The sequence below is a fragment of the Rhyacophila brunnea genome, unplaced genomic scaffold (assembly GCF_057557595.1).
Source record: "Rhyacophila brunnea isolate RB1 unplaced genomic scaffold, BYU_Rbru_1.0 scaffold_11, whole genome shotgun sequence".
Lineage (NCBI taxonomy): Eukaryota > Metazoa > Arthropoda > Insecta > Trichoptera > Rhyacophilidae > Rhyacophila > Rhyacophila brunnea.
In genome coordinates, this window is record NW_028232763.1 from 25,231,771 (window position 1) to 25,285,347 (window position 53,577).

The following is a 53,577-nucleotide window of genomic DNA, read 5'->3' on the forward strand; positions in this document are numbered from 1 at the left end:
ACAGTAGAGCGAAACCTGTTTCAAAGTTACGCCGTGTTAATAATTTGAATCCAAAGAGAAACGAAGAAAATAGTATACGCGTCACTATTATTTTTTTACAAATTACCAATCGTAAATTTAACACAGCGAAAACGGAACGGGAATAATACGGCATCACTCGACGAAGTGTATATTATAGTTGATAAGTGAAATTTTAATAATACGTTAAAATTATGTATAAGAGGATGAAAGTAGAGATTGTATGCTTGTGATAAAAAAAAAAAGAGTTAATAAGCCGTAAATTTCTCAACGGGGTTTCAATAATGAAAAAAAAAAAATAATAATAAAACGTGAGAGGCACCGCAAATCGGCGCGGCGCGCCTTTGGAATAGGATGTCGGGCGCGTAAAACGAAACAACAATTTTTTTTAAATAAAATGGGTTTCACTAAAAATAAAGTTAATTACACAGTTTTAAGTGTACTGATTCAGAAATAAATATAATGAGAGGGTGGAATATTTCAATTTTTAATATCAATGTGATTTATACAGTCAATACAATGTTGCAAAATAATTATGGGTATTAGGGTAAAATATTAAAAGTGATAGTAAGTACCATAAGTACAATGGGAAGATTTTATATAAAATTAGTAGCTATTTAATGTATGGGGTAGGAGTAATTAATAAAGTAAATTCGAATAAATTTAAAGTACAGGAAGTCTAATGAACGAATAAATTACTAAAGAAAGAAAAAGAATAAATGAGCGTAGTTATGCACAAAGCAGCCGAGCCACACAAACCTCAAACAGAGATAGAAGCACTTTTATGTAAATTGTGTTTCTTTAAATCAGCAAAGCCTTTGTATACTGTGTATACTTTTTGAATGATATATATTATATATATATATGATTTTGTATAACTTTTGAAGAGATAAAAGCATATAATCTATGAAATTTTGGTGTTTTAGCAGTCCAGGTGTTTTGAGTAAAATGATTTTTTTTAGAATGTGCATTTTGCAGAATGCAGCCATCTCTTATTTTTGTAAGAAAAGTCTTTATTTTTGATTATTTTCTTTAAAAATAGCCTTCTAAGTTACTAAATTATAATGGAAATTTCAAAATTCTAAAAATAATTCGAAAAACTTATAAATTATACATCAATATTTAGCTGCTTGGCACTATTTTTTATATGAAAAATCTGTATATTATATTACATATAATAAAATGAAAAACATAGAATGTAATTGAGAAAATAATGTTTATTAATTGAATGTAGAAAAACACACCGTACAGTTACGATTTTAAAAATTTACGTAAGTACATAATATTATCATTTGGCTGCTTTTTGCAAAACGAATATTGCATATTTTTAGAACGCATTTATATGACATTTTTGTATGACAGCAGCTTGGTTGCTTAATGCAAATCGAAAATGTCATATTCTGCGATTTGCAAAATCTTTAAAACGCATTTATATGAGATGTTTGTATGACAGCAGCTTGGCTGATTTGTGCAGAACGTAAAACAAACGTGTGAGATTATGGAAATCACAATAACTCACTTTTTTCAAAATTGTGGCTTGGCTGCTTTGTGCATAACTACGCTCAAATACAGATGAAGACAATTTGGAAGCACAAAGGGAGCCACCTCTCGAAGTAAGCGCATCCAAAGGCAGCGTAGCCGAAAATTCATGATACCAAAGCTTGATGGTGTGGAGAGTGCGACTGCGCACTCTCCTTTCTCGCGCAGGTTCATGGAGAGACTAGGGACGTGACGCCTGAAAGATATCGTGAAACAACAAGAGGTACTTCCGAAGTGTAACCATCTACAAAGAAAAGAAAGGGAAAAAGATACTTATTGTGAAAATCCATCCTAGTACCTGTGAGAAAGCCGAGCCGCCGTCAACGAGCCTGGCCGTTGTACCGCTATACGATGCCTTGCCCGCAGTAATAGGAACAGATGGAGACACAGTACCTGTCCATCTATGAGGTGATACTCCAGAGACCAGCAGATCAGTGGAAAACTTTCCACAGAAAGATATCCGCTGCTCGGAACGAGCCTGGCTCAATAGTAACGCCACTACCACGCCCTGGTTGCAAAGGCAGACGACGCCAAACGAAGTACGCTCCTATTGCACCAGAAGAAGAAAAACATAACACGAAATAATAATTCCGAACGAGGGCCAAACGTCTACAAATGTAGCCTCTCGGAATACAAAAAACTGGACAGCCCAAGAGTCAAAGACTGCAGCTCCACGACCCCTCCGCTGACTAGTATAAAAGAACGAGAAGAATAACAAAAACATTACGAAAACAAAATAAACGCACGACATTACAGGAGAAAAATAAAATAATAATAAATTATGACAAATGATAATAAGAAAGGAAAATAAATCAAACTCTGACTTATTCAGGAGCATTGCTTTGAGCAGGAAAATAGTAATTAAAATAAATATAGAAACAATACGTAAAGTTAGTTGTGTAGAGTTTTTTTTTTTTTTTTAGAATAGTTAGATTGTAGTTGCATTTTTTACAAACTGTTATCATGCCATGTACTTAACGGATGAACAAGGAATTGGATGGGTGGCCGATGAGATCAGGGCGTACCTTTCGACTTTAATCCAGATGGGGCGAATTGATACACCCCTGTTATAGGCGGGCTTCTCCCGGTGTAAAATAATCATTTAGTAGCTCAAGTCGAAACGTAACCCTGACCTCTAGAAACGGCTTCATAAAACATCTAATCTGATTCCTTGCTCAACCACGTAAGTATTTTTTTAATCATAAGTAAAGGCCTTCGTCCGGTGTGTGAAAATCGCATATTGGGCGGAGGTGTAATTACGATAAATTTAATTTAATTTAAAAAGTATAAATGATGATGGATGAAAGCGATAATTTTAAGACTAAATATAAGTATTTAAATATAATAAATTTTGCCGCCCATTGTGCGTGAAATCCTCGCGCGCCGGCGCCAGGGTCAGGCTCGTGATTCGCCGAATCAAAGATCACGCGATAAAATTTGGCCAATCACGAGAGTCCTTTTTGCTGGACGGCGTCGGTACGCGAAATTTAAAAAGAATACAAAATTAGTAAGCGTCCCCTTTCCGACATATACGGACCTGCGTAACTAATTGTAAAATCCCAAACATGTAAAGAAAGTGTAAAATATAAGGAATACCAAGTTACACGAGACAGACGTGGTTTTATTTAATTCCACCCTCAAATATATCGTACTTTTTTTTTGTGAATCCGGGGTTCGATGGACACCTGAGCTAGCCGCTGGAACCCCGGGGATCTCAAAACCTTAGTCCTGGGTATCTTCTCCTAGGGCATTCCCGGCCTAAAACTGTACTAGATACTTCACATCGCCAATGTAGGGCCACGTGATACGCTTGATTAAGTCCGGGTGTGGTGCGTGGCGGGTTTTGGTTTGGAGGAATTGACTTCAATATATGTATTGGGTACTGTGTGCGATATAATCTAAGATGCCGAAATTGACCTCCTAAAGTTTGGCTCGTATTTTAGGGACTTCTGTGCCAAAAGTTAGATTCTGCATCGTGAATGAATTATTTGCAACACTGACATTTTCAGATAATAGATATTTTTTTACTGGCAACTACCAGAAAAGGGCCAAACTTTTTGATGTCGATCACATTTCCTTCATAATTTGAATAAGGACTTCGCCTTAAAGAGGTCAATTTTGGCGACCTAAGTTCATTGTGAAAAACACATTATAATAATATTATTCTTATTAGAACGCCTAAATGGAAGAGAGAAAGAACATGATATACATAATGGACTGAATTGTTATTATTCTAATCTATCAGCTATTATTAATTACTCTAGACATTTTTTATATTGTTACTGCTACCTGGTCGAGATTGACAAAAGTTTTTGGTAACGAAGTTTGGTGTGTATATATAATACGAGGGTGGGTCAATAATTCCTTAGAAAAAAGCATTAAAACAGTTTTTATTTTTGTATTTTTTTTTATTTCTCAACATAATCTCCTTGGATACACTTGGTTAGACGTTTCTCAATTTTTTTTAAACCGTCAGAAAAATAAGTTTTCGGAAGGTCCTCAAAATAAGCATTTGTCCGATCGATGACTTCTTCATTTGAAAAATAACGTTGTCCACTTAGCCATTTTTTTAAGTTTGGGAAAAGGAAAAAGTCACTGGGGGCTAAATCTGGCGAATACGGTGGGTGGTTGACCAATTCGAACTTCAATTCTTCAATTTTAGCCATTGATCGTAAACATGTGTGAACACGGGCATTGTCCTGATGAAAGAGGATTTTTTTCCTGTTTAAATGAGGCCGTTTTTCTTCAATTTCGTTTTTTAGCTGGTCCAATAAAGATGCATAATAATCCCCTGTTATTGTTTTTCCTTTTTCCAAATAGTCAACGAAAATAATTCCACGTGCATCCCAAAATACAGTAGCCATAACCTTACCAGCTGATTTTACGGTTTTCGCCTTCTTTGGACATGGTTCGCCTTTCGCAATCCACTGCTTTGACTGTTCTTTCGTCTCGGGAGTATAGTGGTGTATCCATGTTTCATCTACAGTCACAAAGCGACGAAAAAATTCATCCGGATTGCGTTGCATGAGCGACAACAGGGCTTTAGAGGCCACCACCCTATTGCGTTTATTGTCGACTGTGAGCAAACGCGGCACCCATCTTGCAGAAACTTTTTTCATGCCCAATTTGTCATGTAAAATAGAAATGACTCTACCTTTTGAGATCCCTGTAACCTCAATTATCTCACTCAACTTTAATCTTCGGTCACTTAACACCATATCGTGGATTTTATTGATCATTTATGGTGTAGTCACCTCTACAGGACGTCCTGAGCGTGGTTCATCCTTTGTTGATGTACGACCACGTTTAAATTCATTTAACCAGTTATAAATAGTTGCAAGTGAAGGAGCAGATATGCCGTGAACTAAATCCAACTCATTTTTTATTTCCTTTGCTGTTAACCCTTTTATATTAAAATGTTTAATAACAGCTCTAAACTCAATTTTCTCCATTTTTGTAAACAAGCATTTTTTTTTTTAAATGTACGAAAATAAAAAACAACAACCCGACCAATCTGATTGAAACTTCGCAGCATACTGAATCGGTAGTGCCGCTGCATGAAAACAAACCGCTTACAGTACTAGTCGCGCCACCTGTCGGCTTTTCTAAGGACTTATTGACCCACCCTCGTAGATTGCAGAAAATAAAAATAGATGGCATTAAAAGACATAATATTTCGTCATAAAAGTAACTAATGAATAATTATTATTCACCTAACGTCAACTCTACAACGATCTATGCCACCATAATCAATAATTAGGTACATACATTGGTAAATTGTGTAGGACGTAGGTGACGCTCTGTGGGTTACGGAATTCAACACTGTGTACCTAGGTATGTAGTTGATCCGATGACATTATTAATGGACGACGCACTCAGTACAGTAGCTAGCAAGTAAATTCAAACGTAACATTCGCACGTGCATAGGTAGACGTCACGCAATATCCATTATGCGATATCACGCATCGGGAATTTATAGCAATATCACCTTTATTGTAATGGCGTTAGAACAGTGTTTCTAGTATCAATGTTCGTTTGAGCGAACCCGTTCGAACCGAAGCATTCGGCAGACCCGACAAGAAGCATCGAAAATTTATAGCAATATCACCTTTATTGTAATGGCGTTAGAACAGATTATGTCATTCGGCAGACCGACAAAAAAGTGAGTGTCATTTTTTTTCCAGATGCTTCGTCCATATTAATGTCATTGAGTTGATCGTTTTAAGAAGTAAATTTATTTATTGTTATGGCAATAAAATTTAAAAATAAATTATAGGGTGAGAATTAATTGCACAATGCAATAATCAAAATTCACAAAAAAAAATAACTTTAACATTTGGAAAATAGTTTTCACATATATTAAATGATTTCACAAATAAATAGATGAAATCACATAAAATAGTTTGTTTCACAAAACAAAAATCATAAATCACTCATTGTAAATACAAATTCACTCAATTTTGACAACTGCACACATTTGTAAAATTGTTTTCACCGATAAATAATATATCGCACAAAGAAAAGGTAGAAATTCACAAATGTCAAACTAATAATTGTAACAATACAATTTTATTAGAAGGCAATCGCAAAAATGATGCTTAGGTGTCAATATAATTAATGTTTGACGCAGTAATATAAATATGTATATATATTATTTGATGTAAATCTACAACCAAATAACACCACCTAGGTATACTTATCTTTTACGGTTCATCGATATAAATTTTGGTAAATGTGGCGCAGATGCCGTCATGAGATTTTATAAGTATCTTTTTTGAACCAAACCTAATCTAACCTAACCTCTTCTAACGTAACCTAACCTAATATAACTTAACCTAACCTAACCTGACCTTACCTAACCTAACCCAACCTAACCTAACCTAACCTAACCTAACCTAACCTACCCCAACCTAATATTACCTAATATTTAGCCTTCTCCAAACCAAAGCGAATATTCGCAGCGAATTCGCCACGCCCTCGCTATCGCTGTCGCTACCGCTTGGATTTGATGCGAATTTCGCGTTTGGCCCCACACCAAAGCGTCAGCGACGCAGCCATAGACTAAATAATTTTATTTACGCGCCATATTTTACGCCAATTATTCTATAATTTTTATGAATTAAATATAAAAAATACACGTACACTATAGCGCTTTCAGAATTGCTACAACTTTTACCCACTTTGCGTAAAGTGTATTTTAATTATCTGAAACAAGGTGGCAGCATTGGATGCAGCCATAGACTAAATACATATACGAATGTCAAAGTGACAGTTGTGTGTTGACAAAATGTACACGTCTTCTGAATGCTTATTACACGCTGAAGATATAATGAGATGGCGTGCGACAAATTACATCGACATTTAATATAACCTTACTTTATGACAGGGCAAGATTGCCATGGCTCATAGGTAAGATAGATTTACTCAGTTTCATAACTGCACATATTATAAATAAGCATTTACCATGAAGGGTTAACAGGATTTGAAGGTAATATGCTATTGAAATAACATGTCTCCGTTATTTGAATTGTAGGTTTTGACTATTTTGCGTTTCTACGCAGAGGGAGCGTACCAAAAACGGGTAGGCCAAGTCTTCTGCGCAATGAGCCAGGCATCAGTAAGCAGATGCATAGGAAACGTGTCCGATGCTATAATAGCAGTGCTTAGTAATACTTACATACAGTCGCCATACAGCGCTGACAGTCTTTAGTGTTGTGTTGATACCCTCTGATCAATTTATACAATATTACAATGTACATGTCATGTAACTAGAGTAACTGCGCATAGACACAACAAGTAAATTACCTACTCAATAAGAATTTAACGGGAATATTATTTTGTGTCGGTAAAAATATTTTTTAATTTCAGACTTCAAGAAAGGGCAGGTTTCCCGAAAATCATTGGGTGCATTAACTGCACCCATGTGCGAATATACCCGTCATACTTGGAGACTTTCAAAAATGAGCGCAGAAAATTTTCTGTAAATGTGAAATTCGTAATAAAATCTATGTTGTTTCTGATACATTCATATTCATTACGTATAATATCATAACATGACATTTATTTTTATGCAGGTATCTGACATGTCTGACATGGACATTCTGGCAGTGAGTGCCAGATTTCCTTTGAGTGTTTATGACCAATTCATATTTAGTGGATCGTTGGTAAAAACTGAAATGAAACATCTACAGAACGACAAGAATTGGGAATTTTGTTTTATTAGGAAGTATGTTAAACTTTACTTTACTATGGCAGCACCAGTAACAAATATTTTTGTTTGGTTTATATTCATCCGTATTTTGTATAGGTACTTCAAAGGAATCAAAATTTTGCATAGGTATGAATATGATATTTAATGAAACAGTTTTTTAATTATTTAAATCCTGATTTCTAATATTTTTACAACTTTCAGTCGAAAACATATTCAAATTAACAGACTGTGTATATTGAAATCATTCTAGTGCCACCATAGGCCAGCCAGACTCACTACACGGCCGCCCGCTGTTTGACCAGGGATGTGATTGAGTGTTTTTGGATAATGGACCACACCAGATCGCATAGCTACAGCAACAAGTGCAAGACCAACCGTGGCTATACATACAGTATACATGTATATATTAAATATAATTTATGTATATTTATTTATGGCTTATACACCGAAACAAAATATGTCACTTAACTGTACTTGAATATTTTTGCAGGATCATTCAATAAAAAATACTTGGTTTAGGTTAAGAAAGTTTTAATAATCATTTTTGCACAGAATACAAGAAAAATATTTATATAATTATTAGAATTACAATGAGCTTTAAAAGTAACACGATATTGTAATAAAATGGACAAATATGAAAAAAAATAACAATAAATTGTATATAGATAGGTAGACAGGGTTCAGATGATTCTGGCAGTGCAGGCGACTCATTTAGGTGTCAGTATTGTTACTTTCAAATGACAATAACACCGTTCCAATGTGATTCGGTCGTGCCAGAAGACTCTGTCCTTCCTCTATTTAGTAACCGGGCGTTTTACAACTTTAAATGAAAATTAAGTGGGTATATAGATAGTATATTTTTTCTAGTATAATATTATTTAATTAGGTGACTTTTTATTTCTTTATTACTTGAAATGGTGTTTATATGGTAGATGGATTATAATGGTTTTGAAATATAGTTATTTTTGTTAATTCTACTTTAACTGAGTCATTTACCTTGACAGCTGTTTCGGCACATAAACTCATTTTCGGAACATTCAACAATAATTTGTGATTATAAAAGAGCTACAGGTCACGTAGCAAATTAAATACGCTTAGTTAAATAATAAATACGTACCAAATATTTTACAAAATACACCACATACATCCATCGAATATGGTATATAAAATACAGATTCAAGTATCAAATAATTCTTGGATAAATAGATGTTTATGTAAGTATATGTTTTTTTAAATACTTACATGATACTGTGTTGTATAACATTTAAATTTATATTTTTGATTTTGATTTACATACTTAAATGTACCTACATAAATTTGTAATGTACAGTAGGTACAGTGCTCGAAATGGAAAATTTCACGAACAGGAACGCTCTATAATTTTCCGAAAAAACTGTATGCTTATTTTTTTCTTTACATACGTACGTACGTTGGATGTATAAATGCAACAATAAACTTTGAACTTCTTACGTGGATGTATATTGAGCAAGTGGGCAAGGATTGTCAGCGCCGCAGGCGAAAGAACCTAGTCTCAACAAAGTATACCGTCAAGAATTGTATTATTCTTTACTCTTACTTTATCTACCACCCACAATCAGCAGGCATGTTACTTCTACCACCACTCGTCACTGCTTATAACTTATATTACTGTCTCATTTGGGATAGTTCAGTTTGTTAATTAATTAAACTTAAAAAACAACATATCCACATACCTACCATAAAGATTAAAATTAAAAATTAGTTTACATATAACAAATTTTACAGATTATAGATTCAAGACGAGCACAGAATATTTTTAAAAAAATCAAAGAAATAGTATTAAAATAGTGTTTAAAAATAAAGAAATAGATGCAGCAACTATTAGAAAAAATAGTAAGTACCTATACAGAGACGAGTAAATACAAAATTTATACAGTACATATCTGTACACCGATAGAGCTAACTACGCCATTTAATTATTTAAGAAGTTATAAAACAAAGAATTATAATTATTATAATTATAATAAATCGTTCACATAAACTCGTTCTCACGCAGGAGGAATATACCAATATCCGAAGCAATTTGGTTGAACACAGTGTGTAAGCGTTCTTAAGATAAATCAATCGGATAAAGCCATGGATGGCCATCCACACAGCTTCAAACAAAGGATCCTCAAAGATTTCTTTTGAACCTTCTCCACCATAAGGGCCATTAGGCCATACCCACTTCTAAGAAAAGCTTCAAGCCATCATCACCAAACTACGTAATTATAGCATTTTAAATTACCAATGGTGTATCATTAATTATGGGCTTTTGAGCTTTGAGAATCGATGTCTCCGCCGAATCTTAGGGGTACATTGGTACGACCGCGTTACAAATACCCGAGTTCGTGAGAACAGCAGCCTTCGGTGATTAAAGTTATCACGAAGAGACGATTTACGTGGCTGGGACACGTATTCCGGATGCCGCCAAAGAGTGCGGCACTTCGTACCCTTGTGGCACAGCCTCAAGGGTTCCATCGCCGTGGCCGCCTCTCCCTCACCCTGCAGCGGTGCTACAAAAGCGACCTATTTGCTGCAGGTCTGACATGGCGGGAGGCGCATGGCGATGGACCGAGGGAAGTGGCGCCAATGCTTGCCCTATGCCCCAATATTAGGACATGACAGGGTAGAAGAAGAAATATCATTAATTATATAAGATAAAACATGACGGAAGGTGCAACTCGAGTTGCTAAACACGATTCCTATAGAATAATATAAAATTGTCATTAATCAGTAGGTGTAGATACCTACCTATATTCAACATTATAAGGACTAATATTGTAGTGTATGTATATACCTATACCATAGGCCCCACATCGTGAAGCTGGCCCCCAGGCTAGGATCTTTGGTGGGGCCCCCTTCTTATCGCTAAGAATAAAGGCAGTATGTACGGGGTAACAATAATCTGTATATTTAGTGTTTTATTGTATATTTTAAAACATTCATACGAATTATGGAGATGTCCAGTATTGATAAACAATTAAGAATTGTTTCGTATAACCACATAACTATAAATAATAGTATTGTAAGAAAATTCTTTTTTTTACTATTAAAGAAAATTTGTGATGTGTGTTTATCTCACTTCGTGTAAGTGACACTACGTGTTTATCTCACTCTGGTCGATTCGCCTCGCCGGGCTCCTCCTGAGCACGGGCTCCCAGGCTAGAGCCCTCTCAGCCCCTCGTTGTGGAGACCATGACCTATATGTTACAATGATGATGCTTTGGTTACCATTATTGTAATATACGTACACTTACCACCTCAGATTAAAGAACTTACCACCGTATTTATTTAATCTATGACTACCATCTAAAATTATTTGTTGTCCGCACTGAACACGTACCTACCTAATTTGTGAGTGTATTTTAAACTAAACGATTCAATTTGTGATGTTTGTCCTTACCTAGTCTCATTATAGTCATTATTATTGAAACGGTGATGAATAATGATAATACAGAACAATAATTTATTATTATGATAGTAATAAAATTTTATTGGAGGGTATTCCTTTTTTTTTAAAACAAATTTACAACAAAAATTAACTAAAAGTTCTCTACATAGTAGGTATCTATTATTTTTAAAGTAGCAAGTTACAATGTATGTAATTATAACACAATATAAACGTCCCTTAAAAATAAACTAATTACGGTAGGCTATTCAATAGTTTCATACCAAAAACATTTTTGTAGGAAAATGGCATAATGGTGCATTTATTTATTATTCACTGTAAAAATAAGGGTTTACGATACGTCATAAATATTTTTTAACACGTCGAGTCAATTGTCGAAATGACATTGAATCAGAAAACCCTGTTTCAACTGTATTGTCGATCTTAAATGCTTATCGGAGTGAATTCTTAATGTTTTAGCAGATTTACACGAAGTACCTACTAATTAATTAAACCTTCATAAAATTTATAAATATCCACCCATATTTATCATTTTCAAAACGAAAAAATTCTGCTTGTGGCCACTGGTCAACAGCATTATATGTTAAATCAGTTTGGATACCAACGACAAAAAATATACTTATATGTAATATTATATAGAAAGGTATCGCCTGCTGAGATGTTTAACCAAATTTTAAGAGAACAAAATTAAATAATACAAAATTTTTTAAAAAACAAGCGATTATCACTAATAAGTAGATTTTAGCGGAATTATACGATTTAAATTACCAAACTTTATCATATTAATTTTACCACCGAAAATTTTGCCCGCAAAAATAGACGTGGGTATAAAATTAACACGGCGATTAGATGGCGATGAAAATAAATAAGTTTTATCACTCACAATAAAATATAAGTAATAAATTAGTAGGTAAGTAAATTCGCAATGCATACCAGTCAAAGGTAAAAACGAGACTGTACTGAGATGTTTCATACTTTAGAAATTATTATACAAATATGTAGGTGCCAACTTTATTTTTTATTGAATTTAAGTTATTTAAGTACAAAAGGTTTTCAAACAATGTCAGCAAAGGCACAATTCTTTTGTAACTTGCAGCTGTAGTTACTTTTTTTTATGTAAGTATGCAATTATTTGGAGTGCTTAGACAATGCATTTAGACACGGATGTATCGACACAAAAAAGAAAATTGAAAGAAATTTAGGGATGTCATAAATTTTATTGTTAACCCTTGCACGCCCGGCATGACATAACTTCGTTAATTTTTAATTTTGAGAAAAACTTTAAAAGATACATTCACACATAAATATCTCAATCTAACGAACCGCAACGCAATTTTAAATGAATCCACGAGCCGGAACGGTATATTTTGGAATTCCACGAACCACAACGGCGCTCCGGTGCGTTCCTGTCCATTTCGAGCGCTGAGTAGGTACTTAATTACATTTTTAACATTAGGAAATTACCATTATTCGATTCTATCCACCCGCCATGTCTATAATCACCCCAACGCTGGATAGAAAGAGACATCACACAAAATTGGCTGTTTGATAATAAATGGTAGTTGAAAAATATTTTAGAGTATGATTATGTCCATAGAAACAGGTTTTAAGTCATTCATATTTGTCCGAATAATGTGTAGCAGAAAAATAGAAATTTTAAAAAGGGTCTATTCAGTATTCACCCCATTCTACGGCAAACATTTTTCTTAATAAAAATAGGTACATCAATAGAGGAATCATAAAATGGACCTTGGCCCTCGCCCACGCCTTATTCATCCTTGTATATTATATTATCACACTTAATGTTTTGGAAAATTCATTAACATTGTGCACAAATGCCACTTTTGTTGATTGACACTTCACTTAGTTGATCTCTTTGTTCACGTGAAGTACAATAAAAGTATGTAGCAGCGAAGAACTAGAGACCGAAAATAGTAGAAGGAGCTAGAAGAGGCTTTCATCTAGCAGTGGAATGACCCCGACTGATGTTTATGATGAAATATTATTTTATTCCTGTTAATGCCGGGGGTTTCATTTTTAATTTCTTCTGGTGCTTTGTACCTACGTTGAAAGGTTGAAGATCTTTGCTAAAATTAAATTCATCACAAAGCATTAGTATATCTCCAACATCATTCAGGTAGGTATCCATGATGATAATATAATATTATGTACTTAGAGGAGGTACCTGACCTTTATATTTACATGCACATAAAATTATTAATCTTATTGCCTAATGCAGACCAAGATATACCTACCTTCATAATATGACATGAACAGAAGTTTAAGAACATCTCAATTAAGTTTAAAATGTTTGTAGGTAGGTATACAAATTAATGTGAAACAGAAAACATTGGTTATGTTAGGTAGGTACATGGAACATGTAGATATTATCTTGGTTCGCGGTCGGCACTGGGCAAAACCAGTTTATTAGCTCAATATACCTATACATAATGAAGGAAATATATACCTAGTAGGTATATAGGTACATAATATCGTTTTTGTGATTGAGGTCTCTTGAGATCAAAAAACAAACACAACCTAGGTATGTCCTACTGTAAATAACCCGATAGTAAGTACCTAGTATGTAAGGTTTTTGGTCTAAAACCTTACAAAATACCACAATGACAACATGGAGTACCTACTTATCTACCTATATGTATATTATATCTTTAGCTACAATAGAAATGCTAGGTATGCTGCATAATGTTAGATGCAAAAAAATAATCTTAAAGACTAGGTACCTATCTAACCTAAAAAAATATTATCAACGAATATAAAATGGGTATTTACGTGACCGATACCGAATATGATTGAAGTAGGTATTGCAAATGATACCTAATTATAACATTATTGATATGACTGCTCGAAAGTCGAAACCAAAACGTCAAACGATCGCAATAAGTTAGAACTGTCAGTGCACTAACAATCAAAGTTATAAAGTTTCTGTTATTAAAGGCTGTGCATGACGCAAATTAATAATATGTACCTATTTTTTAAATATCGGGACCTTAGATTAAAGTTATTTATTTATAATAGCGTATTCATCCTGTCAAAAAACTTTACATACTTTGGTTAGACAAAGATAAAAGATATTATTATGACGACCTTCATACCATTTTCAACAATTTCCCTGCCAATTTCATCCCATATCTTATCTTTCTTTCTTATGTTTTGTAGTCACTGTCAGAGAAATTATAAAGGATTGGATATTTCCGGACCAACTCGATCAGCTGCTCAATGTCTTCGCCATTTTGATTTTACTAATTCCCTTGGCGAAATTGTCCGCCGCGAATAAATTCGCTGTCGACAGAGTTCCCGAAAATCGCAGCGAATATTCGCTGCAAATTCGCACTCAAGACGCAAGGCGGTCGCGCAAGCGTGCTCTGTCCCGTAAGCCAATACGAGCTTGATTGGCGAATAATTCGCTGCGAATATTCGCCGCGAATATTCGCTTTGGTTTGGGGGAGGCTTAATCTTAGTTTGTGATAATGAAGTAAGTATCAAAATCTATGAGCATTTTAAATTAACAATTATTATTAAATCGAAAAGCCTATGCGCCGACAAAAAAAGGTATTTATTATAATTGTCTACACGGAATAAACTGTCTTCGTAAAAAAAAGCTCATGACGGCATCTGCGGCACAATTACCTAAGTTTTAATTAACGTCACTTTTTAAAGGGGAATATATATTCGCACAATTGAATAGACTGTTTTCACAAAGCGCTGACAACATTTAAAAAGATGTTCGTCACATCGGAAATGGATGATATTCACAAATCAACTACAACAATCAAATGATCGATTTGCACTAAGGAAAAAGTAGTGTTCACGTATCAATATACTATTGTAACCCAATTAATCGTAAAAGAATATAAACACTATGAAAATTAGGTTTAATGATTTTAAACAATATTTTGGCAAAACATAAGTATGTATTAGGTAGGTACCTACTTTCAGATTCAAATAATACTATAAATACCTATTTAAAAAGTGACGTTAATTAAAACTTAGGTAATTGTGCCGCAGATGCCGTCATGAGCTTTTATGATTTTTTTTTTTACGAAAACAGTTTATTCCATGTAGACAATTATAATAAATACCTTTTTCTGTCGGCGCATAGGCTTTTCGATCCAATAATTGTTAATTTAAAATGCTCATAGATTTTGATACTTACTTCATTATCACAAACTAAGATTATATTAGGTAATATTAGGTTGGGGTAGTGACACGAACACGTTTAGTGTGCTCCTGAGAGGACACTCCCATAAGGAGTGGTACCATCCAATCGCTCGATCTGATCAAAATAGTCAATGTACCACCGGTTATAAAGTAATAAGCTTGCGACCCTCGACGAAGACAAGCCATATATGATGTATGAGGAAGTCCTACAGTTGCCCCAGCAGGTCCCACTGCTCCTCAGGGTGAACTGTAGATGAGATAAGTCGGTCATAAGGACCATGAAGAGTGATGGTAAGAATGTAAATAACGACGGAGTAATAATAAAGTAGTAATTAAAATCCAATTAATAAGATGCAGTACGAAGATTATGTGTCCTAATTAAGATGGTAGCAATAGGTATATAATGTTAGTAATAGATATTTTGCCATGTTAAATAAATAATTGATAGGTATATAAATATTAAATTAGCATAATACTGTATTGGACTTCGAGTAGATATAATAATGTAATTAAGATAAATGGATCTAATATTGTATAATTGCGATGATTAGGTATTGTCAGCGTGTGTAATTGTAAACCGACATTAGTATATAAATCTGTACCCATAATTAGAGTATAATGTTGACATAATTCGATCCGCGAAATTAAGCTAGATAATAATTAATCAATATTTTAATTAATTTAATTAGACGAGAATCGGTCTAGACCTGGGCTCTGTACATAGCATCTACATAGCATCTAAACCACTCACGAGGTACTGTATACCTCTGGCTTCTAATTTTCATCACTCCCATATTAATACCATACGCGTAATCCACGCATCCCGCGCGAGATTGCCCCGCGGATTTTATCGCGGCTCGTGTGTAACATATGAGCGGCCTTGGCGCTGCGTTCGCCAGTCGGTAACCGGACAGTTGTCGCCCTTGCACAACTGGATCAATTCCCTATCCCGACCGCGACCACAGCCGATCGGCTCATGTGTGGAGCGCCATCCCTGTTACGCAATTTATGACAGCCGCGAGATCTCCATACAAACACATTATTAATGATAGCTAGAGCTGCGCGTGTCCGATCAACGTAAAATTTAAAATGACGTATGCGTCTACGGACCGCGGAGATTTCAGTTATTCCATAATACGCGTAACCATAAAGGTTCGCGAGATATAGAGCTCAGAGACAGGTCAGATTCCATTAATTTTAGCGCCTTAAATATAAGTTAATTAGATATAACATTTATATGTATACGTAGAAAATAAGACCTAGTATTTTAATAATTTTTATTTTTATCATAAATATACACGTAGCGCGTGGGCGGCCCGCTTATAGGTCCGAACTTGTGGCTCCCGCCACTCAGCCAAGAAGAGACTTACATCGCTGGATGTATACTCATATGCTAGCTTGAACGGTGACAAGCAGATTGACGTATCACACTCTTTGATACACTGAGTTTTCGCTTGGTTAATTAAAAACTAAAAGTACAATACAAGCTAAAAAACGCATTCATTGTAGGGAGAGCTAAGTGAAATCGCGCCCTCAGCGGGATGCCGCGAAAGAGGTTTTAGCCGGCGCTCCATTGGCACGCAAGTCAGACGATTTACAGTCTTCGGACTTTTTTTTCGCGTGGAGCACCCCAGGTCTGCGGACTTTTTAATCCGCAGACCAGGCTCGTTGGATTTCAAACATGTTTGATATTTTACTCGCCGAGCCGCTGAAATTCGTACGTTCACCACGCTTTACCGTCACATTATTTATATCTATGCCGACGGACGACAGCGCCATCATTATTTTACTGTCATTCAAAGTGTTCGGACATCTCACATCGATAACAACAATGGTAGATCTACGAGTGCATTCGAAAAGTTTCTTGGAAGATTTTATTAGTTGTTTTAAAGACAATCCATCGTTGTGGAAGACGACCAGCCCACTATACAAGAATCGTGATGCCAAGTCCTTGGCGTATGCGGAACTTTTGGAGATTTTAATCAAGGTGGAGCTGCAGGCAAGGGTCGACGATGTTAAAAAGAAAATACAGACATTGAGGTCGGGTTACAGAAAGGAGAGAAATAAAGTAAGGACATCATATCGAAGCGGAGCCGGCACAGACGCAGTTTATCTACCCAAACTGTGGTACTATAAAAATTTGGAGTTCTTGAACGACCAAATGGAAGGTACGTAGGAATGCTTTAAAGCTATTTATTATACACGTGCAGATTATGAAATTGTCGTACCTAGCTCTGAAAGTGACATCGCATTAGATTAGCTACTATTAAGCAATTAAAACATACAGCTATGAATCATTTCTAGTCACAATAAAATTTCTTATTCTTTGCCGAGGTAGGTAATAAATAATAATAATATATAGGTACGAGGGAATGCTTTAAAGCTATTTATTATACACGTGCAGACTATGACATTTTCGTATCTCTGAAAGTGACATCGCATTAGATTAGCTACTATTAAGCAATTAAAACATACAGCTATGAATCATTTCTAGTCACAATAAAATTATTTATTCTTTGCTGAGGTAGGTAAGAAATAATAATATATAGGTACGATCATGGCGGTGGAAGCGCGGCTTATTGAGTCGTGGTCGGGTCCCAGGTTCAAATCCTGGGTCTGACAAGTACACATTGAATTTCAATTTGTGTATGAGTCAGAGTATGGACCTAATATGTTGAGCAAGTGGCTGACATCCATTTCTCGTAAAAACAAAATCTGTCAATACAAACCTCCACTCCGTGGAGGTCCATATTATGATCGGACATGGTCGAAAGAAGAAGAAAAGAAATGATCATAAAATCAAAAATCGCTCGAGTTAGGTTCCTTCAGAGACAATCAATAAATCGTCAATCATCAATCAAAATTAATGGTACAGTTTGGTTATGAGGAATACAGCGGAAAACACATTTTGAAAATACCCGATATACTGGATTACACCAATTATACCAATATCAATATTAACCGTATGAAGGAATGGGTACTTAGGGGAGAGATAATAAAAAACAAGTTTGAGTATTATGTTGTATTTTAACAATTTACATTTTGTTTTACAGAATCGAGCTCAATATCCAGCATGGTGGACGATTTGGAAAACATGTCTCCTGATGAGAGTTACTCCAACTCGTTAAACAACGAAGATTGTATTGAGGTAAAACATTTTAACTAAATTGTTACATTGGTTTAATTTATCTATTGCTTATCATACTTTCTTGCCATGTGACAGCCCCGGTAGTATTAAAATATTTTTCGAAATCTCCTCGCGCTTTCTTAGCATTGGCAGTCGAGTTCCGATTAGTCGTTGCTTCCAAAGGCGCTAAGGTGTCCTGTGACCTCAGTCCGAGCTCTATTAAACCTGTCTCAGGATTTTCCCTATCAAGGTCATGAGAAGGAGTATAAGTATGTGTTGATTTGCGACGAAGAAAGTTGTGCAGCACACAGCAAGTTAATACAACTGTATTGATATTTTCAATTTTCATGTTTATTGGAGCTTGAAAAATGCGGAATCTAGCAGCTAAAATGCCAAAAACATTTTCTATAATTCGCCTGGCTCTGCATGTCCGATAATTATATATTCTTTTACTGTGATTTAATTGCCTTTGTGAATACGGCTTTATGAAATCGTTACGTAATGCAAAGGCTTCATCGCCAATATAAACAAATGGCAGTGCATCAGAATTAGCAGTAGGTTTTTTTGGTGCAGGTATTTTTAATCTGCCTTCGTCTAAACGTTTGAAAAAATCAGATTTTCTCAGTACGCCTCCATCAGAAATACGTCCATTTGTTCCAACATCAACATAAATAAATTCATAATTAGCATTTGCAATCGCCATCAAAACAATGCTGTGGAAATGTTTGTAATTATAAAAGTGGGAGCCGGCGCCTGCAGGTGGCACGATTGCAATGTGTTTCCCATCAACTGCGCCCAGGCAATTTGGAAATTGCCATTTACTATTAAATTCTTCTGCAATCGTCTCCATTTCTTCGTGCGTATCAGGGAACTGCAACAAAAAATAATCAACATTTTATTTACAGATAGAATATTCGCCTTCAACATCCACGTTGTCGACTACTCCAAGGTCGAATCTCAATAGAGCACCAGAACCCCCATCGTTCAAACGAAAAAAATCGAATGATAGCGCCAACAAAGTGTTAGAATTAATCACCGACAAACTAAGCAAGACTGAAGATGAATTTGATGTTTTTGGCAAAATGATGGCCATGAAACTACGATCGATGTCACAGGGACAAAGATTGCTGGCCGAGAAGCTGATGCATGAAGTTGCCTTTATGGGACAAAGTGACAAAATAATGCCAGCAACTACTGTTCATACTCAACCAGTTTATCGTATATTAAGCAAAAATGTACAAAAGCCGGTATAATAAATTAATGTTTTTTGTATGAATAAATATCTTGTAAAAATATTTGTTTTTTTGTTTGTTTTTATGCCTATAAACCTTAGCTTAAGCGATACAACAAATGGTAAGTATTTGAGCTATGTTAGCAAACCTATATTATTATGTGGCCTCATTTAGAAATCAAATTCCATGCTTGCTTTTCGAAGAATATGACTAGTATTACAATACATTCAACAGGAATAATTAAGCAGCTTGCTTACAGCCTATATGGAGAGTCCTGGCTAGGTACAGCATTCTAATGGTCTATTGAATATTTAGCATGTCAACGATGGCCTTATTTGTGACTATATATATACCTATCTCAAATGCATCTTGTCTGCCATTCTTATGATGTTGCCGTCTATGATTTATATAGGTAAAACAATCCACTAAACGTTCACTTTATAAGACCAACCAATGTCTACTTGTTAATGATATATTTGTAAATTTGCCCAACTTTATTAGATGACGTATAATATAATACACACCTTGAAATATTCTCCTTTCAAAACGTCAATGATGACTTGGCAAGTTTCGGGAATTATCTTGCCCAGAGTTTGTCTTCCAATCGCAGTTCTATAATGCAAGTCAGTGAATGTTCCGCCGGCAGCCAAAAATCGCAGGGTTGCACATAATCTATCATGAGGAGAAATAGCTTCCCTCATCATGGTATTTTTTTTTTTTAATAAATGGGGAGACCAAATTATACAGTTCTGTGTATACATCCTCCGACATTCGCAAATAATTGCGGAAATCGCTCGGTTGCAAACGCAATTCTCGTATTAAATTTGTGTGGGATAATGTCGTTCGTTTCCTTATCCAATGTTTCACCCAGTATTTGTGTACCCTTTGCTTCGTTATTACATTATCTGCCACCCAATAACCCAAAAAACATAAAACGTCGGTATCATTTAACGCCATCACGATTTAACTGTCAGATATACGTATATTATCTATGCTGTCGAAGTCGACTGTTTTACTCGTCAAATTAATTATATACTCGTTTCGTTGAACGTCTGTTGGCCAGCAGCAGAACGTAGAAAAATCTGAAGACTTATTGTCGTCGGACTTTTGGCTCGCCAATGGAGCGCTGGCACGCCGGCGGCCCGCGCCTACCAAACACCGTTGGTTTCAGCTCTCTCGCGACTTGCGGTTTCGCGGGGCAATCAATTAAGTCCAAATCTCATAGTGAAAATGATATGTGGATTTTTGACCCGTAGAACGCTCGCCCGAGGGGATGAAATCTCCCGATTCGAATAAAAACCCAGGATTTCCGAATTCTGTATCCAGTTTTTCACTGCTTCCAGGACCGAGTCCACGTTGGACGTCGGTCTGATATATCATACAAATTCATATAATTGTGCAAGTCTGCACAGGAGTTTGGGACCACCCAACTCCCCCTTTTCCTCCTGCGGGTAAAATACCTAACGTTGGACTCTGTCGTTTCGTCGCGCGTAATCGTCTATAAATACCTAACCCCGACTTAGAAAAATTTCGCGAATAATTTTTCGAACATAAATACCTATCTGGTACTTTAATATTTTCGAGTGAAAAGTATAATTTCGTACAGCGGTTCTTCAACGGAGGCCCCGAATCTTTTTCGACTTTTATCTGCTATTCATCGGGTCGTACATACCTGACTGTCAACTTAAGTTCGATAGTAGTAATCTTTTGATACTTTTGGATAATTGTGGAACTTTTCTTCGAATTAATATTTCTTTGTTGCGAGTGTTAATGTACTTTATCATCTGACGGATGACCGTATACCGTGCTTCGAACATTTATGTGAATAATACTACTTTCTGAATACTAATAATTATAATATGATGAACCATTGTGAACTTTGTGAACTTTTGTGAACTTGAACAATATATGGACCATCTACCGACTATGAGTTTTTATTCTGACTTCCAACCATACGAAGACCTTGGCCTGTGACTCCTCTTGGCATTGACAACCTTCACTTCCATACCCTTGGAACTAGCCGCGGCAGTGGAGGGCCCCGTCAGTAGGTTAGGTTATGTTAGGTTAGGTTAGGTTAGGTTGGGTTAGGTTAGGTAAGGTCAGGTTAGGTTAGGTTAAGTTATATTAGGTTAGGTTACGTTAGAATAGGTTAGGTTAGATTTGGTTTAGTTCAAAAAAGATACTTATACAATCTCATGACGGCATCTGCGCCACATTTACCAAAATTTATATCGATGAACCGAAAAAGATAAGTATACCTAGGTGGTGTTATTTGGTTGTAGATTTACATCAAATGATATACATACATACTTATATTACTGCGTTAAACATTAAATAAATTGACACCTAAGCATCATTTTTGCGATTGCCTTCTAATAAAATTGTATTGCTACAATTATTAGTTTGACATTTGTGAATTTCTACCTTTTCTTTGTGCGATTTATTATTTATCAGTGAAAACAATTTTACAAAATGTGTGCAGTTGTCAAAATTGAGTGAATTTATATTTACAATGAGTGATTTATGATTTTTGTTTTGTGAAACAAACTATTTTATGTGATTTCATCTGTTTATTTGTGAAATCATTTATATGTGAAAACTATTTTCCAAATGTTAAAGTTATTTTTTTTTTGTGAATTTTGATTATTGCATTGTGCGATTAATTCCCACCCCTTTTTAAATAGGTATTTATAGTATTATTTGAATCTGAAAGTAGGTACCTAATACATACTTATGTTTTGCCAAAATATTGTTTAAAATCATTAAACCTAATTTTCATAGTGTTTATATTCTTTTACGATTAATTGGGTTACAATAGTATATTGATACGTGAAGACTACTTTTTCCTTAGTGCAAATCGATCATTTGAGTGTTGTAGTTGATTTGTGAATATCATCCATTTCCGATGTGACGAACTAATATTTAAATGCTGTCAGCGCTTTGTGAAAACAGTCTATTCAATTGTGCGAATATATATTCTCCATAATTATATAATATGGAGGTTTTCTCATTTGTAATCATAGATAATATACCAAATCACTTCCTTCATTCCACATTTATTTTGAATCCGCCAAAATAAATATTGTCTATTATTTCAGACATTTGTCAAGTTGTACAGTTTTATTGAAAACACCGAGCTTAGTTATCCATTTTGTTACTGCGTTATGCGCATAATATTAGCTAAATAAGGAATAATATCATTACATCCATTTTATTCAGCATTGTACATGGAGATATTATGACAATTTTAATCATTCATTCGTGAAATCTGCGGTGTTTCAAACATGGAAGGTGGACCAGCTGACGATGATCCTCCAGTGAACATAATATCTGTTTCGGAGAGAGATTCATCAAATCGATGTAATGACACTTCCTCATTTTCGAGCCAAGCAGAAAAGCGAATAAAAATAGATCGAGACGTTGATGAATCACCAGTGGGTCGAGAGCCACTTTTCACAGAAAATACAAATAATATACCCAAGACCAGCCTGATTTTCGGTAAGCTAAATTTTCCTGAAACCTAAACAGTCATTGTTTTAACGAATATGTATTTACACTTTAAATCCCACCATTATTACATTACCTTACATTCTTAAAAAAATCAAATCATTTTTTTGGATTCAGAAACTGCTGAAATTTTTTGATCCGTGCATGCAATCTTGCAATTTGCACGATAATTCGTGTTTACATTTGCATTTTATTCTTATAGCATTGAAAATATATTTTCATGAACAGAAATCATAAGTTTAGTATATATGGCACACGGTTCTAAACCGCGTTTCAGTTTATGGATGGCCTTTTACATTCGTATCATTGAGTAATTATGTTCCTTATTGAAAATGATGATTCGCATAACCAAAGGAACCAAAGTAGGTATGATTTTATCTTATGTGCCCCACATTTTAGGGAGAGATATTTTTTCAATCCACCAGGTTGCTTGTTCAACCGTACATCGATGATAAATGTAATATATCCAATCAACCTGTGTTTTTTTTTGTTACAATAAAGATCAGGACGAGAATGTAGATAGCGGTATCTGTGTGGAGAAGTCTGAAAGTACGAGCAGTGATGATCCGATGCCGTCTGCCAGTGACAACAAAGAGCAACTGGTTACCGACGCTCCTATGGAACCGTCCTCCAGCCTTTCGACGGGAAGAACTGACCCGATGATATCTTCCACCGAGCGAAAAGACCGCAATTATAGGTCGCATAGCAAACGATCAATCATTTCAGCTGTGGATAGTGATGACGACACTCAGATGGACTCGGACGATTATACAAGCGAAGAAGCCCTGCGGATGGAGAACATCACGATTGAAGTGGAGAGACCTGAAAGTCAGCCCATCGTCGATATGATCAGGGAGAGGTTGCTCGGCGACGGAAATGAGTTTATCAATCCTATTATTCCGTCATCGGGAACCTCGATGAATGATGACAGCGGCAGCGATAGCCTCAAGTGCGTACAAGAATATTCAATTTAATTACTTCCCTTTTCTAGTAATAAGTAAATGTATTAATTGAACTGGTGTTTACATGGTAGAACTCCATTATAACTTTCTTTCAAAACCATTAATAATGATTTACAATCCGTCCAAGGAAATTAGTAACAGACAATATTTTTTAATTTTAGAATTTTATAAAAAAAATCATTTAATACTTTAATAGTTGCTGCATTATTCAGGATGGATAAAATGAAAAAATCACAGGTATAATTCATTCAGTTGACTGTAAAGCAGAATTATTCAAATTTCTAAAGAAACATTCCATTCTGTATTATCGAACTACTATATAGAAGCTCCGTATATAAATATTTCTATACGGAGTCGAGTCGTGGACCCTGAAGGCAAGAAAACGGAAGGCAATTGATACCTTTGAGATGTGGTGCTGGCGCCGAATGCTTCGCATTTCTTGGACGGAGCACAGGACGAACCAGTCAATCATCCAGAGACTGAAGATAAAAGAACGGCTCTCGACGATATGTCTGAGAAGAATTCTGCAGTTTTTTGGACATATTGTCAGGCGCGGACCGGACAACCTGGAGAGACTGGTAGTTTTGGGTAGCCTCCAGGGAAGGCGAAGCAGAGGAAGAGCGTCTGCGTGATGGAGCGACCAAGTGAAAGAGCTGACTGGGGGCACCATCCATTCTGCTCTGAGAGAAGCGGAAGATTGAGAAGGATGGAAAGTTTTGGTCGCTCAAAGGATGGCGAAATTTAAATTTGGTCACTATCCTCAGCCATGAGTGCACGGCCAAGAAGAGAAAGAGATATAGAAGCTATAGAATTATATATATAGAGCCTGACTATATAGAGGGATTTCGCATTAACAAGATGGACAATATTATTTGTATATCTATGGGGGGGGTCCTTTTTATCCGAGGGTAAAATCCCGCTTAAAACGGGGACCAAAATTACTTAGTAAATGGGTTTAATTCGGACACTTTAGAAAGAAAAAGAAACGTGAGCAAGACAGGAATAGCGTAGGAGTGTGGGATTGTAAGATTGAAAGTGACAGTTGATAACTGTGAGCTATTGCGCTTGTGTTTTTTATGTGTTTTTATAGTTTTTTTTGCATTGTCCTGCGAATTCATAACTGTGGGGACTTCGGATATTGACGACGCATGTTGGAAGATATATGAAAATGTCAATGATGAATTTGTATTGGTAATCATACTAAATGATGATGAGTCGTAAGTAATGATAATAACGTTTTTTAACTTTATAGTTATAGTGACATAGAAGAAGACAATATGGATAGCGGTTCGAATGGAAATTCAGATTCTGACGAATGGAGCTACTCCTCCACGCATGATGATGATTCAAATAATTCTGACTATGGAATGCCAAATGTGCTGCTCAAAAGAAAACCTAGCTACAATTGGAATGTTATCAAAGGTAATATGCGGTGCTATTTTCTTGGTATACATGAGGATTCACTGTCTCCTCACCAAACTTTCAGAATAAACATGTTTAATAGCAATTTTTGAAAAATTCACTTTTTTTACTAATTGTATATTTCAAAATGTACTCTTCTATTATAATCAAACGAAACTGATGGTTGAAAAGAAATCTAGATTACCGAGCTTCTACTGTATTTAATTTCTTAATCCTACTGTAATATCTATTTAATTATTATGGATCCATATAATGTTACTAATCACTAAACACTAATCAGCCATTATTCGGGTACCTAGTGTTTATTATTTATTGTACAGGTGTGTACATGCATGTTGCATAAAACAGTATGAGCGTGCGACGGGTAGCGCCACTAGCTGCTAAGATTGAAACAAATCTGACAGCAGATGTGATAACAGTGTATTTTAATCAGAAATAAAATAAAGTTTTTAATGTCGTTTACTCGTTTCCGACAAAGTCAAATTATTTTGACTACCGATTATCTACACAAACACGAAATACTGGTAGTATTAGTTATGTCTTATTATATTATTCACACTAGATTGATATCTATTTTGTCAATAGACCGTATCTTATTAACGTATAAAATTTAAATTCTAATGGATTCAAGCTCTGTACTATTCCATTTAAGTCGTTTTTTGCGACCCGGGTTTCGCCTTTCGGCATCTTCAGGCGTCGTGTACACTCACCAAAGGCAAACACACACTGACAACGAACACCCTTAACTCTACCTTATATAGTAAAACAATACATTAAAGTAGGTAAAAACTCCATTACCTACCTATTTAGTCAGAAATTACAACAAAAAGTACAATAAACAAATTATGAATAGCTGAAGTGTCAGTAAAAAACCCAATTAGTAAAAACCCTATCTTATTAATAACAATACACTGGACAGCATATTATTATAATAAATCGTCAAACCTAATAATAGGTCAAAATTCTTTATAACAATAAAAAATACTACACTCAAGAGGTGTAAATCGTCAATTCTAAGAAAAATAATTAATCGAGTTAACTAATGAGATGTCTATAATAATACTACTTACAAGGTACCTACTTTTATTTTTATAACATTATTTTTTAACAAAAACAAAATTATACATATAAACTCGCTTAATATAATATAATATATAACTCACCTAATATAATATATATATATATATATTATACAATTATGCATAAAAACGACTTAAATGGAATAGTACAGAGCTTGAATCCATTAGAATTTAAATTCAAATTCCATCAAGTACCTTCGGTCGAAAGTATTAATAGTATAAAATTTAATTGCCATGACACCGTTAAGTATTACCGCTGATAAAGCAACCATTTAAAGTTTACATTAACTATTGATCTATACTTCAATTTATATTGTGCTGTTTTTGTATTTTTACCATTGTATATCAATTAAAAATATTTTAATAGTTATTGGGAAAGTAGAATTTCAATCTCTGAAAGTAATGTTGTCTTGTTAATTTAGAATTTCTCATCTGTCATTCCGTCTTGATCTATGCATGGCTTTTATCATTATTTCGGTTTGACATAACGTTGACATTCTCTGCATCTGGACCATATTGATGTAATTTTATGTATGTTTGTGTTGTCACACTATTACTGTTTTTTCTGCCATTTACAATCTGCGGTCATACAAGTGAATAAATGTTGTCAAATTTAAATAGTGTATCATATGGCACGAATCTAATATGCATACAGTAATACTGATAATTTAAAGGCAACCTCTCCTTCATCGATATGACAATATGTTTTGTACTGTATAAACGTATTTTATAAATATGTAATGGTATTTTGTCTGTAAAAGGGAAAGTGTGGGCATCTTTTGTCCACTGTCTGTTTAGGAAAACAAAAGAGCGTATTGTATCATTGGTTTTCCAATATGATAGTAATGGTATATTGATGGCAAAATCCTAATTATTTAATTTATCATCTGTTGTAATTTGTGTGGTTTTTTAGAGTTGGCAGACCGTGAACGTGGACTGGGTGTATTAGGAATCGGGAAGAGAGGGAGATCAGATATTTTATTCGAACAACGATTTTATGGTTCGCTGCGTACTGTCGAGAGATTAGAATTAATGTATAAATTAAATAAGCACAAAGGATGCGTCAACTCAATAAATTTCCATCCAGAAGGTAAGCCAAATTTTTTATTATTTATATGTTTCAATTGCGGTAATCCAATATAAATAAAGAAAGATGAAGAATATTTGTATTTACGTCATGACAGTTCATAAACCATGTGTATCTTTCGTTCATCCGTACACTCCGCTGTGCATGTAGACCTGCCCAAACGATTGAATCTATGTTGCAATGGGCAAGTATGAAAATAATTAAAGTACATTTTGCCACAGTTAATAAATAAAATATGGAGTAATTGGCGAACGTCAAATAGATATATATCACCACTGAACTTCATTTTGTGTAAGTAATATAAATTTATTGTGCACCCATATTGAAATAGTATCTTCTTCAATGTGCGTATTTTATCTTTTTTTGACTAATTCCATTCACCTTCGTAATTCACCATGATGTTTTGAGCAAAACAGCATCATCTAGAGTTGTATTATATATGTAACCTATTTCTACCTACATATATATTTCCTAAGTAATTTAATCATTCATTTTGAATTGCAGGGAAATTGTTGGTCTCCGGGTCGGACGATCTCAATATAGTTATATGGGATTGGGCAACGAGTAGACCTCTCCAAGTCATCAAATCGGGACATAAAACAAATATTTTCCAAAGTAAATTTCTGCACCTCAACGCAGCTAGTCAACTTAACATTGTTTCCTGCGCTAGGGACGGTCAGGTATAATAATTTTTATTTATTTGAGGTGTCTATTTCAATAAACCGATAAGTCCACTTATGATCAAAATCTAACAAAAATATATTCATATTCTACAACTACTCTCATTTAATAGTGTGATCTATAACTTTTATTGGACTTTTCGGAGTTTTAACTCGATTGAATATTCATTTTGTTCATGTGTGCTGGGCTAATACGGAGAAATGAATTGACAGGTACGATTATTACAAGTTCCACCGAGTGGGGGAGTAGCGTTGAAGAGACGCTTGGCTAGCCACACTCGGCCCGCCCACAAATTGTATTGCAGTGCCGCTGAACCTCACGTCATCATTTCTGCTGGAGAAGATGGACAGGTTTTGCTATCAGATGTTCGACAGGAGGATGCCAATAAGTAAATTGCACATAACCTCTTCAATTTTTCACCTACTTTTTTATTTTATTTTACTTATGTTGAGGGTCACTGACGTGTGGTGTTCGATGCGTAGGTAGAGGATGATGATAATGACGAAGTCTTCGATGTAGCAGGGTGAGATTTATTAGCAGCGTATTATACAATGATAGTTACGAGCTAAGTACTGGATTTGAGTGACATTGAGATAAATTGCTCTTCGTTATTTATACAATAAAAGTTAGTACATTAGCATTAAATTCTGTTACATAATCATATTAAACTAAATATAAAATCAGCGTTTTAAATTGAGTAGCGAAAAGAAATATTATTTGTTATTAGGTTATTACAGTTGTAAGAAAATACTATGAGAAATGTTTATTCAGTTCATACACCGTACTGGTATAAAGTCTTGTGATATGTAATATTACACCGTCTCTGATTTCGCTGACCGAACTTGATCAGTTGTTTACTAGAAAATAAATTCGGTGGGAATGTATAATTGTAGAGTAACTTGATATCTTAAACAATGGATGAATTTGATAGTTATTATTCTGCCGCTACACTTACATAATTTTGAACAATCTTAAAAACCGACTTATTGAAAAAAATGTTACCATATTACCATAATCCTCGCTCGGAAGACATTGTATAGAATTCAGTCACTGCTGGAATTTAATAATTCAAAAATTTATAATCCATTCTTAGAGCCCGATGCAGAATCATCTGTCTGAACTAAGACGCTCTGCGATAGCCCGCCTTAGTTAGGCGTGGACAGTGTTTGGTTGATCATATATTATCTAGTTTCGTTCGCTTTTTATATTGAAAATTGTACCACATTATGAAAACTATACGATATAAATTCACAATTAATATTTAATTAAAATGATTTTATGTTTGCGTTATTAGTGAATAAAAGTGATTTCACAGGTCTTGTAATTTTTTCGTCGACACAGTAACATTAGACGTCCATCGGCTAGAGAGCCATTTCGGCTATTTCTCGCCATTTTCTCACTAAACATCAGATTGTTCAGATTTTTTACAATTTATATGACAGTTCATGCCATAATGAAACGATTATTTGACTCGTCTGCATAATTTAAAAGATGCCTTAGAAATAAATATAATATAGAATGAATAAAACTAATATTACCATTATGGTGTAGGTAGCTACTTATTTATTTCAAATATCAGTTAGAATTCTGTTATTTGAATTTAAATAATGAAAGTTATTTCATAATTATTTACACCATCATATTTCATTTCCCACATTCAGTTTTAGAAAATAAGGTACCTACATGTACTGAATCAAGGAAGGTGAAGGAAAGTATTGAATTTCACAGATATTGGATACTTAATCTTCAACTTTTTTATTTTGCAATGACTATAAATATCGCATACCTACGGTAGGTAGGTACTCATATTCAATGACTTCCTTGTTGACACGTCATGACATTGTACTCGCGTAATCATATGTACCTAATGACTGTTGACAATTTATTGACATTCTATTATCGTAAGTATTGTGTGTTTCAGTGAAAAACAAAAGATCTATTACTTTCCTCTATATGTGTGGTTATCCGACATATGTGTTCACTAACTATTACGCCATCTAACTTACTACTTATTATCATATGAAAAAAATATACTATAGTATATAATAATATATTATATTATTCTCCTCCACTTCCCAAATTCAATTTATGTGAGCAACTTTTTGTAGGTACTTGACCATATTATAACCTGCAAAATATTCATATCATCTACCTACTATGCAAACCTTATGTCTGTTTTATGTAAATGTTCAGGAGATAGTTAAAATGTTTTATTTATTACATTTTTTTATAAATAAAAATGTTTTAAATTTATGATACCATATCGAAAAAGAGTGAACATTAAATAATATTGTAGAAAAAACATTTTTATTTATAAAAGAAATGTATTAACCCATAGGCATCCGAGTTTCCGAAACACACATTGGTCATTCAATCCAAGTTTATTTTTGTATGTAGAACGGTAAAATGACTTCCAATAATCAAATATCAATAACTCAGAATATGTAACTTGAAATCAATTGATTTTTGGAACATATATAAAAAAAGGATGGTTTAATATAATTTCAGAGATATAAAAATAATAAAACACATGAAAATGGAGATAGGGAGGTTCAAAGTTCAATAAATAAAAACTTTTGTTGATTTTTTTTCAAACTTTCAAGTTTACTGCTAAATACAAAACAAATTACACAATTAACATTTAAAAAAATCTTTAGATTATAAGACGCAATTAATTTTCTTATGAAATTTTTTTACAAAATTGAAAAATGTTCACAAATTTCTTCTTTTTCTTATATTTAACGAAACCATTCAAACCATTTCAATTGTGCTGGAATTGTACAATTATTTGCCATAATTAAATATGAATATCTTCAAAAGTGTTACTTAGAACTAAACATTTTTTGAAACATACATAAAAAACGTTTTTTTCTTATTATTTTAAAGTTATAAATGAAAAAAAACGGTATATAAATGATATAGGGAGGTTCAAAGTTAACAAACCTTTTTTTATTTTTTTATGACATAGATTAAACTTATATGCTAAATAAAATTATATATACATATGAAATATTAAAAAACATAATAATATATAGTATGAGAAAGGGAGGTTCAAAGTTAACAAACCTATTTTAATTTTTTTATGTCAAATTAAGCTTCTATGCTAAATAAAATTATATTTACATATAAAATATAAAAAAAACATATATAATAAGAGAAAGGGAGGTTCAACGTTAACAAACATATTTTTTTTTTACATATTAATTTAAAAGCTAAATAAAATAATAGTTTAATATAAAGCATTAAAATATGTATATATAATGAGTTAGGTAGAAACAAGACATTTAAAAAAAACATAAAATAGTTCGTTAAAACATAAATATAATCATCCCACACTATAGTCTATTTTGGTGTGAAACAATTTAAAACATTCAGGCACATGGAGAGCGATTTTGCATTTTTCACACTCCCATCGACACTCCTTTCTCCCCTTCTTTTGTTCTTTGCACACTTTGCACTGTCGCGTCTTGTATTTTTTCCCTCCTACGGTGCTGGCGATGAGACTCGGGAAATGACCCCAGTTTTTCGCCTGTAGTCTCATCGGAGTGACCCCTGTACTGCGACGACCTGTGGAGTGTGCTGGTAGAGTCACCCTTTCTAGAATTTGTTCGGCCACGTTTACCCTAAATTCATTGTAGTGCAGATCGACTTGAAATTTTTTTTTATATATCTGATAGGCATTGAACATTGCCATATCAGCTATATAATAGAAAATTTTTTTATAGCCTTTAACATACCTGCGCATGATCGGAAAAGAAGCTAAAGCTTGATCTTGCCGATCGACACCACCCATCCATTTATTATAGTCAATAATAGCCTGGGGTTTGACGATTGGCAGACGAGTTTTTCGATCTGTCTTGCCTGTCGCAGTCATGGACAAATCTTTATGGTGGTTGGAGATCACGGTGACCAGTTTACGGTCCATCCACTGTATTGCCATGAGCCCATGACTGTACAAACAAGATGCAGAGCCTCGTTTTACCTTCTTTTTGCCTTTCATTTGAACAGGCATGTTTCCGAGGAATCATCGGAGATAGGTGGATTAGGAAAAAGGCCGATATCCTCAGAAACACTATTATCCGAATCCTCCATAAATTTTTCAATTTCCGCGTCTTCCAAACGTGCAATTTCATCGAATGTATACGAGCGCGAAGTTCCTGCCATCTTTCTCAAACTATGATTTGTGTATGGTCCTTTGTTCTAGAATGCATCAATATTACAAATCGATAGTTTTTAAAACGTTCCCTGTTTTACCCTGCATCTAAAAATATTTCGAAGCATTTGTAAATAACATATCAAGTGGCTGTTTCGACAGATGTTTACACTTGACGGGCGGGCGAAGCTGATAAAAAAATGGTCTCGGAATCCGGGATGTTTTCAATTATTTTTTAAATATATTATTTGGTTGAAAACTTCACTAATCATTGATTTGTAGAGCATAGGAAGCTGTTTTAAAACATATTAGATCAACAATTTAAACAATAGATGTCACATAATCACAAAAAACTATATTTAAAAATGTACTCAATTCAGTACGATATTCGCAGCGACACTTTCTCATGGTGATACATTTAAAAATACAATAATTTATTTATTTGGTAAGAAACTTTGCTAATCATAATTTTATATGGTACAGAAATCTTCTTCTTAAACTTATTTAATTCATTATTTTTTCGATAGATGCCTATGGACGTCCCAAAAAATTAACGAAAACGTGCCTTCTCAGGCGCGTGAATTTCTCGTGCTTGGTACAAAAGACAAAAAAATGCCACACGTGAAATCCTCGTGCTTGGACGGCTATGGGTTAAATAATCTGTTTTAACTCTCTCCTGAACATTTACATAAAACACACATAGAAGGTTTGCACAGTAGGCCGACGATATCTATTATCTATATTTCTCGCAGAGAATATTTTCAAATTTCCTTGCATCCATTGATATTTTGACAGCAGCTGTTAGTGAGTCACTGCCGTCTTTGCTTTTCCCCCAGATATTACTCCTACATAACAGATTATTATGTGTGGATACTGTAGGCGACGCATTCTCTGTAATCGGTGTCTTCAGATTTGTTAAGATAAGTGGGTATCTTAGGGATGTATACACCTAAGTTTGGTTCTGCATTGTGCTCCTAGTTTCCAAGCTGTAGAAAAAGAGGTGGCGGGCAGTAGTTTGCCGACCCCTGACGTATATAAGCATTTTAAAAGTATTATTTCTATATATTATTTTGACGAATGTTACTTCAATCATACATTATTGTCTTTATATAGATTACTGACGGTGACATCGAATGAAGCCCCTGTGGCACTTTACAGCGTGGTCGGTCATCCTTTGAATACGAATGAGCTCTGCGTGGCGGGACGAAATCGGCATGTGATGCTCTACGATCGGCGTAAGGCCGGTCCACATGCTCAACCCACGCAAGCTTATTGCCCCGATTACTTCTTGAAAGCTAGTGTGAGTATATCACTATATTACGTATCATCATTAAAGGGAACATTGGTGGGTATATCTTCAATGCCCGAGCTCCTCCATTTATATATTTTAATTGGGTAAATAAAACAACTTTGATTTGATTGCATAAATACTTTCAATCGCCGATATATAATAAGGATAAAATTGTGACGTGTTCCAGAACATTTTCTAATACTTAGTAATGGTGTAGTATCCCATTCTGAAGTTGTGAATTGCAGGTTAGAATTCCCTGATAAAGAACCCAATGGGTTGAACGAATAGTTGATGATCATTCCTCATAGAGATGCCTTTTAAGATAGCCACTGTTTTGTGTAAGGTCCATATGGAAGGTAATACATAAAAAAAAGAAGTGTATCAGCACTATTTTATATAGCACAAAAACACCAGAAGTGTTTGAAATTTTATTTTAAGAGGAAACCTGAGTGAATTGCGAAAAAATTCCAGGTTTTGAATTATCTTTTCATATACTAAACGTTGAATGATTAAAACATATTAAATAAATATTGCAATAGATAATTAAATATTTTGTTGCAGAATTGCATTTGGTAGTGTAATTTACCTTCTATAAAAAAGATAGCTTTGGTATAAAATGGTTGAAACGTCTAACTTGCTCAGATAGCATATTAAATATTTCTTGGTTTATTTATTATATTTCTCAAAAAAAGTTTTAGATTAGTAAAACAATTCACGGATGTTACCTTATGTGGATTATTTATAATTTATCTAAAAATACTTGTGAATCTAGATTTCAATGATTTTTATTTATAAAATTGCAAAGAATCAATATTGTATTTCGTGTATACATACGAGATTGCTTTTTCTGGTAGTAAATCATAAATGATTGTGTGTTGATTTAAAAAAAAATACATAAATTACTCAATATGATCTTTCCGCTTCATAAAATGCAATTAATTGCAAATATGAAAGTGCAAAGCGGTAATTTTTTACCATCCTTCTATTTTTTTTTAAATTAACTTCGGTATGTGAAAACATAAAATGAATTAGCATCACGTGGGTAATATTTTTATTGTAAATCAAACTTTATTCTGACTCAGTTTATTTCTAATGAATTTCAAAGCGGTGTGATATTAACAGATTTTCATGTCTGATTGTAATTTTAAACATACAATTACTAAATCAAGGTTTAAAAGCTCTATGCTTACTTTAGAAAAAGAAAATATTCCAATGAATATTTGTAACCCAGCACTATAAATAATAATAATAGAAAACCACAAATAGGTTTTAATTCAGTAGATGATAAATTAAGATTTAAGATGTCTTGTATTATTATGCATTTTTACAGCCTTACGTTTTGAGTGGCTTGATCATCATTTGCACGTGCATGGATTTACTGCTGACAGTATGTATTATTGCGGCCATAACAAGAAAATGCACGTGTAAACACGTATTATCGTGCAATTCAATTCAGTAGATGATAAATTAAGATTTTAGATGTCTTGTATTATTATGCATTTTTACAGCCTTACGTTTTGAGTGGCTTGATCATCATTTGCACGTGCATGGATTTACTGCTGACAGTATGTATTATTGCGGCCATAACAAGAAAATGCACATGTAAACACGTATTATCGTGCAAGTTGCAAAATTGCATGCATGAATCAAAAAAGTTCAGAAGCATCTGAATTTTCACGCGATAATTTGTACTTGTATGGCGGTGTGTATGCGTAATAGAATGATAGTGGCGAACCTGCCGGAAGAAATACGAACTACATCACACAGAATATTTTGACGTCTACCGATTATCTACGAACTTGTACAAACCTGTCAAATAGTACCATACGATAACAGCAATATAGCGTCTCGCTTACGCTTGAAGAATGGGATTGGAGAGACAGTCAGCACTTTTACGTGTAAACAGTTATTATCACGATAGTTTAACTCTTTTACTCCCAGCTGATTTAGCCTAGCATATGCGAAAACTCCCAAGCGTTTTTTGACAACAAATCGTCGATTTAGTTTTTTTTAAATAACTAATTCTACACATGTTTTAAAAATTTGAAACTTTTTTTGTGTGTTCTCAATGGTGTATAAAGCAATAATAAGTAATAATATTGATAGTTTACATCAATAAAACAAAAGAAAAAAATAATGTATCAATATTTATTTAGAAATGAACGGATAAAACTATGTTTGAACAACAAAACAAGTGTGACAACATTTTTTTATTTATAATTGATATATCAAATTTTATAATATAATCTATCCTTATGTAGTAACAGAAAAAAAAATAAACATATTATTTCTCTATGAAATAGAATTTTTATAAAGTAATCAAAAAAAATCGTATAGTGTCAAGGTATTCAAGAATATTATTCAATTCACGAAATCGCAAGAGAATTCGATACAGTATCGACGACCAACTGATATGGAATGAAGTAATTTCAAAAAATAAGTCTCAAAGCACTAAATCATTTATAATAATATTTATATTCATGTATTTTTTCACCATCTTACCAAAAATACAGTGGCATCCATTGTTAGTTCAAAAATTACAAATTTCATTTTGTAATGTGATATATGAATCATAAAACAACTAAAAGAAATATCAGAATTTAAAATGTGTCATAAAAATAATGTTTTATTATTTTTATGACCCTCTTTGGTCTCAAGTTCGACAGCAGAGCAATTATGACTTGTGAGTTATTAGGGTATGGCATAATTATAAACAATGCCGACACTAAAATAAATGTTACTCACAATCAACACACAGTGAATATAATGCTTCGTCTACATGAACGAAATATGACGGGAAAAAATTTGGAATAAATCGTAAATTTGGTTCCAAACTTTCGGCCGATGGATCGGCCCAGATGGAGTTTTCGCATAGGTATGGTGGGCCGAAATATCGGCCCCGTGGGAGTAAAAGGGTTAAAATACACACTATTGGTGCAAGTAAATCCATGCACGTGTATCGGCGCTATAAGCTTTGATTGTAGTCTGCGTGTTGTTATGTAAAATTTTGTAATTGTGATTTTTGACGTCACAATTACAAAATAAATGGATCTCTATAATAAAGTAAAATAGTTAAAGCAAACATGAGCATGAGACAAGAAACTGGGTCGTGAAGTTACCTAATCTTTTCCAAGCCGAACTCCGCTATCATTCAGAAATTTCGTAACTGATAACTGGAATTTGAATTAAAAAAGGGAATCCACAGCTGAAGGCTCGTGCAATCCAGGGTTTAGGATGTACATAATAAATTTCTGGGCGCCACGCGATCTTACGAACGTGAAAGATAATAAATATTTAACAGTGTGGAATATGGGAACAAATAAAATAAAAGAGCGATTTATACTTGACAGAAATTATATTATTGCAAAGACAAGAATTTAAAATACATTAAATGGATATTAAGCAGCTCGATACTGAAATTTGAAATAACTAACTTTAAATATAAGCGGCTAAGTTTGAAAAGAAATAAAGCAAGAATGGTGGATCAATAATTAAATAGTTTTAAAATACCAATTGGAACGATCAGAGACTCTTGACACGCCGGCTTCATCGTGCTCCGTTAGGTGACGTCCATGATTACTATTGGGTAGACCCAACCGGAGCACGACTATTCTGGGCGGCAGACAAAATCAAAAAGCCTTGTTGCTTCTCTCATACCACACGACCTGACGTTGCTGCCGGAAATTCCAATAGTGACATCTCGCGAGTGGAGAACTACAAGGTTCTAAGTGTTTGTCCTTGACGAAACAAAAGTAACAATGAGGCAGCTTAGAATACTACTTCATTGTTGAGTTTGTTTTTTCAAGGACGAACACGTAGAACCTTGTAGTATTAGGCTCGCGATCTGTCTATTCGCCGAACGCTCTTTCAATTTGACCATCGATCATCATCGGGGTTGCCAGCGGGTCAAAGTTGGTTATGTTTAAAAATGAACATAACAGTGTGAAAAGTTATTGTCTCGTCTAAAATCTTTACCTCATTAATTTTACAGGACAATATTAATGTTGGCAGAAAAAAATTCAAACAAATGGCATTGTATGTCACCTGTGCCATATACAACCACAACGGATCTGAAATTTTGGCATCGTACAATGATGATGATGTTTATCTGTTTGATGTCAATACGGACAGGTGAGAAATTTGCAATATATAATTTATTCAAATCTACATTTCTTTGCGTTTTATTCCATTGACAACACCGCGAGTGGAGTATCGTGCCAGGATTATTGAGTTGTTATTACCTTGGTTACTCTAGGACTGGGTAATAGAACATAGGCTGGTGATTATTACAGAACCGATTTATAGGAATTGTGATTATTACAAATAAAGTTATTATTGTGAGTAATAATATAATTAGATGTTGTGTGATGAAATAATGCATTCTTTTAGTAACTACTAAAATTTGAGCTTTCACATAAAAATGGTCCGCGTATCATAGGTTCGCCATCTCTGTCATAAATCATTTGTGACCGCTGTACTAGAGATTTTTATCGCATTCCTGTGGGAGCGAATATGATGAATGTACGCCGAGAGCAAGCCATCTGTTTGCCATCACAAGTAGTTGAAGTTGGTATCTATTTATAGCAAAGACATTGAGGTTTTTTTTTTTTTTTATAAAACAGCCTAAATATAAGAAAATGAAGCTGAAAAGGGGGTTACTAAGATGAGTAGTGGTTGAATTAGCTGCGAGTCATTTGTAGCTAACTTCACACTTATATTTTAAAATCACTAGCATTTTAATACAATTTTATATTCACTCAAACAGTCAATTATACAGATTATTAAATTTTATGATATTGTCTTATTTATTACTATATGCAATGTCAGTTTTCTATATGAAACACACGGAATGAACGTCAAAATAGACCATCAAAGATGGCAGTCGATCATAAATAGGATTATACAAGTACACTTGTGGACAAGTTGAGTAAATTAACGAAGTTAAACATGAGATTGTAAATTTTATGGAACTGTTTTCAACATTTTGTAAATGAGGTCATGTTCTCAAAAAATTATCCATAACATTTAATATTTCTTTTACTGATGTTTGAGGAGGTACAAGTCGGGCCAAAATATTTAAATTATAATATATTATGTGCCATGCTATGAAAATAATAACAACGTTGTAGGTACGTCCGTGGAATATAATCTAATGTATTCTAAGGAAGCCGTAATGTACATGTTTGAATCCCGTTTCTCGCATTTATATAGGTGTGCATGTGGTGATATGAGAACTGCTCCTGACTCATTTATTAATTACGTCTTACTTGTTTACACCAGTTTAATCCTCAGCATGTGAATTATTTTGTTTTCAAGAATATGCAGTGAAACTCCGGCCGGCAGCCATGGATTCACTTATCGTTATTCGGGCCATCGCAACTGCGCCACTTTCAAAGGAGTCTCATTCTTTGGACCGCGCAGTGAGTTCGTTGTGTCCGGATCTGATTGCGGCAACATATACATCTGGGAGAAGAAGTCGGAAGCCATTGTGCAATGGATGATGGGTGATGAGAGTGGTGTTGTAAGTAATTGCCAACATAGAATGAATCACGGTAAACACTTGCCACACTTCCATCATTTATATGTGTTTATTACTCCTACAGAGATTCACAGATAATTATGACTGGATGTACACTATGAACCATGGGCTCCCAGCCAGCGGCGGCTGGTGGTTTCCAAAATTCTTTAGATTGGGATAAGAAGTTATTGTGTGTCAAGCACTGGTTGATTTTAACGTTGGTTTCTTTTTTGTATTTCAATGTATTTTAAAATGAAGTCCCGTTTACATGGTTCACTTTTGACGATCATCGCAGAGGAATCATCCGCAGTGATCCGTGTAAACGCACATTCATCCTCCAATCATCGAACGTGATCATCCGGAATCGAAATCGAATAAAGTTAAACATGTTCTACTTTTTGATCATTGCGGATGATTGTAAAAGTGGCGTGCATGCGCATTGCGTCCCTGACTACTGTCATCATATTATTTACATAAGTACGTAAACTGTCATTCTGAATTAAAAACAAACCGGTTACATAAATACTCCCATGATATTACGTCGCATTACCCATGGTTTTATCCACCAACGCCTCTTTTTCCTATTCCTCTTTCTCTCTATGAAATTTCTGCATTCATACAACAAATATTCACCAATTGTTTGAATTCCAGCCTGCGCTATTATTTCAGTTGACGCCATTTTGAAATGATTTGAGTATTTCGCTTTCGGTGACACGTGCAAACAAGCAGTATGCAATTCCCTGTGGATGACCATCCGCAGTGACTCGTGTAAACTATCCTTAAGGGGCGGCTGAAGAGCTCGGTATTCAAATATAATTTAGTATGACATCGACCGACGACCGTATGCACGCTAATTGTCCGCTGATCAGAAAACAGGGCTGTCAAAATAATATAATATTTGTAAAATGTTAATTTCATCATAGTTTTTAATCAAACCTGTGCAAGTACATACTGATAACTTGGGTGGATATCGTGGCAAACATACTATTGATATATCTACGGGTATATTATTATTATAACCCAATTCAAATTGAACATAGGTTGATACTCAAATACTATTATAGTATCTTTATGATTTCGAGAAAATAATACGATGGAATATATTATATAATCCATTTTGGTTGCCAGTTTTTACTGCGATGAATCACTGTGTTCCTTACTGTCTTTTTTTATTCGTAGGTTTGTTTACTATGTACACCGAGAAATTTCCATTAATAATATCGGAAATGAGTTGGAATATAATGCAACCAAAACTGGAAAAATTCTATTATGGGTGTTTACTTTTTGAATTAGTTGACCCCAGAAAACAGGTACATGCCACTACGTGAACCACAGTGGATATTATGCCGGTTCCAAATTGGCAACATGTTGCCGGCAACCTCGTTAAAATTTATCGAGGTTGTCGCGCGACATTGTTTTGCGCCAGTGTGGACCCGGCATTAGATGCACAAAACTTAAATAAAATATATTATAAATTAAATTTAAAAAGTACAGTATAATTAATTGCGTCGGCAGCCCTGTCAGACACTTTTTCTAGTGACAGTCATTTTTTATATGCCCGCCAGTCCAATGGATTAATAAAAAAATAATGTGTCTAGTGACTGTATGTTAATAATTATTTTTAGGCACTCTTAATATAATATATAATTTCGCCCATTGGCTTTACCTACCACTTGTTTCACTAGTATAAAAGTGAAGTTGCGCAGGCAATAAAAAGTCACTTTCTTTTTATAGGCAGACAGTAAATTCTACGTTTTAAAAAATATGCATTAGAATTAAACAATACCTATTATTTTTAATATGTAGGTCCTAAACATTACAAATAAGCACTATTCATTAGTAATGTTTTTTGGATAGCACATGAAATAAAAATGTAGGTTGATATCGTCAGTATACTGGCAGAAAACGTTAAGTCAAAATTTAGCTGTTTTGACCTAATAATGCAACTTGATAGATTTTAACACGCTCTATCGTCTGGAAAAACAAGCTCATTCATATTCCATTTATTGTTTTCGTAATTTAAAGATGTCAATACGAATTAAGTTAATTATGTTCGCATTTCTTACTGGAAAATAACTATAAGTACACTTAAAGTTTTATGACTGTAGAGATTTAATATTTCTATAGCTGCACAAAAACGTCAACGTGACTTATATTTTTTTGGCTGTACACATTTATGCGACTGCTCGGCTATTTGTACCAACTTAACTAAATTGCGTACGTCACCCGCGCATTCTACTCATCGATTGACAGTTGATTTTATATGCATCAGGCAGTTTTGAGCACAAATAAAATTTTATTTTGGGAAATATTGACAGCAATGCACCAAAGATACGGAGGCTTCGAATTGCTGAAGGTAAAGCGCGTGTCATTCGTAATTATGTATTTCTAAGAAGAAATAAAGATTTGTTGGCCATGTGTCGTAGTACCTAACATTATACCTCCAGAACTACATCCGTGGTGTGAAAATTTGCCTACTTCAACTTCATTGGATAGGACGTCATTACCTGAGCCATCGGAATTTGATTCTGATGTGCAAGAGGAATAACTCTTATGTAATTTATCTCAATTTGTGTAAAATTAAATGTGGCTAACATAATTAACGATTACTTATATGTTTTTTTTATAAAATAGATCATAGGTAGGCAGGTACTTAAACTCTTGTTTTAATATTTTTGGAAACAAAATACTATGTAATTCCCATTTTTTTATTTTTATCCTCCCCTAAATACACGTAATTGACATAATTAATTAGGTATTGATTGTATGAAAAAAAATATAAAGACTATTTTAATTGTAAATTCAAATACCAATGATACACAAAAAAAGTCATCAAAGTAGATATTTTTTCATAATAATGTCAAACAGAAGTACCTCTATTTCTGTGTAAATTTCTAATTTATATAAAATTGCAAGTAAATAAATCCATTTCTATAATAATTAGGAGTCCTGTATATTACTAGCCAACTACCTATAACATTTAGCCTATTGCCTCTCCATTGACTCCAAAAGTGTACTGGTAGAAAACGATAAGTCACCATTTTATTTACAAATTCAAAAAATCAACAATAATTATTACAAAAAATACTTGCTTATACTTGAATTGAATTCTTACATGATTAATGCATTTCATAGAGTGGTTGGTTTAATAAATAATGATTTAGGTGAAAAAATAGAGAGCTCCAAACTTCTTGATTTTAGAAAAAGTCGATTTTCTCAAAACAAGGATTTTTGACTTATAGCTTTCTGCCAGTATACCGACGATATGTATGTCAACATCCTTCGTATGTTTAGTTCTCAGACAATTTCAGGTTAAAAAGTTATTAATATATTATTAAGTTTATATCGTGGCCAACACATAATCAAAAAAGTTATCATAGCCATCATATCAGTTGCAATACTTCCCACCAAAGAACTGATAAACATATTGAATTTAGTAACATTAAATGTTATTAGTAAATTTATTAGAAAATAAATTTTATTAGAAAGTACTATTTTTTGGTCACCCCATAGCTTCACTTCACTTGTAGGGAGTTTATTGAGACAAACATTGGCGGCAACCTTTTTATATTAACTAGTAGACCAGTTATTATGGACCACATGTAAAAAAATCATATTTTCAATTCTCAAGGCCGATTCTGTAGAGCGTCCTCTTAAGAACAATATGTCCATTTCTATAAGATGATTTATGTACCATTTTTGTAGTAAATATAAGCAAAGTAAAATTGGATGTACATATCAACAGTTTCTGTAAGTTGTTTTTAAACAAACAGCGTTTTAGAAGTTATTGGTTATTTATTATCTTACAAGATATTGTGTGAAAATGCACATAGAATGTTTGTATTTTAAAATTAGATGTCTGAAAAAATTAAGGAGAAATATACTGCATTAAATAAAATGTAGATAAAATAAATAAAAATTTCTGTAGGTATCTAATAATTTGGATACTGTCTTCGGGGTTAACCACTTTCTCGGGAGCGGAAAAGTTGTCCGATTTACATTATTGGCATCTTATGAAATTGTAACTTTGAATTAGATTCGCTTCATGTATTGAATAATAAAATATCTTGGAATTTCATTTATATTATGTTTATTGAGCCTTCCTTCATTTCTCGTGAGAGAGATTTCCATTTTTACCCCACTTGCGGGTCAAAATTAAAATAGTTTATTTGGGGGTAAAAATGAAAATAAATAATTTAACAGAGGGGTAATTTATCTTGAAGACACCTGGCATAGGAGAAGGTTTTTCTTTACCTTAAGTTTGGTCATAAAAATCAATACAGTATTGTAATATTTCAATTGGATAATTACGTTTAATATTAATAATAACGTTCTTTTTTCAATACAGATAAATAACATTGAGTGTCATCCGAGGTGTCCTGTCATGGCAACCTGTGGACTCGACAGTGATATTAAAATATGGGTGCCTTCAAATGAAAGAGATCCAAAGCTGGAGGGATTGAGAGATGTACGTATTATTATAAAAATCTTCCTTTTGTTATTAACTAATTTATTGTATTGAAAGAACGTCTCGTACCGAAATTAAAACAATTGATATACAAACTATATACAAATTAGCTTCTCAGATTTTATATGTATATTTTCCTGCAAATCTACTGATGGCTTTTTACTCTCTTCCAATATTCGCAGTCATGATTTTTTTTATTATTTGAATCATATTTCAATGGCAACACATACAACAATGAAGTCAAAAATCAGTTAAGAAATAATATTACTATATTACGATGGTCGTGGCAAACAGTTATATTTTTGAGAATACGTAAATTGCTTGATACTCTTGCAAATATGGAAATTTCAACAATAACATTATGGAAATCGCTGGTTGACACGTCACTATGACACTTTGCATTTGAAGCATTAAAGACTTTCATATTGCTCACCTGTGTGTGAAGACTATGAAGCTATTAGTTTCAAAGTCAAGTCAAGAAGATTTAAGATTGCAAATATTTTAGTAAATAATTGGAAAAAGTTAAATGGCTAAATAAATGTCCTAAAAGTCATTAATATTAATAAAAAAACCATTTCAAAGTTAATACAAAGAAATGGTGGCTGATGAATATAAGCGACATTGCAAACCACCTCCGGCTTTATACTATTTTACCAACAAATGGAGTTGGATTTGATAGTTTAGGAATATACATACATACATAGAATGTAAAAGTGCCTAGAGAACTAGAATCAAGGAAAAATAAACAGAGGTAATCAACTTTGAAACCAACAGCCTCATGTAGTCGATGATTGAATTTTTGTATGCCTTAGTGGAAGTGAAGATCTGAAAGATGACGAGAATTCCCCGTGTACAGTTGTAATACATTGACAATGGCGATGTTGAAGATTATAAAAATGGGGAGCAAAACAAAAAGATTCACTTCTGTCACATGTTACTAATTGTTTGTAAAGAATTAAACTATGATCCACCGCACGGTTTATACACAGAGGTACTTCACATATGACTGTTTTTTACAGGTTGTCGTGGAAAATAATAAAGCTCAGCTGCGCAGTCCTTTATTTAACGATTTTCTACCGGGCCTCGGAGTATGGGGAAGAGAGTTCTTGAGCAGCGAACAGAGGCTTAGAGATGACGGAGATATCCAGTATCAACCGGGTCGAGAAGAATTAGATAGTCAAGCTTGCCGACTCTCTTAAAATAGATGTAACTCATAAACTAATCTTATATTATGCTGTCAAACAAAGAATGCTTTTGTAATGATGATTACTATCTACTATCTTTCAAAATGTGAATGATTTTATATTATCATTTCTGTATCTGGTTATTGACAGTCAATAAGTAAATAAGCCGTTAATGTCAACTCGTAACACAAAAGAATTTGAAGTACAGTGAAACCCTGATTTTAGATTTTTGAAAGGATTGACGATAGAAAATGTAAATTGATTTATCATTTGAGTCAAAGCACAGAATGACAAATAATATCGTGTACTCACCCTTAATTGGTTAGATATCTAAATACATAAATAAAAGATCACTCACAATCGCATTGTTGCTTTGACCTTGGGCACTGCAGACATAATAGAAACTCACATGTGTGTCCGCACTTTAATACTCATTTCAATGATTGCTATGCAATTCATTAATTCAATTAAGTAAATTCAAATTTTTAATAATGTATATTGAATTTTGAATATTTGAGATGTAAATTGTGGGAAATAAATACCTAGTACCGTGTATTAAATGTACTAAAATGAAATGGGGCTGGAGAAACTACACGCGAATAGCGAAAAATGTGAATTCTGGGCACATAAAATCGGGGTTCCACTGTATCTTACAGATACCTATGTTAAAGTCACTTGTATCATTTATAGTTTGCGATGTTTGTAAGTAATAAATGTAAATTAATATTTCATCTAAATAAAATTGCATTTACGACAATATATGTACGAGTGACAGTTAAATTATTTCAAACAATGACCTAAATATGCAGATTAGTAGATTTTATCCGGATAGTGTTTAGGTAAAGTATTGGTGATTAAGCCAACGGAAGGTTACTTCTTTATAGACCAGAGCGTATCTGCTTCTAGGATTATCTATCAATTTCATTCATTCATTATAACGGTAATGTTTCAGAGAATCTCATGATATTATGTTCGATAAAATTTTATTAGTTGTTTTATTGTTCTTTGCTTGTCTCCAATGAACAATATCTGAAACAATCCGTTTTTATTATCAAAATATGTACAGTATAATGTTATTATTATTTTTGCACTTTACAAAATGTTAAATTTTGTTTAAAATTTTAAAATGCAAGATTAATAAAATTATTAATGAAAGATAAATGAATGTATGGTTACTGTTATTAATGTTATTTCCGATTTAAATGTAGTGAAATTTATCCCGTGAATTTTTTCTCTCTCAACAATTACTTAATTTTCTGTCTTCGAAAAATAGACGTGATTCATAATACTTTCTAATCGTTTGTTCTACTGGCAACTAAACTATACTTTTGATCTAATGTCTAAACTTTTAGGAGCACAGGGCTATCTCAGCTATTTAAAACCTTTGGTGGGCCCCTACCTTATTTCGTCCTCTATGAAGAAGAAAAAAAGTTAAAAAAAAAAAACATCATTGTGCAAGTAGGTATATTGTTATATAACCAAAACTGTGCCACAGACAATTTTGGTGTAGACAGTGATTATGAAAACAGAATGAAAATAATTCTCTGGAATTTGAATTCTGTTCTTTAAATATCTTCTCGGGTTACAAGCGCCCGTGAGCTACTGGTTGGACATAACCACTTTTGATGATTGCAAATTATATTATATATTTTATAATTTATATAATATTATGGGTACATCAGTATTTCCAAAACTGAAAACAAAATTTCCAAATATCTGATTTTGATTCAATTGGCAGCTCGGAAAATCTGAAATTTTAAATCTTGCCGAATGACCTAAATAAACGCCTCGAATTTAATTTGCTATATAATTAAAACGCGTTGAATTAGTCATTGTAAGGAAATAGTCATGCATTTTAAATTCAATGCCAAAATGGGAATGCTTCAAAATTTTTGTGAAATTTTTGTACCCGTGAAAGTAGACAATTTATCTTTTCGTAGTTTCCAGTTTGAGTGGATTCTGAGCTGTTTTAGAAAGTTTGAATTAATCGTGTGACAAACCTAGGTTGTTATTAATTCTATTGACTGGAAAACGAATTATTAATTTAAAATGTGCATATTTGGATATGTCATTCAAGCTTATCTTGTGTATTTGTGTTTTACTTTTGTATGATACAGTAATCCCTCACTACATTATAATCTCATTAAATGATTGAGATATAGATTCAACCGTGACTGAAAGACGATTGTACTTAGTATCCAGGGTGAGCAACCATATTGTCAGTCATGAATTAGCTAAGCTTTTACATTAAAAAGCACTTTTTCCTGATGTCGTCATGTGCTGGTTATAACTTGATACTTCCTGAATATCATTGGAAGCATTCCACTTGCTGAACGAGTTATCTCGCAACTTCTTGTCAATGTCATGCATATTTCTTTCTGTTCATGTATATTTTCAAAACAATATTTATCAATTTAGTAAATCTGGAGTAATTAAATCAAAAAATGGTTGCTCACCTATGCCTAATATTTTTTTTTTCATGAATATTTTAAACAATTGTTTATATAATAGAATTTTATAGGTAGGTACTCAGGTAGTTCAGAAATAAAATAAGTATCTATCGTTTCTTATTTTCAATACTTCAATGCTTGTTAAAGAATTTCTATAGTCATGCTTGTGACAGAATATAATATATGCATCCAAACAATATGAAAGGACAATAAAATCCAGTCGCATATTGTATGTACATATCAATAATCTTATCCCGACGAAATCACTTTTCTGCAGAACAACTGAATAAAATAGGCATTGTTGAAGTAATGTATAAATATATGTATACACTACTTTAATTATTTAGAAATATAACCCCAAAGCTATATTAGTTTTTATTATTTTGTGTTATATAGATGTTGTAAAACCTCAAATATATTGGAATACGGGCGTGAAGGACAGACACTAGAATCCTAAAATATTGTAGAATATCGTGAAGTATTAAAAAAATAACAGGTAATTTACCTGTCCCACCCTGATGCATGCGACTTAATGCAGTTTTTACTAGTTCTATGTTGTGGATCCGAACATATATATTAACAACACGTGTATTTTGACCAAATTATGGGATTTGAGCCTGTGACCTACTGATTGGAAGCAGATGATAAACCCCATGTGGTTGCATAAATGATACCAAAGGAATAATTATTAGTATTATAACCTTACATTTATACCTATCTATAATGGCTGCATGTTATTCCACCCACTTCTGAATAAAATTGCATTCACTTTCAATACATAATATTATTGTATTCGTAGTTTCAATATTTGTTTCAATTTCAATGTTTCTTGAGGGATTACTATATTATTGTCTATATATTATTACCTGAATAATATGTTAATACATAAATGTTACATTTAGTAAATATTTTAAAACTTTAGAAAAGAATATTTTATGTGATGTTTGTTTTTAAAGTAAGTGTAAATAATGTCGAAATATTTTTATTATGGTTGCATTAAATATGTTTATCATCAAATGGTGTTTTATTAAGAAAAAAGAATCGAAGGACATCTCATTATTAAATTTGTTTTCCCTGTTCTACAACCAATAAGTCATGGCATTGAATTAATAGTGCTGTACCTATCCTATATATTATTATATAATATTACAGATATATGTTTGCTTCATTTATTTTCTTACTTGAACCTACTATCTGACATATTATGTCTACCTACATAAATAAAACATACACACTTACAAACTTATCTGAAGAATGGGATGGGGGAGCCACTGTCGAAAACTACCCAATCAAGACTCGTAACTGGACAAAATCTGACATTCAAATGAAATTTTCAAAATGGCATCCTATGGTAGTTTGTGGTTCAATTTTTGGCCATTCTACAGATAAAGTTTGTATGTCTGTAACATAGTGGTATTAAATAAAAATAGGGGCAAGAAATCGGCTTGCTTGTACAACTGAATGAGCAGGCCAACAATAGCCGACAATTTATGAGAAATAGCGACGCGATAAAACAAATGCAGGGCATCACAGAGGATTTACTTTGGTCATTATAACGTAACCATATAATTAATAATGTTAACATTCATTTTGCCGCAAATTGATAACCAGCCTGCGTCACCATACTTTTTTATATAACCTGCCTACCATACTTTCATATAACCTGCCGTCCCTAGGTCTGTACTAGAGGTGAGTTGGAAATACTGTCACCAGTTTGTGTACTCAAGTATCGGATGAAACTACCCATACTAAGTATTTGTGGCCCAATAAACTTATTCCAGAAAACTTGTGATGATATCATCGCGAGTCGCTGTTCTGTGCACTCGCCAGTTTGTAGACTTCAACACTATTGATATTTAATGCGCACAAACAAAATAGCACTTGAATATAGGTATATTTTAATTTATTAGTCTATTGCGTTCGAATGTATGAATAATAATAGCTCATAAATTTTGTGTCGCAGCACAGTGGTGAGATGACGCACAGGTTTAGGCTTGTTATATACCGCTCAAAACATGTTTAAAATTTAAAAAATCACTGTTATTCATTTTTGTTAATAATATTGTAACCTAACAGAAAAACAACTCATAAATTTAAAATTTTATAATAAATGGGACTTTTCGACAAGCTCAGCGTATTTTTAGCGATTATATTGAAGCCGATACACAGTCTGAGTTCCCTGAGCCGATAGGTATTTTAAAATGTTAATAATATGGAGTTGGTTTTAGTTTCAGTTGAGTATGAAACTTTTGTTGCATATGCACGCCAAACGATCTATATAGTATTCCAAATACTAGTAAGTATTTTGGAACAAGTTTATATACATAAATAGTATTTTTTTATACTGGTAGTAAGTATACTTAGTCTTCAAAATCGATCAGTTTTCCCATCTCTAGTCTGTACAAAGTTTATTTGTCCAAATTACCTTTCTGCCAATTCCAATCTTGACTAATTTGATGTTCTTTTATTTGAATTATCAGATTTTTTTCTCATTGACATTGTATTCCTAGATATAGAGTTTTTTAATATTGAAGAATCTAATTATTATTGATCGGTAAATGTGGGTAAATGTGCCGCAGAGATGGCCATGAGATTTTACAACTTTCTTTTTAGACCAAACCAAACCTAACCTAATATTACCTCATATAATCTTAGTTTGTGATAATAGTGTATCAAAATGTATGAAAATTTCAAGTTTTAAATTAACGATTATTGGATCGAAAAGCCGATGCGCTGACAGAAAAAGGTATTTATTATAATGGTCTACATGGAATAAACTATTTTCGTAAAAAAAAAAATATAAAAGCTCATGGCTACCTCTGCGGTACATTTACCGAAAAATCTTTTAGTTAAAAGATATCAACTACATATTAGTAGTTTTAAAATTTTTGAAACGCTTCACAAATTGCTGGTATAATACAAGCCGCCATTGAATTACAGTACCTACAGTAGAACCTCGATTACCCAGAAAAAAAATTTCAACAGACAAAAACTACAAACCCGTGATCCGCAACCGTTCACTCAAGATTCATTATTAACGATCTCGGATAAGTGTAATATGGTGAAAATATTATTAATTTACTAATTATTGTCAGATGGCAGGTGAAGAATGTATTTTCATGTAGGTAGTTCATTCACAGCTAATCTTTAGCAGCAAGTGGAAATATTGCAACAGGGTACAAAACAAGTTCAGCAGGCAGACACAGATTCCCCCTAATTCTTATTAGCAAATCAAAGAATCCCAGATGTTTTAAAAATAATATAGTTCCAGTTCCATATGATCATCAGAAAAAGACACGGATGAATGGTAAGATTTTTAAATGATAGTATGAAAAACAATTTTTTCTAGGATGTCAAAAAATATTAAGTCTAATGTAGATAAAAGTCTTTTTATCATCTATATGTCATATCTGTCATACAACCAGTGGATTAGGGTGTTCATAGAATCATAAAAGTGTTTATTTTAAAAACGAATCCGTCGATGACTATTGTTGACAGATGAAAATAATAAAGGATCAGTTATCAGCATTGACAACAGAGATGTGGAATTCTGTAGTGTCATTGAAAAAACCATGAAACAAATTTTTGAGAAGACCGTTATTAGTTCCAGATTCTCCTGATTTTTCATTATCTGGAAATCTTCATTCCCATTTTTTTCAAATAATCGAAGCTACTATAATATTATGATGTAGCAGTGGCGAGGGTTGGAGGTAGGCTGTTAAGATTCAACATAAATAGTGTACAATGAAAGTTTTTATTTTCATTAATTTTTAGTCATTATAGTTCATAAATCAGAGTTTCTTAACCTATTTCAGCTGCAGCCCCAGATTATGGTAATAGTTTTAGCTTTGCGACCTAAGAAAAGTTTATAAAAAAAACACAAACAGTTAATAAAACAAAACTTCATTGGTAATAAGATCAAATCTTATTAATGTGAGCTTATTGGCTTTGAATATGGTTTGAAAGCTCATCAAATCTTGGTGTTATATTAGACAGCATCTTCAGGCTGCTCCGCAATTTGGTTCATAAAATAGTTGAAACCCTGACTCGCACTAATTAATGATAGTTTTTCATTTATATTAATTTCAAACAGAATGTACAGAATTGCTTGGTGCTTTTGTTTAAAGTTGTAACAAAGTGCATCGTCACTTTACATTTCAATAAATTAACGTTGATAACGGCAATTATAGTATGTGGGGAGTCACCATTGACCTTGATATTATAACGGACTAATGCAGGTGAGGGGTGTCCGTTATATAAAAACACAAACAAAACCCTGTTTATTCGTCTTTGGATGATACGAGGGTGGGTCAATAAGTCCTTAGAAAAGCCGACAGGTGGCAAGACTAGTACTGTAAGCGGTTTGTTTTCATGCAGCGGCACTACCGATTCAGTATGCTGCGAAGTTTCAATCAGATTGGTCGGGTTGTTGTTTTTTATTTTCGTACATTTAAAAAAAAAATTTGCTTGTTTACAAAAATGGAGAAAATTGAGTTTAGAGCTGTTATTATACATTTTAATATAAAAGGGTTAACAGCAAAGGAAATAAAAAATGAGTTGGATTTAGTTCACGGCATATCTGCTCCTTCACTTGCAACTATTTATAACTGGTTAAATGAATTTAAACGTGGTCGTACATCAACAAAGGATGAACCACGCTCAGGACGTCCTGTAGAGGTGACTACACCAGAAATGATCAATAAAATCCACGATATGGTGTTAAGTGACCGAAGATTAAAGTTGAGTGAGATAATTGAGGTTACAGGGATCTCAAAAGGTAGCGTCATTTCTATTTTACATGACAAATTGGGCATGAAAAAAGTTTCTGCAAGATGGGTGCCGCGTTTGCTCACAGTCGACAATAAACGCAATAGGGTGGTGGCCTCTAAAGCCCTGTTGTCGCTCATGCAACGCAATCCGGATGAATTTTTTCGTCGCTTTGTGACTGTAGATGAAACATGGATACACCACTATACTCCCGAGACAAAAGAACAGTCAAAGCAGTGGATTGCGAAAGGCGAACCATGTCCAAAGAAGGCGAAAACCGTAAAATCAGCTGGTAAGGTTATGGCTACTGTATTTTGGGATGCACGTGGAATTATTTTCGTTGACTATTTGGAAAAAGGAAAAACAATAACAGGGGATTATTATGCATCTTTATTGGACCAGCTAAAAAACGAAATTGAAGAAAAACGGCCTCATTTAAACAGGAAAAAAATCCTCTTTCATCAGGACAATGCCCGTGTTCACACATGTTTACGATCAATGGCTAAAATTGAAGAATTGAAGTTCGAATTGGTCGACCACCCACCGTATTCGCCAGATTTAGCCCCCAGTGACTTTTTCCTTTTCCCAAACTTAAAAAAATGGCTAAGTGGACAACGTTTTTTTTCAAATGAAGAAGTCATCGATCGGACAAATGCTTATTTTGAGGACCTTCCGAAAACTTATTTTTCTGACGGTTTAAAAAAAATTGAGAAACGTTTAACCAAGTGTATTGAGCTCCAAGGAGATTATGTTGAGAAATAAAAAAAAAATACAAAAATAAAAACTGTTTTAATGCTTTTTTCTAAGGAATTATTGACCCACCCTCGTATATTCACACACCTGTTTTGAAATGAACGTTTGATGTCGACACACTTGCTTTTGCTAATCCTGGTTTGAAAAAAGAATCGAGCTTTGCACTTTCGAAGTCTGCTTTTTTTGTAATTAACTTTCTAAAATGTGTGTAGTATAATTAAATTTCGTTATCTGACAAATAGTCAATAAATGTAATTAGATTATCATACGCAGAACATTATTTACAAGCAGTGACACTTGGATTTAAACATATACAATATTAACAGGACGTTTTTAACAATTTTCATATTTGACCAGATATTTTGTCTGTTATATCGAGGTTCAATTGTACCAATAAGTTAAAAGATTTTTATTATGATGTTTATAATATACAAGTCCGGAGCGTAGATTGATCGAAAATGAGGTAAATTTTATTATGTCATTTGCAGACTGAGAGTAGTATGACGGATATAGTACTAT

At 33.6% G+C, this 53,577-nt stretch overlaps 2 protein-coding genes across 2 annotated transcripts; both read left to right on the plus strand.

Annotated features, from left to right (window-relative positions):
- The first annotated feature begins 15,568 nt into the window (after positions 1-15,568).
- On the plus strand, positions 15,569-19,791 carry LOC147078525 (uncharacterized). The gene is made up of 4 exons (XM_085960437.1): positions 15,569-15,619; positions 17,290-17,545; positions 18,431-18,525; positions 19,410-19,791. The coding sequence occupies exons 1-4, from the start codon at positions 15,569-15,571 to the stop codon at positions 19,755-19,757; spliced, it is 750 nt and encodes a 249-aa protein (XP_085816563.1). The 3' UTR covers positions 19,758-19,791.
- Positions 19,792-22,824: 3,033 nt separating this feature from the next.
- LOC147078526 (DDB1- and CUL4-associated factor 8) lies at positions 22,825-46,506 on the plus strand. Its single transcript, XM_085960181.1, has 11 exons — positions 22,825-23,234; positions 23,745-24,192; positions 25,458-25,627; positions 27,620-27,796; positions 28,298-28,473; positions 28,687-28,862; positions 33,741-33,927; positions 37,910-38,049; positions 39,235-39,439; positions 43,785-43,904; positions 44,924-46,506. The coding sequence occupies exons 1-11, from the start codon at positions 23,021-23,023 to the stop codon at positions 45,101-45,103; spliced, it is 2,193 nt and encodes a 730-aa protein (XP_085816307.1). The 5' UTR covers positions 22,825-23,020; the 3' UTR covers positions 45,104-46,506.
- Positions 46,507-53,577: the final 7,071 nt, after the last annotated feature.

What these genes read in the sequence shown, in the direction of transcription:
- LOC147078525 (XM_085960437.1), top strand. Translation starts at nt 15,569, where the DNA reads ATGTATGAGGAAGTCCTACAGTTGCCCCAGCAGGTCCCACTGCTCCTC. An exon ending in AGGTCCCACTGCTCCTCAGG is followed by an intron (nt 15,620 to 17,289) that starts GTGAACTGTAGA and finishes TCGTTGTGGAAG; the next exon opens with ACGACCAGCCCACTATACAA. An exon ending in CTTGAACGACCAAATGGAAG is followed by an intron (nt 17,546 to 18,430) that starts GTACGTAGGAAT and finishes TTTGTTTTACAG; the next exon opens with AATCGAGCTCAATATCCAGC.
- LOC147078526 (XM_085960181.1), top strand. Translation starts at nt 23,021, where the DNA reads ATGGAAGGTGGACCAGCTGACGATGATCCTCCAGTGAACATAATATCT. An exon ending in ATTACTTCTTGAAAGCTAGT is followed by an intron (nt 33,928 to 37,909) that starts GTGAGTATATCA and finishes TTAATTTTACAG; the next exon opens with GACAATATTAATGTTGGCAG. An exon ending in TGGGTGATGAGAGTGGTGTT is followed by an intron (nt 39,440 to 43,784) that starts GTAAGTAATTGC and finishes TTTTCAATACAG; the next exon opens with ATAAATAACATTGAGTGTCA.